The sequence below is a fragment of the Anopheles bellator genome, chromosome 2 (assembly GCF_943735745.2).
Source record: "Anopheles bellator chromosome 2, idAnoBellAS_SP24_06.2, whole genome shotgun sequence".
In the NCBI taxonomy this organism is placed as follows: Eukaryota; Metazoa; Arthropoda; class Insecta; order Diptera; family Culicidae; genus Anopheles; species Anopheles bellator.
In genome coordinates, this window is record NC_071286.1 from 65,967,524 (window position 1) to 66,038,449 (window position 70,926).

The 70,926-nt window shown below is 51.2% G+C and overlaps 4 protein-coding genes across 4 annotated transcripts; 2 read left to right on the forward strand and 2 right to left on the reverse strand.

The window, feature by feature from the left end:
• Positions 1-29,218: 29,218 nt before the first annotated feature.
• On the forward strand, positions 29,219-32,549 carry LOC131212914 (RUS family member 1). The gene is made up of 5 exons (XM_058207001.1): positions 29,219-29,429; positions 29,525-29,707; positions 29,809-29,947; positions 30,094-30,405; positions 30,477-32,549. The coding sequence occupies exons 1-5, from the start codon at positions 29,363-29,365 to the stop codon at positions 31,027-31,029; spliced, it is 1,254 nt and encodes a 417-aa protein (XP_058062984.1). The 5' UTR covers positions 29,219-29,362; the 3' UTR covers positions 31,030-32,549.
• LOC131212915 (RWD domain-containing protein 4) lies at positions 31,952-33,497 on the reverse strand. The gene is made up of 3 exons (XM_058207002.1): positions 33,286-33,497; positions 33,118-33,224; positions 31,952-33,042 (listed from the first exon to the last, which is right to left on the reverse strand). Exons 1-3 carry the CDS (start codon positions 33,391-33,393, stop codon positions 32,643-32,645), a joined length of 615 nt encoding a protein of 204 aa, XP_058062985.1. The 5' UTR covers positions 33,394-33,497; the 3' UTR covers positions 31,952-32,642.
• A 376-nt stretch (positions 33,498-33,873) lies between these two features.
• Positions 33,874-34,547, forward strand: LOC131210918 (probable DNA replication complex GINS protein PSF2). The gene is made up of 2 exons (XM_058204237.1): positions 33,874-34,118; positions 34,178-34,547. Exons 1-2 carry the CDS (start codon positions 33,874-33,876, stop codon positions 34,545-34,547), a joined length of 615 nt encoding a protein of 204 aa, XP_058060220.1.
• A 2,189-nt stretch (positions 34,548-36,736) lies between these two features.
• On the reverse strand, positions 36,737-45,681 carry LOC131210747 (TNF receptor-associated factor 4). Its single transcript, XM_058204039.1, has 3 exons — positions 45,427-45,681; positions 38,624-38,728; positions 36,737-37,846 (listed from the first exon to the last, which is right to left on the reverse strand). Exons 1-3 carry the CDS (start codon positions 45,679-45,681, stop codon positions 36,737-36,739), a joined length of 1,470 nt encoding a protein of 489 aa, XP_058060022.1.
• Positions 45,682-70,926: the final 25,245 nt, after the last annotated feature.

The following is a 70,926-nucleotide window of genomic DNA, read 5'->3' on the forward strand; positions in this document are numbered from 1 at the left end:
TCATTTGCATATAATAATCGGTCGCCCCGACGACGTTGTCTGTCTGTGGGGAGCTTTCACGAACCTCGGCTGAGTAATGGACCAGCCGCAAACGGGGCGCCTGCTTTCTTTACCCAGCTGCCAACGGAACTGCCGCTGCGAGAGAGTTCGCGCGCTCTGACAGCCTGGAGACTTCTGCGCTGGGTGGGTTCGTCGCTTTACCGATGGTTGATGTCTTTCGTTGCAATTTTCGGTCGCAACACCCAAATTGAACGCTAAATTCATTATTTTTCTTCCTCATTGCGATGACGGAGCCGCGCACGCACACAAACAAAACAAAAGGCGGCCATTACGACGCTGCGCTACGGTTCGCAACGATGCCGGCGTTTTTGCTTCTTCTTTAATGGCAACAACCACAAAAAAGCGTTGGGTCGTTGGGTACAAAAACACCACAATGTGCCATTGTATGGTTATAGGGTTCCCCTGGCCGCCACGGGGAACGTTACATGGGGTGGGATGGGTTTTTAAGCGCTCTCGGGCCAGTGTTTTGTCTCAAGACCTGGGCCTAATGGGACGCGCGTGGCCGGAAGGTTTCCCAAAAATTGGGGATAAATATCAGCAGCGTAATCTAATTAATTCGCTCCGTCGAACCGGCAGGTCGGTGGGTAACTGTGAATTAAATAACCTCCGCACAAACACACCCAGCCAACCAGCCTGGGCTCGCTCACAACTACATTCGCTATCGGGGCGTTCGCAGCACGATAAGCACGAAATCTCGGATCCGTGCCGAGACGGATCGTCTAACGCGGCCGCGTTCGTGGCCGATCGTTACGAACTCTGCCGGAGCGTCGGGTTTCTGTGCGCTCCGCATGGGGCTGGGTGGTTATAAAATTTAAATTTTACGACCTCTGCTCCCCGAGAGCTGCTGCCGAGAACAAGCCATTCAACCGCACTCACGCAAGAGCGATAGAACGGTTGATTTTTAACGATTTCGGGGAGCCCGCTTTTCCCCGATTCTTCCCGAAATTCTTCGCTCCTGCCCAAAAAGAAAAGGCTACCCAATAAGGCGCAACGGGGGCCTATGTTTACTTATGCTTATGCTCATCAAGGGGCACTTCTCGAGCTTTCGTTAGGCAATAAAACACTCACTACCGGCCAGGGCTACCCGGCGGGCGGCAACCCCCCCCCCCGCCGGACCCGGGGGATAATTAGGCTGCCCTTTTTCTAATCAACATATTGATGCTTCCAATTCGATCGGCTTCGGCCAGGGGTTCGGGTTCGTAGCGAAAGCGCAAAGGTCGTAAAAGCCACTGGAAAACGGTAAATTCTGGCCTCGCCATTATGTTGCACGGGCCGTGCGCTCGGTGGTGCGCGCGATCACCGCGCTTGACCGATCACCACCTCGCCCGGCTCGGCTCGGCTCGGCGCACCGGGTTGCCATTCACTTGACGGAACGGAACGAGGGGAGAAGAGGGGGAGGGGAGAACACAAGCAACATTTCGATCATGTACTTAGGATATCTAAAACACCAACCGGTCCCTCCCTCAGGCCCCGCAAGCTCCACCACCTCTTGATGAGCGTATGATCAATCGCGGTCGGTGGTGAGAGAGAGAGAGCCAGAGCCCGGCTCCTTCTCCCGGTCGGGGAAGCAGGATGATCGGCCGAGTGCCTCACCGGGAGTCAGAAGGGACAAAGCAAAAACGAACAAAACAACAGACGGACGATCCAAGACTTGTTCTGTCGGCCCCGTTGCGGGGCCCTCGAACGAGTTGCTCGAGGATCTGCTGCTTGCACGACTATTAACATAACTGTTTCCACAGCGCGTGCGAGAGAGATGGAGAGAGCCACGGGCCAGAGAGAAAGAGAGAGAGAGAGAAAGCACTGGGGGCCCGAACCTGAAAGCGAAGCGAAACAACGTTCACCGTCGATGCCGGGGCCACCGGAGAAAGATCTTGATGGAGGCGGCCGGCACTGGTTGGGAAAAGTGGAAAACTCGCCACTCGTGGCCACGGCCATCACCACCCGGCCACGGCAAAAAGGGCTCCACACACATAAATCCCGCTCCCGCCAAACATTGTACACGCGCAGTGGCGGCGGTGGGTTGCTCGGGAAGACCGGAGCGTAAGACGCGCGTGAAACCTGAGCCGGCCCATGTAAAGCAGCCTTTTCCGGCGGCGGCAACGGCGGTGGCCGGTACGCAGCACCGCCGGGCGAGCGCTTGTTGTTTCATATTTAATTGCTCGTGAAAATGTTATCACGTGCACGAGCACTCGCCACGCACAGGCACACAGAAGGAGAAGTGTGGCCGAAGCAAGTGACCACCCGATCGCCCCGTCGGTTTAGGCGTTGCGTGTGCAGCGTGTTGGTTGGACCGGTGGTCTTGGTCGTTCGCCGTCGTAGACTCACACGACGGATCGCCTACCGACGGGCCGGCGAAAGGCAGAGAAAATGTGGGCCGAACTCTGCTGCGACAGCCGGAACGATTACGGCACACCGGTCCCTGCTATGTCCTCGGCCAATACTACGTGGGGTTGGCAGTGCTGAAGCTGAACGAATGCTTAGCTCCGGCTTACGAAGGGCGCAGGCATTTTCCTTCCCCAACATAGGAAGAGTTTTCCAAGCTACCAAAGTGATCTACCAAAAGATCACTTAGAAGTTTAGATCACTTAGAGAGCAACATAAGAGGATGACTTGACAAATTTACGACCCAGCAAGGATGCACTAAACTTTTTCAGAATTTTATTGAATTTTTCTCATTTAGTTCGCCGGTCGTCTAGCACAATTTGGTGAATTTTGGGCGATGTTTCCACCGATTGTTGCAATTTTTGGACGTCCCGGACGTTCGTCGTCTCAAAAGCTATCACGACCTTCAGATCTTCACTGTGTAAAATGATACCACAAAAAATATTATAAAAAATATTAAGTCACCAGTCGTTTTTAATCCTTTTACAGTGGTTCATCTACATCTTTATTGTCCTTGAAAAACGTTTGGCTTTAAACTAACCATCCAACAACTTCCAGCCCAGCTCAGGCAGCACTTCTTCACATAGGAATTAATTTTCAAGTTGGCAGACGAATCCATTGCATTAAACTGTCCCATCGATTAGACTCTCTTAGCCCTGCGCTCATCAACCCACATAGTATGACCACCACGCTACGACCTTTTATCCATACGTCACATACTTCACCGTTCGGAGAAAATGGAGTGCACTTTAGCCGTGGTTCGGCCACGGCTTTAAAGAATGTCTTTAAAAGGCGGACAGGATGCGGTCCTGAACCGGCTCTCCGGACCGGCTCTGAACCACTGGCCACCCGAGCCTGCTCTCTTACATCAGGGCTGCGGATGCAAACTGCGAACCGCTTAATGAGCAACACTGTCCTAGCCGCGGGCCGTGCCGGATGTGCCGCCATCGAAGCGCCAAAATGGTTAATAGAATGCATAATCCATTCATTTTTATCGCTCCCGATCCGAGCCGACCGAGGGAGGCGTGCGTGACTTACGCTGGCTTATCATGCTCATGTTTGCCCGTCTACGCCCGTCACGCACCGGAGCTGCCCCCCGATGCAAATGCGCGCACAACCGGACCACCGAGCGGTTCGGCCCAGACCACGTTTATAATGTTTGACGTTGATTATGTCCTACAAATAACTGTTAATGCCGCCCCCCGCCCCTCCCGGTTTCCAGGTTCCCCCCCATCCCAGATTGCCATCTAGGTCCTCCGAGAGGCCGAGCGCATGAAGAATGGTTACCGGTATTTAAAGGCTCTCGGCGACGACGACGACGACGACCACGGCGTTGCGTTGTCGTAAATCCCGTTAGATGCGTTTCGAGTGGCCGGAGTGGCCCCGCACACACGTTGGGCGCTCAGCTATGCTGGAAGGGTGACCCATCTCCCAGCTCCTGGTGCCGCCGGCACCCAACACGGCCGCAAAACCTGTTGCATAATGAATTTAATTGATTCGAACGCCGGAGCCGTCGGAGTCGGAGCTCGGATTGAGGTGGCTCACGCCGTGCGTTGGCCGTACGTTGGCTGGCATTTGAAGTGGGTCGTGACCTTTTTCTCCCCACCTCCCCAAACCACGCGGGCCGGATCGGGAACGGAGAGAAGCGCCGATGTTTCCACGAGGCTGTTGGCGTGTTTTCCTTTTGGCCGATGGGTAAACAATAAACCGTCAGCCATTTTGACACGAGTGGGAATGTTGGCCGCCGGCCCGAGAGTACCGGAGAGTCCGAGGGCCGTAAATACCGTTGCGGTGTTGCGCGGAGTACACGCTCCAGTACCGTGCCCGGCGTGGGGAGGATGCAAAACTTTGCTGCGGGTCTATGACCGGCAAACCGGGAAAGAACGGAAGGACACTTGACACGAGCCTCTTGTGCCAAACTCCTAAACCGCTCTGGGAGCGAAGACGCCCGGGACGCCCATCTTCAGTGTCGGTGTCGGTGGAGTGCAACTTGCGCTCATTACAATTACAAATATGCGAAAAGGGCGAAGAGGATAGCTAAATACAGGGTGCGACGGGGGGATACCTCCCGTTCCAGGCGCCATCGGCAGCTCGAGTACGACGATTAGACGGCTTAAAGCCGATTATCGGAACTCTGAAAGGCGCAACTTAAGAGCATCAATCAATCCTTCCCCCACGCCGGTTAGATGACGTCGTTATCGACTTGTCGGGGTCTGGGACCTAAATTCCAACTCCGAAAAACGGGCCGGCCAGGTGTGTTCGAAAGGTGCGTCCGAGGTGACGATGGCGACAGCCCAACGAACGGAAGCTGCCGGAGCTGCGCGCCCTGACAACCAATTAGCCAGCTGAGCTGCTGATGCGGCGTCGGAAGGCGCTCCCGAAACGCAGATATGCAGACGAGAGCGGATGGACGGGCTCGAGCATAATGAAGGCCCTGGGCCCTCTCCCTGAAGGTGCTGCTGCCCCGTAGCTGACAACGATGACGATGATGACGGCTATAATGGACATAACGATCACGCCGGAAAGAACGCCAGCAACGTGCGTGCGTAGGACCACTCGCTCCTTAAGGTGCACGTCACGGGAATGTGCGCGCCCTAGCCCTGTGTGCCGGATGAGCCCCGGCCCTGTAGTGGAGGCCCAACCCAACCTGACAAAGTCTGCCCCGCTTGATAGTTATAATTTCATCATGGGGCCGCCCTAATGGGGCCGCGGGAGATTACGCGCGTCAGAACTCCTGCCCACGTCCGAGAACTCCAAAAGGGAAGAAGGGAAACGAAAGCGAACTGAGAAGAAACGAGAAAAGGGAGACCCGGGGCCCACGCCGTGGCTGGCGGGTGAGTCAATAATGGACCTCGGGGGCTGTCGGAGGAATTGTCTTTACTGTCAACCAATCACTAAACGTGGCCCCCGTAATTACTCGGGACGTGCTGTTGTGGTTGTTGTTGCTGTTGCTGCTGGGGCCACCGATTTATTTGATCGGTTTGTCGGCTCCTGCGCCCCGCACGGATTAGGGCTTTTAGGACCGGCCCTTCTGAGTATGATAGGCCATAAAATATGGTACTATTAAATTGAGTTTTTAATTCGACTTTGTTGCGCATAGTTTTCTAGGGTCTATCGAATTAGACATTTTTCAGTCGTTCAGGACCTGCTATAATGGAAGTTTCATCGGGTTTTTTTTATCATACATTTGAAGCGCATACCTTAACAATATTTCTAGTTGGTATCCAAATCCAAAGTTGCAGTAATTGTCGTTATTATCTATTAGTTAGGGCGGGAAGGACCCGCGTAGACTTAAGGTTGATGCACTGTCAACAGTTCGAATCGGGAACGTCTTTCCGATCAACGCTAGCTGATCGTCGTCAATGACGTCGGACAGGTCGTTAGAAGCAAGAAAATAAAAATATCGCGATCACGATGAAAATGGGGGAAACTCACACTCCCCACAAGAAATCCACTTGTCATCGCGTGATCGTGTGAGTCTTTGATCGATCGTGCTTCGGGGTTCGGTAAAAACAAAACACACAAACCAGAGCGCGGTAGCTCTTGACGCATCGCCGAGCGCCGAGACTCATTACCGGAGGCCGCCAACCCGAACGCAACGACGTCGGTCTAATAATGATGTTGGCGGGGTTTTTTCCCCGTCCGATCTGTTGTCGAAGAAACGGAGCATAGAACGCGTCGCCAGATGTCACGCCTCTTGCGGTTTGTTGGCCGCCTCCACGCGGGACGGGAGTCGCAATTAATTGAAAAATGCTCGGCGGCCACATTCGTCATCGACCAGGGTCCTCACCAGGGTCTGGGAACCGTCAGCGACTGTGAAAGTCCCAATAATTCTTTAACCACAAATCCGTCCGCTGGCGTCGGATCCGTGGCTGGGCCGGCAGCCGACGGTCTACGCGTCACGGGGACGGCCTTGCCTTTCATAAGAGCGATCATCGATCATTGCGATTAAACGAATACGTCTCGCGGTGTGTGTCGCAGTCGTAAAGTGGCCCCATTTCTGTAATCAATGCTGGGTTCTTAGAAAGGCGACTCAGCACGACTCCACCTCGCCGGCTCTGCGGCCGTGGATTGATGGCCAGAATCGAGAGACAGCGAACCCGAGCTATCAAATGACAATTTCATTAACAACGTCCATCAATCGTGCGCCTGAGGTCCCTGGACGAACTTCGGGCGCTCCAGAGACTTCTACGATTTTGAACTTTTCGGCGTTCGTTGCTGGGCACACGGCAACAGTTAATGAGAGGCTTAAGCAAACGGGGTCGACGTCTTTTCGGTGCGTCCGAAGGGCCCCCTCATTCTGGAAGGGCCGATGAGAAAAGAATGGAAGTGAAATTTGATGACCCGCCGCTTCTGGTTCTCGTGCTGCATTCGGCCATGTAATTACCATGGCTTTACAAAAAGGCGGCGGCGGTAAAACGGAAAGGAAATTCACAAAACAGAACCCCCGAACACGCCAAAGGAACCCCCCTTCCTTCCCGGTTGCCTTCGTTCGGGAAGGGCGATGTAGCGTGGCTTCGAAGCATCCATCACGGCGCTGGTGGCGTCGTCGTGGCATTGCAACATTCTTTCTCTTCCATAATCCATGCCGCTGATGGGCCGGCGGTTGCACTGCTGCTGCTACTACTGGCTACTCGGCGACTCCGTGGCGTTACCTTGGCATTTTTGCATACCCCGAGTGTCCCTCTCGCGCGCGCTCCGCGATGGCCTCAATCATCTGCCTTATAAGGAACTTTCGATAAATCACGAAGTGAATTTCGTGTGCTGCAATGGGCTGCAAAAGTGCCACGATTCGCCATTGACCAACATTGTCCACGTGCCGCCCGGGAGAAAGCGCCTCCGGTGACTGCAGCGCCAGACGAAGCGACGAACCCTTGCCCCCTTGGAAGGTGTATGTTCTAAGTAAAATAAATGACACCCAGCTTCCAGCAAATGGCGTCGGCGGCAATGGAATCCGCCCGACCGCGTGTTCCGCCGCCATTCGCAAGGCATCAAGGTGCGTCGCAAACCGCGCGGGATAAAGTGCAAATGTACACCCATTTGCTGGTAAGTGTGCAACGATTACGGAGCCCACCGCAAGCAGCAGCCGCCGCGTGTCTGCGGCCGCACCGCACGACTCGGAGCAAGCCACCACCCCGCCCCACCCCCGGTGCCGGTTACCGTTTGACGGATCTGCAAATAATAAGGTACGAAAGTAAAATTGATGCGCTACACCAGCGATCGGTCGATCGGTCGCGGTTTCGCACGGTGCGGTACGGTTGGCTGGTGCGCGGGCACACAAAGCACACACAGGCACACACACGTGTACTCAGTAAACGCCTTTGAAGATTGCAGGGGGGTGGAAAAGGCGTAAAAGGCAGACGAAAATGTGGATCACATCGCCAGCTCACAGCAGCATTCCGAAATTGAGTCTTCACTATACTCATTTGAGTCGGCGGCCGACCAGATGGCAGACCTCATCTAGGCATCATCATCTGCGGAGTTGGAGCATCGCTTCCAATCTGACAGCGTTTAAAGCGCGCTTTAAAGGGTTCTCACGTTGTCTTTTTAATTTTAATCATTTTCAGAAGGTTTATTTAAGAAAGGAAAGGGGAACATTATGAAGGGCTCTGTGGCAGCCTTTACTCCTCCTTTAAACTCCTTTAAATTGAACATTATTATTATTATTATTATATTATTTGGAATATTTAGTTATTTGTTATGCATCGCTTGCGTAATTCTGTGTATCAAAAAAGGCTAGAGTTGCGGTGATTCGTGACTATTGCTCCAAAAACGAAACTTTTCACTATTCGCTAAAATCGAGAGGTCGCTCCGTCTTTTTCAGTCAATAGTTGAGATAGGAGCCGAAAGGAAGAATGAGTTGAAGGCTATTTTTTGAAAAGAACTTTTCGGACCGCTTCCAAAATTGGAACAAGTGTCGTCCTAGGTGTATTGAATAGAGCAGCGACAGCTTTAAAGCGGGATGACATAAGTTTCGAAAAGGGGTCCTTCAAGTTTTAAATGAATTCCCGATTGAATGTAAAATCCTACGGGACACTTCTATCGTTGTAACACATCGTTCAAAAAGTTCTGGGACTAACATAGAGATGGGGCTAATAGTGCCATTTATATACCAAGGTTTAAAAGTACCAACCTTCAGATGAGGTGTGTCTAAATTTGACGTAATTTGAAACATAACCAAGAAATAGTAAAAAAATAGGCTATAGTAGTTAAAGTGACGCTACTTTTGCCATCGTGAAAAAATGGGCCAAAACGAGTTTCGTGTGTTGATAAAACATTGTTTTCTAATGGGAAAAAGCACTGTTCAAGCTCAGCAATGGCTTGAAAAACGTTATCCGGACTCTACTCCGTCGAAAACAACCATTTGTCGGTGGTATGCAGACTTGAAAAAAGGTCGTGCTGATACAATTGATGGAACAAAGGATCACAAATCAAAATGATGACGAAATTCAACGAATTAAGCTTCCAACGGCCTTCTCATCCTCCGTACTTGGCTCTTTGCGGATCTCAAAAAGATGCTCCAGGGAAAAAGATTTGGCTCGAATGAGGAGGTCATTGCTGCTACTGCTACTGCTATTTTGAGTCAAAAAACAAATCGTTCTACAAACATGGCATTGAAAAGTTAGAAAATGCTGAAATGATTGCATTACACTTGAAGAAAATTATCTTGATAAATAATAAAGAATTTTGCTGATAAAATGATGTTTTCATAGTTAGTCCCGGGACTTTTTGAACGATGTTTTCCAAGTCCCCAGAACGAACTGCGCACTAATGTGTTCCTCATCGCACAAACGCATAATATGGCGTAAAATGTTGCTCCACGGGACAGAACGGAGCACACAACGGCCCCCTCTCCGTCGACGCCGACATCTGTTATTCATTTCTCGCCGACCAACGATCGCGACTGGAGTGTCAACCGCTTAACCGGGAAGCGAGTGGACTGGATGGAGCGTTGGTGCGTTGGGTGCGCTGCAGGGTAATTTCTATCACATTAAATATTTCACTTCGCCCGATAGTCCGCCAATTGATTCCCCAACGCGTTTAGCGCCTCGCTACAATGCAAGCGGCAATCAATCACACACCACCACGGCGGACGGCGAGCGGAGAGCAGCACAGAAGAAGTGGGCCGGACGTAGAAATGGCAAGGGCGCGAGATAAATCGTAAATCCTGTGCGACCTCAAGGACGCGCACCTCCCCCCCCACCTGGACGGTTCGATACGAAGCCGAACGTGACTTTCGAAATCCTTCGGTCGATCGGTCGGTCTCGTTGGGTTTGGAAAGGAAGGCGAAAGATCGCACGGTGAAGGGAACCGATCGCACGGTGGTTGATACGCTGGTCGCGATCGTGAAGTGATCCGCAAAATGCGCCACCTAATCAAACACGTAGCCGGGGCAGGGTGGGCCGAACAGGGCGTTTGAAGAGAAAATAAAACCGCGCGCCGATGCAACGTTGACATTGACAACGGTGCACCACCGTCGCCCACCGACGTGTTTGTGTGGCTGTGCTCACCAATGTCACACACTCCGCAGTCCGCGGAGGATGACCTCATTCCTGTGCACGCGGCTGTTTGCCGCAGTCAGCCTGCGCTCAGTTCACGCAGCTTCGTTGCGTAAACCGACCACCGCAAACTCGAACGTGAGCAACCACCGGTTGGTAATGGAAATCGAAGCGCTGGGAGGCCATCGCCACAACCCACATGACTGCAACCACGCGCACGCACTTCGCTGTGGGATGCTGTGGGATCCGTTCTGCGGTTCTCGGGAAATCCGGCAGCGCAGACGGCAACGCGCGGAATGCCGTGCCACCCGCGGCTCACTCGATCAACACTCGATTTGTGGCCACTTTCCTGGCAACATAAAAAAAAAATTTTAGGGCCGGAGACCGGGCGCCATTCGATCGACACCCGCCCGGAGGCATCAAAACTTGCATCAAGATGCCGTTTAATGACGGCGATCGAGAAAAGCTCCTCGTTCGATCCGAATCGGAGCGGATGGAGTCGATTATCTCGGTGGAGGGTAGAACGATGGAAAGAAGCACGGCAAACGGGCAGCCAATTTGCATACGCACCACCCAGGACCGGGCCCTCGGACGATCGGAACCCCCCCCCCCCCCCCCTCGTAGCCGACACCCGACTGCCGACGAATGGCTGCTGCGCGAATCACAATCTTTTAATCGCCAATAAATTAGTCCAGATGGGGGCCCCGTCCTTTTGATGATGATTATCACTCCGGCGCATGAGTTTACCGATTTAAAGTTATGTTTTTTCTTTTCGTTGCTGTCCACTTCTAGGACTCTCTCTGGGGAAGATAATGGCGGGAATAAAGCAACGGCCAGACCACAAACACCTGGACCAGACCCTGGGCCCTGGCGGCCTGGGACCCGAGAAAGGACGCAACCGCACCACCATCCTGGCGGAACGGTGAGTGTGTGCGTGCGTACGTGTGGTCACGGGACCTGTTATGCCAGGCCAAACACCAAGCCTCGGGCGGCGGCACCAATTTAACGGCTCGCTGGAGGTTCGTCACCTCGCGCGGCATTCAAATCGCGCAGCGATGAAGCCCTGCGCGCGCCAAGAGGATGTCAACCGGTTTCGGCCGCCGGTGCTGATCGAAATGATCTTATTGAACCCTACGTCTCAGCGAAAGAGAGAGAGAGAGAGAGATCGGGAGAGTTCCGGTTGAACGGGGATGCTAAACGTTCGCTAAACATACGGCTCCACGGTGATGTCACCCGGGGCTGGGACTCCTTCAGCTTAATTGGCACGTTATCATCAGCCCGCCAATTGATGGTGGCGGGGGTTTCCGGTGGCCAGAGGTCGCGCAGCTGCCTCGCCGTCGAGTCAAGGTAAGGCGGAACATCAAGCGCCACCTACACCAGCCACGTCAGAGCAGTGCGGGCCTTCGGTGGCCATACGGTGAACTGAAACGGGCCTGACACAACGCCAACAAAGCGACGGCAATCCCCCACTCACACGTTCAATCCAATCCAAGGCCGTTCAGAGTTCCGTCCAGAGTTGCTGGCAGCAGCACGATCGCAGGCACTTCGAAGGAGCGCCATCGAAGCGAGTTCGCCCACTACCTTCTGACATTTACCGCAACCAGTTCAGTCCCCAGTCCAGTCTGCAGCCAGCCAGCAACCCCGAGCGCCTTAAGCCGTGCGACATTTTGGCCAAATCCGTTTCACTCCGGTCGATTTCGGTGGTCGCCATTTTTTGTTTGTTGCCCCTTGAGGAGGTTTTAATAAGCTTCGTTCGAGCCACCTTTTCTCCACCGGGGTGCTCGCGACCTTTAGCTAGGCCGCGGACACGCGAAAGGATCGAATGGCGGGTTCCGGTCCCCTCAGTTTCGCAACTGGCATTTTCGGCCCGAGTGTTTTTTGGAGACCCGAGACCCGATCCGGCAACCGGTTTTCCGTGCTGGGGTTTGCTACAGGAAAAGGTCTCGCACGATGCACACGGAGAGGCAAAAAATCGGCGAACGAAACAGGCTCGACGATGGTGCAGCTGCAGCGATCGCCACCGTTCAACCGATGACGTGACATTCGTGCGTAACGGAAAATGTGCGTTTTGGAGCTCGCGTTTTAATGGGGGGCACCCCAGATTGGCCGCACTTTGCACTACCGCTGGCGCCTAACACCACACCAAAGGGTCTCTTCCGTCGCTCTGCCAATGGAGGGCTCGGTAATTGCAGATAATTGGTGCGGCTACCTTAAGGCCCGCTTCTAAGACGATGCGGCACAACGAGACAGTACTGCTGCGGCCCCGGCCCAGGGTATTCATTATTTCAGTCACCGTAGCCTGGCCGACTACGACGACGACGACGACGGTGACTACCATCCAAGACGGTGGCCGATGCAGTGCGCAAGGGTCGTTGGCAGCAGCAGCCACCGACGATAGTTTAATTAGCTCGCCACGCCACGCGAATTAGCCGAATGCGCGCGTGGTGGCAGTTCTAGGACCACCGCGCAGACGGCAGGTTAATTACCTGGCAGGCGATTAACCGCCCTTCGAGTGGGTTTGTGAATCGGCGGGGGCAAAAAGAATCCCTCTTCTAGATGGTGGAAGTGATAATTCGCACAGATGCGTGCGGTGACTCCAGGTGCACCGAGCCGGGCCGAGTAGGATATCTTCATGCGCCGATCTCCTCCACACTCTGGCGGTGCCATAATTATTAAACATATCGACAGGCGTATTATCAACATGTCGCCCATTTGCAAAAGATACCCCCAGCAAAGCGGGATCCCTGGCCCGGTCGGGGTAGCAATAATTGCTTCCTCGACGGAGCGGTCGGAACCATTGTTGCTGGCGGTGCATTGTGATGCCGTGGCTCCTTTCCGGGACGGCCACCTCGGACACGGTTACAATGTTGGCAATTTGCTCTTCTACAGCCCGGCGGCGGACGTGCCCGATGCCTGCGAGATAGCGGCGTAGACATTGCGCCCTCGAGTCCCAGAGTGTCAGACGCGACACCGGACCGGGGCCTGTCAGCCCCGATCTGCGCGGTGCGCGCGAGTGGAATGCGCGAAATGGCACGGATCGTCGACAACCGGTCACTCTGTCAGTACATCACTGATAGGCCTCGGTCCGTCCGTCTGGCCGTCCGTCAGGTCCTTGATGCTACCGCGAACGCCCCACCCGTTGGGGATCACTGTGTATTGACAACTGGCGTTCTCGTGTCTTCTGCCCCCGGAGGGATGCAAGAATTAATAGATGTCGATTATGGTGCCCGGTCGGTGCCTGGGCCGGTGCCACGGACCAAACACCCGCGGTTGAAACAGAAGGACAGGAAGATCGAATTAAGATACACAAGGGTCTCCGCAACGCGCTGATCTTGCCGTGCTCGGTTTCCAGCAACATCCGCGCGTTGAAGTCACTGGCACGTGAAACGGAGAAAGTGCACGAAAGCCGAACGGAATTTGCCTCGTGATTCGTGATCGCGCCGTGTGATCGTTTAGTTATTATTTCTCCCCTTTTTTCCGAGCCAAGAAAACGTTGTTTACGCACGCCGAAAGCGAAGAAGCGCCATTTTTCAAATTACACGCCATCGTGGCCGAACTTTCTAATGTTTAATATTAATTTCGGACTGCGCTGTCCGTGGCACACTGAACGAGTGAAACCATTACACACTGACGCACGGCACGGCACACGGTGGCTGCGAAAATGGCGGCCAAATTGGGCTGATCGCATTTCGAGAGGCGTTTACTCGCGAGGTTTTAAACTGGTCCGGACGCTTTTTTTCCCCTCAGCGACTCAGCGTCCCGCAGATGAAGGGGCCACTTTTTGTCAATGCCACCGCCAAAGGCTTTAAAAATAAATTGAAAGTTTGCGTGAGTGTTTGCTGTCGTCAATTTTTACATAACGTCCACCACGAACCGATCACCAGACGGTCAGCAATGGTGACGGAATCCCGAATAGGAACCCTTTTTTGTACCATCCGGTGGCACGGTTAGACGAGTTACGTGTATTGGTGCCTTCGTCGGCACAGAGGTGCACCACACAATTTGCCACAATCGCTTTTCCCCAAAAAAAAAACTACGCGGCCACTCAGGATCGCGGGCACTTGCTGCGGACTTACCATTTTTCACCATGGCTGCCCGTTGCCATCGACGAAGGCAACACCGAAGGGGATGATAAAGAAGATGCTGTTTCGATCCACGCTCACTCTCTCTCTTTCTCTCTCGCACACACAGAAACTTTCCAAGTCACGACGAATCAAACCGAACAGCCACCGATCACCGGCACCGCACGGGGCACCGATCAACCCGTTTGCACGCTGGCTGCGATTGATCTCCGCAGCTCCGCAAGTGTGTTCCAACTTTCCAAATGTCGTGTACTCGCTCTCGCACTCGCAGGATGAAGGCCCACAGCACTAGCACGGCACACTAAACGGCACGCCACAGCACTAAGCCTCCGCTTCACTCTCCAGGCGCCAACAGCAGGCCCAATTCTGCGCGCGTTGATCGTCGTGTCGGGCCGCACACACTTTGTTGCAACACACTCTCTGTGGATTCGCACTCGCAGCAACCACCACGCTTTTGTTGCTTCCCCAAAAAAGGCCCTCCTTTTTGCACCAAGAAAAGTGGCCGGACACACGGATCCCTCACACACTTTCACAAGCGGCTCGCGAAACAGCGCCGGAAACACCCGAAACCACGCGGGCGCAAGTGTACTGCCGATGCTGCTGCTGCTGCTTCACTGGATTGATTCTGCGCAGCCTTTCTGCCTTCCGCCCAAGCTGCCAGCTCTCCCCAAGACTTCTGTTCTTTTTTTCCTCCTTTTTTTCCTGTTCAGCGGCTTCGTTCCACTACAAACTAAGGAAAAACACTTCCAGTTCGCTCCAAGTCTCAGGCAAGACTGATCGCACCGATCGCGGGCCGATCGCCGAGTGCCCTCTCGTCCGGACAAAGTGAGTGCCCCACGATCTTAAGTGGGCGAAAAGCTACCTCAGGGAGAGCGAGAGAGAAGACGGCCGGACGGTCGTGTGATGCAATTCTCTCGCGCTGAGGTTCGTCGCTTGGTCGCCCGGTCGCAATCTTTCGTGTTGCGCATTTCTCTCGCAGATCGTGACCGTGAATATATCCGAATCGCAACGCGTCACTCACGCAACTCGTGCCGAGAGAGCTGGTGTCTCTCTCTCTCTCTCTCTCTCTCGCTGTCTCTGGCCGCCGATTCCAAGTGGGAGTCGATTCCACGCAAAGCTGTGGGTCGATCTTAAGGTCAATCATCCGAAAGGGTTGGCACCTTTTCGGGATTTTATTTATTGTTCTTTTCAACGCCGAACCACCCGCGACGCTGGTATGGGATTTCACTGGTTGTGAAATTTGTCATCCGTCCGTGACCGGCACGCATGTTGTTACGTGAGCGGTAAAAGCTGATAGCGAGCTGAAGTTATCCTGAATGTCTATTCCAATGTTTGTGCTGAAGGAAAACTAATAGATTTTTAGGTGACAGCATTTTCTGACTCCGGCTCGGATCAAGAGAAATGGCTCCCGTAGAGTGGAAAGTGCAACGGCACGGCACAGCCTCGATGACATCATGTGTCACCGTTTTATGCAAGATCGCGCCCGCGGGGTTCGATCGCATTTCGGCCCCGACCCGTGCATTTCAATTCACGACACCGGCACTCAGTGAGTGTCTCTCCGCCGTGCGATGTTTTCTCTCAGCTCACCGCGAAAACATCGCATCGGCCTACGGCGGCCTGCTTCGTGCGGATAGGAAAGACATCAACGGTGCAGAACGCGACGAACCTGCGGCCGTGCGACCGGCCGGCCGGACACGGACCCGGGAACGGGTCAATTGCACTATTTGTCAGCGGACCCTTTTCGCTTCGGTCCCGAGACCGGAAAAAGAATCGAGATTTAACGCCTGCGCACATTACGGTCCGTGCCCGGCTACATTATCCCGGGCCGGAAGGTGCCAAAAGGGTGCTAGAGGCCAGGACAGGTACACGGTGGGGAAAAAAGGGAAACCACACACATTCCAGCAGATGATGTCGAAAAGATGTGTCCGGCTATAAAAAAAGGCCCAACGACCTGTGTGACTGCGAAAGCAACGAAACGAAGGTCCGCCGCCGCCGCCGGGTTGCCGGGTTGTTTGTTAGCAAACATTGACCCGCATCGAAAGGCGAGCAGCGACACAGCGATCCGGCTTCGGGGCCCATTTGAACGTAGAGCGCCGCCGTTAGGAGTGCGCGCGCGCCGCTCCGATGCTGATTTCATATTTTCGTCATCTTTTTCCGCCGTCCATTTCTTGCGCTTCATTTCGCTCCGCCGCACCGCCGGCCAGCGATTGCATGGCCGTTTTTCGGGACGACCGAAGAGGTTCCTCCCCCGGGGAAGGCTCGAAAAAGTGAACGAAACCTGGCCGAAAAAAACACGAAACAAAACGAAACGGAATGTTTTGTGCGAGACACGCACACCAAGGACGCGCTCGGCGTCGTCGGGGCCCGGGAAAACAACCGCACAACGGAAACGGACGATTCGAACCGCAGGACGGCCAGCCAGCAGGCCCGCTTCGGAACACGGCGACTCCGTGACTTCCTCCTCCTGCCGGCATTGTGTGGCGTGGCGGGGACGCTGCGAGGCGAACAATTCGCCGTCTGGGACGTCCTGGCGGCGATGATACGATGATACACCCATCGAACACTTTTGCTTTTTGTTTCCCCTTTTTTTATTTCATTCCATTCTCCGGGTTTTATCATTGTTTTCTTTCCTTGGCTTTTTTCCCGTCGTCGTCGTCGTCGTTGCTCCAACCTGTGGTGAATCTTCCTTCGCGCGGGTTGTTTCAACCATCCTTCATTCTTACCGTTTTCTTGTGTGTTTCTTATGGGTGTGTTTTTTTTTTTTTGGTTTTACCCGAGCGTCTTATCGCTCCGCACATATTCTTCTGCACCGTGTATGCATCATTATTATGATCGCTATTATGTTGTTGGTGTGCGCCGGGTTCTTCTTCGCCGCGTGTGCACCCGGAATGGCAAGTGGTTTGCGAATTAAGAAGTTGAACTAAGAAAGGGCGACCTAGAGTCAACAATTGACTCGCCTCTGGGAAGGGCGGGCGATCGGGACCATATCGATCGTCGGATGCATCGGCATACGCTCGCTCGGTACGTGTTAAATGGGAAATAATTCAATTATATTTCATACCCCTGGACACGGGCTGGATCATAAATCATGGCCGGACCCGGGGCCCGGTCCGGCATTGATTCGTTACACGCCACGGCCACCCTGGGCAGGTTTCCGCTGGGCTTCGAAGTGCTTATCGATCGCCTGCTCTCGCGTGCGGAATGTTGATGAGTCTTTGAGTCCGGCCAAGGGCCCCACTGGGTTTAATTCTTTGCTTAAGTTTGCAACATTACCTACGCTGGCCACAGTTCGAAGCGGGAGCGCAACAGGATAACTTAAGCAGCAACAAAGCGTACCTTACAATGGACAATACTATTTTACAAAAAAAACCTTGCAAAACTGTTCGTCTCGCAACTCGAAATCAACAATGAGGTGAGCCTCTGGGAAGTCGAAATGGAACCAAACCGAACCAGATCCTCCTCGAGCTGGCCCCGGTTCGATTTGGCCCACCTCCGATCGATGTCAACCTACTTCTCGGTGCGCCATTCTGTATCGCATGTAGCGAAATGGAAAAGAAATGTATGTAACCCATCACTAACCGATGACACACCAGCGTCCCCGACCGCAACCGCTGCGGCTAACAGACGGGCCCGAGGAAGATTATAGAGCTGTCGTCGTCGGTGCCTACGGGAAAAAGGCCTCCCCGAAACGGGGACGCCTCACGGTATGTTGAAGCAATTTTACGGTAAATTACGTATTCACCAATTTCTCGTCCAATTCCAACCGGGCGAGCTGCGGTTCCGGACCCGCCCAGCGGCCGTATGCTAAACGACAAAAACCCGTGGCACCAATCCGATACCAGAAAACCCGTGTTCCGATACCAGGAATCGAGAGGCTAGAGAGAGAAAGAGAGAGAGAGAGCGAGAGCGGTCACACAGCATCCTCCCGGCGGCGGCGGTTCTCAAATTATCAACGTTTGATGCGATTAATTGCTGATTATTGGCAATCACGACGAGCGAACGAAACTTCGCTGGCCCATCGTACATTCCGTACGCGGCGGCGTACACTTCTAACACATTCGCTCGGTCCTGCTGCGGCTGGACCTTCTTTATGGGCCACGGCACGGCCCGACGCGTGGAAACGCGGATTTTCTTTTTTATGGCCATTTTCCCCGTTCCATGTGAAATTCCGCGAACCGCCAGTTCCAGCTAAGAAGAAGGTTCTCAAGGTCAGCCATTAGATACGGCGACGGGACCGCAGAAGCCTTGAAGTGTTCGCACATCTTCCGAGCGATGTCTTAGGCTAAATTATGACTCGAACCCTCGCGAACGTATGTGAGGCGTGTGGCGTGTGAGAAGAAGTTTCGACCCTTGCAACCTTTCCGATGGATGCTCGTGATAAGACTGCACATAACTGCCAGGCGGCCACGGGATGATCCTCGCGGTGGAACTCTCTCTCGAAGCCTCCGATCGATTGCGACTCCGATCGGAGGTGACGATGTGTGATAATAACGAATAGTTAAACGCCGGAGCGAGGGGCAAAAAACAGCACAGTTGAAATAAAAATTAAATGCGCCCCCTTGAGGTGCTGTGCGATGCACATAATTTGCGTTCTTCCGCGAATGAGCCCCACGGAACCTCGCTGAGCTGCAACCTTTTTTCTACCTACCTTCCTTCCAGTGTGCAATTTGCGACCGATCGGACGATGCCGCCATCATCCCGTTGCACTGCCTGCCTGCCGTGAGCTGCTGATGGGGATGAGCCCAGACGCTAAATTTATCCCAAAACAGCTCATCGCACAGCGCAGCAGCATCCAACCTGTTCGAAGGATCCCATATATAATTTTTGCTCATTACAGCGGCGCTCGGCCACATTCAGTCATCCAGGGAGGTCAGCCACCACCGGGGTGAGCTCCCTAAACCATTAGGAGATGAGATCATAAAACCTCAACGGTCGTTTGAATGTTTGCTCATCCCGCGAGGCGTGATGCGGATGGACATTCTTTCAGCATTATTTTAACCCGTTTTTGCCGTTCTTACTCACCGCGATACGGTCAAACGGAACGGAACGGCCCGCGTGCGGTCAAAGATAGTGATCTCCGTGGATGTCAGTGCCATGTCAGACCGAACGGTACCGGGCGAGGTAGCCCGGGCGGCGGTCATGAGCATGATGCTCACGAAAGCATATGACGCGCTTCCTGGAACACGACGCCGGAGAGCTGACACCGGGTATGATGCGATTATAAAAGGGTTAGTGGCGGTGGTTTTTTTTTGGTTTTTGGTTGATTAATTGCAAAGCATGATAAACGATGAGGGGGCCCGTTAACAGTCACCTTAAAGGCTCGCATAACCAAAATGCCAGGACACTGGAAACGGTATTAAATTGAGCAAAACATGCACCCAATTAACCGAGCAGGATTTAAAACTCGTTAATGTTGGAGAACTCGTCACAAGGAAGAACCAGTTGGTTCGTTTCCAGTCAACACCAAAAACCCCAGTTTATTTGTCTACCATTCGAAAAGGACTTATCGTGCATGCTGGACATACTGAAAAAAAAGGATAAAAAGCGCAGTGGTAAACATCCGTTTTTTAGGCGCGAAGATGCGCTCAGCGCTCGAATCACTCTAATTGATCGATGCAGCAACGGACATCGACAAATGAGAATATCCAATCGAATGGCAATTGACGTATGCTTGCAATCAATAATCTTTTCATCAAGCAGGCCACGGTGCGGCTATGGCATCAAAAAAGTGCCGAATTATCTGGTATTAGGCAACACGTGGCGTGGCCAAAGTTTGAATCGGTTCGAACGTTCGAATTGGACACTCCGCGCCAGAAACCGACTCCGTAAATTTAGATTCGAGCGCATATTAGTCGGTCAGGCCGAGGCCCGGTTATCTACCACAAGGATTGCACTTTGCCACCGAAAGCAGGTTACGGCACAATCTTCGCTACGAATCAATTATTCCGATCGCAGCCGCCTGACAGTGGGAGATTGTGTGAAGAAAAACACTCGCCCGGCTCGGCTCGGTTGGTGCCACTTCCGGATCGCCGGGGACCCCGGGTCAAGCGCAATAGATATGTTGTGGTGCCCCCGTCGGTCCACCACAACAAAAAGGCACAAGGGTTGAAGAAACGGAACGGAATGGAGCCAGAAAAAAAACAGACGGGTCGCAGCAACAACACCGCTCCAACGACATTGTCGGCTGCGGCATCGGAATGTCGGCCGGGGCGCGATCCACGATCGACGATTATGATGATTGTTTAATCTTTGCAATCATCATCATCACCGTCTTCGGCAGAGCATGATTGTTTGCGCACGTTCCGCGCAGCATAAAACGTCGGCCATCGGCCGGGGCTAGAAGCACCGGCTTCGGGGCAGAAAAAACACATCAAAACGTTATTATGTCCGCGCGCGTGTGCGGCAGGCACACTCTAGCGTTGGGTTTGGCCGCTGAAAAGCAATAGATGAGGGGCAGCAAAAACAACTTTATCTAAACTGCTAAGCTAACGGCAGATTTCCGAGCGGTGGCGGTGGCCGCGGTCGTTGGCCGTTTTAAATAATTGCATTGCCTTCGAAGCCGGCAAGGGAATTTCGCCTGCCAAAGGGCGATTGTAAGGGGCAAGAGGAGCCAAAAAGTCCCTGCAAAAACCACTTCCCGTAAAGCTACATTCTGTTGCCGTTTCCCGGGGGGAACGGTGAGATGTTTTCGCGCCCGCTGGCCCAACCGATTATCATTCAACAGTTTCAAGATCAACAAGAAAGTACACCCGCGCATTCGAAAACGGTTTTCATTTCAAATTTAATGCGGGGCAAGCAAACAGTCGAGCGAAAACCGAGGCCAGTTCCGTATCGTTACGGGTGATAAGATGCCGCAACAGTCGAAGGTGAACCTCCTTAGGTGTAAGACAGTACCAATGCTGTTGCTGAAAATAAGAAAATGAAACATTAAAAATGGTCAGATTCTGAATAAATTGTAAGTTAAATATCCTTGCCAGTTAGTGACATTTTTAAAATAATGAATTTAATATCCTTCCTTCCTATTCCTATCCTATCCTTCCTTTTGTCTGTGTATTTCCCCGCGTCCTGTTTATGTCTCCGGCAAAGGCTGGAAAGCAAAAATTCCAACGGAAGTAATGATGTTCCACCTCTTACCGCACATCAGGCACGACCCCCTGCGCCACAAGGTTTAGGTCGCGGCTCGCGCACAATGTTGCGATCGCGAACAAACATCCCGCGCAAACGGGTCACTGTCGATGGCTAATTTGTGGACCTGCTCGCGACCAGGCGAAGTTATTACAGGTGCTGGACATCAAGGACGTGTTGCGTCTCGATAAACATTTACCGGGGCCGGGGTGGTCACAAATCAAGCAAATTTAATAAACGCTTAGTGTATTAATTGAGCTCCCCGAAGCCGAACCTGACGCCTCAGCCGGCGGTGTCGGCTGCATTTAGCATTTCCCAACCTTCCTGTTGCATCACCATATGCCTGTGCAATGTTGTCACCGCTCAAATGTCGGCTCATTTGTTTCTCATCTTAATTCGCCCCGGACAGCGGACGGGAGGCTTAGCACCAACAGCCCAGCGAAGTGCTTTGGGGCCCCCAGGCGAAGGCTTCCGTTTTGGGTCATCCTCTTCCCGTTTGATCGATGACGATAGAGTGCCTAGTCAGCATTCCTCCGGAACGACATGATGGCTCACGTTTTTGTTGGCCGCAAACGCGCGGCGAGTGCTTGCCAAACGCTTTTAATGCTTGTGTGCATTAATGAGGAAAATAAATTATCTGTTGTGGCTGGTGGCCAACATTGACGCGTGATCCTTCTACCGTCGATGCTTATCAGCAGACATTGGGAGAGGCTTTTGTTTGGAAAGGAATAGAACATCAGAAGTGTATTATAATATGGCGATTATTTGCATGCCCGGGCGCTATGCAGCACGAACGATGCAAGCTGGGAAAAACGGGGAGAGTTTGAGTAATGATCCTTACAGTTACCGATAATTACTGTGCCACGGATAGACAACGAGGCATAAAAACTGATCGACGCTCTGCGGCTGGTAATGGGTCTTACGTCATTGGTTATGTTGATTCTATTTTTATAGCATCAATGTTCATCGTCTGCAATAATTTTAAACAAACGCGCCAATCTTTCGCATTAACTGACGTTTTTTATTTCCATTAATTACAGGTGTCGTCATTTTTGCAAAGACCAAATAAAAAAAATTCCCATCCAGCTACTGGCAGGCGTCGTGTGCCGAGATTCCTACGCCTTACCGTTGCCACCAGTAAACCAGGACTTTGATTAATTACGATCGACGTGTATCATGTTCTCTTTCTTAATGGTGCGGTTAATCACATTCCCGAAAGCCACTGGCTGCCTCTGCAATCGATTGAACTTCACCGGGGCGCGTAGGAGCAGCTAATTTGAAATTGTGAAAATTTGCCTACGTAAAATCGGTGATCGCCGACCCCGAGCGTGACCGTGTAGCGAGGTGTGAGATCATCTTGTTGGGTGAGTTGATTTGGCTAATGCCAACAACAGAATAAGAACGGCTCCAGACCGGTGGGAATCGCGATGAAGAGGAGCTTGAGTTTTGAAAATTTAAATTTTTTCCCACATCAACACGATCGTTGACACGAATAAACGCTGGCCAGGGGTTCTTAAGGTGAGAACTTTTTCACAAAATAAATCCCCTTTTATAGTCTAAAAAGATTGATATAAAAAAACGTTCAAGGTGGCTGTAGGCTTAGTATTTAGTGGCCCCGAAATCGCTCGGTGAAGGTGAACATTCTTTCACCGTTTCTATTGATCATATAACGACCGGATTAAAGGTTCACCATTGTTGGGTGGATTTAGATTAAATCGGGTTTTTTACTAAAACAGCGACACTAAGAAACACTGCCACCACTGTCAGTGATTGATGAGCCCTAGACCTTGCCGCGTCTCGGCTAAAGGTTTCGGATTGCTCACGGAGGCAATTATGACATCATCGACTTTATACGCAAAATAAGGCAAGGTTCTCTATTTCTAGCCTCCGGAGCCAAACGGAAGCTTCACGTGACAGGCCCAACTCGCCGGGACCGCTCGGGATAAAATTGGTACCCCCATGCTTGGCGCAAGTAAATGGCCGTCCGCCTACGCCAAACACTCGACCGAATGACAGGCAGCCGGTTCTACAATGTCTTCGCACCATTAAAACATCGGTTTGATCGGTCCCCCACACGAGTGGCCGGAGCAGTCCAGGGCCAACGTCTTCGATGGCGTTGCATTGCTGTTTTAACGCGCCTAACTACGCAACGCACAGTGACCATTTCCTTTCCGGCGAGCCTTCTTCCAGTGGATGCACGCGGAATTACCAAACGCAATGCCCACCAGGCCGGATGCGTCAACCCGATGCGAATGAGTCAACGTTGGCCACGTCGCTGGAAAAAGCATTCACCAAAAGTGCAAATTTATTTCTCCTTTGGCCGCCGTTTTTGATTCAGATTCTTCCTCCGAAAGCTTCTTGCGCTTCTCGCGCTGCCAACGAAACGGCCTTCACGAAACAATCCGTCTGCCCGGTGGGTGGGTTTCAGAAATTTGAATAAGACAGCAAGACGCGATTTTTCTGTTTAATTTATAAGCGCACCGAACCCTGCGTGCAACATGAATAGCTTGAACCGATGACATCACTCTCGCGCATACGGTCGCGTATGCGTGCGTATTCGATCTAAATTGATCCTCGGCCCCTGCTGGGGCTCCAAGGCACAATTGTACTCGGTCGCCCCAAAAGCAATGGAAGTGATTCGACTTGACACATACTCCATTTTTCAGGCCCACCGTTTCGAAAACAAACACCAACTAGGGAGCCGCTTCGGAACTCATATGCCAATCCAGCCTTGACTTCCCGACGTGTGTGTCATGTCTTGTTACGGGGGCACCGAAATGGAAGACTCCCAAGGAGCTTATGATTGATATTTATCTATTTGTTTGTTCTTCTCATGCAATGCATAAAAGCGAAACTGTGTCTCTCCGCCGAAGCATCCTGAACTCGAACTGAACGGCACGCGCTCGTTTATTCAGTTGATTGTTTGAAGCGTGGTTGCCAAGCCGTTTATTCAAAAAATGAAAGAGTGAAAACGTGAAGGTTTAATTAATAATTAAATTAGAAAAGTATAACTACTCCTAAACCGTTTGTATTACACTACAAAAACTGAAAACTCTTTGTCTTTAATATGTTAATTAAATTCATTATTTTAAATAGAATCCAATTAAAGTAGGGCTAAATTGTATGTTTTTATATCCGTCTCCTATTACTTGCCCAGCACTACAACCGCCAAGCGATCCCGACCAGATCCTCGTGGTTTTACCTTTGCTTTTCTCCTGTTACTTTCATGATTGAGAATCTAGTCGGAATCTAAACCCCACTTCCAATCTCTGAGGACCCGCCTTAGGTTCTCTCGACAGGTCTCAGTTCTCCTGCAAACTCTACATTGTAGCATATTGTTGGCATGTTGGCGTATCCAGAGCATCCATCCGGGAACGGGACTCGTGGGAGAGCGACCGGACAATCTGCAGCCGCTTTATTCAATTACCCATCAACTGCGTCACCCCATCGGCTCATTGTTTGGTCATTCGGATGAAGTAATTACGGCGTCGTCGGCCTGCCCGCCGCATTTCGTTCGGCAACTCGCAGGCGCGCGCAAAATGAAAACCAGCGCAATTACATTTGTTCGGATGATAACATAATTAGCCCTACTGCCGGCCCGAGTGCAGTCTGCATCCGTAATGATCGCTAGATCGCTGCTGGCCTCGCATCGGTATAGGTTGCCCCCTTAAAGGGAGTCCTGCGTGGCCGGCGTCCGGGTCTCCAGACGACTCCATTACCGTTGGGGGCTCTAGAGATACTGGCTACCAATTCCGGTATTGAAGGTTCTCAGCGCGCGGCGATCGTGATCGCAGCACGCGGCATACGCCTCCGGGCGCCCCGACAACTTCGTATTGCTTTCAATTAAAACATTCGATAATTGTAAAATGTTGTTTTACTACAACTTAAAAGGTTTCTTCCCGCCACCACCCGGCCCGGCCCCAGCCCGCCGGCCGTTGCGTGTGTCCGAAAGCCGCGAAGCGTTGCAGGAAGGAACGGCGCCCTAATGGTGATCGCGGCGACACGAATCCAGCTCCCCGGAGCCGGTTGTTCGATGCATCCACTTTTCGTTAATAGCCCGTCGACGGAGCCGGGTGCCGGAGTGCTCAATCTTGCCCCGCGGGGTCAGACCCGTCGCTGGATGTGGCGCGTGATGATAAATGTGGATAGCTCATCGGCAAATAAATGGCCCTCCGGGTGCACTGTCAATATTGATTATTCTTCACCGATCGCTCCCGATCCTCCCGCCGACCAGGAGGTAATGCAATTATGCATTCGCACGAACAGCAAGTCAGCTCTATTTACCCACAATATCTTCATCCGCGGTAAAAGAACCCTCGGGAGTTCTGCTTCTGCCGTGCAGCAAGAATCTAGTGTTTGCGTAGTTGCCAAATTTCGTGGAGTACGCTCTGTCCACTACGGAGATGTTTGTTCGGATTTCGCAATTCCGTCGGGGAGAATTGGTCAACCACGGAACCCCCGGTCGACAGACGGGGCTTTCGAAACAAACCTCCGCCGTCGGCCGGTGGTCCGGTTTCCGGATTTTCCGTTTTTGAACCGAACCCCAAGTGATCGATCCACCCACAAACGGATGACCATTTTCGGAGCCCGGGCCGGGCCGGGAGTGCTGGGTCGCTGAGTAACCAAACCCGTTGCGAAACCGAATGATACATCGGTCTGGAGCGGTGGACCCGATACGGGAAAGACACAAACGCCGACTCCAGCTGTGGATGTGGTGTCCGTTGACCTTTTCGGTGTCGCCCGTTTGCGGCTCGGCTGAGTATCCAGCGTCTTCGAGTCACCCAGCCGCGGGTTGCGAAGAAACAACTTTTAAACACTCCAAAAACACCGATCACTCGCTCGCCCAATGATCGCTTTGGTGGATGGCCTTCGTACCGTTTAGGTGGCAAAAAATCATTAAAGCTCTTATTGTTTTCCGCCTCACGTGGGGAGACTAAATTAAGTCCCCCAGCTGTTGCTGAACTGATGGGGAACGATTTGTTAGCAAATCTGTGCGGAAATGGGGCACTGCCCGAGGAATCCAATCAATGCGATGTGTTTTTTGCTGTGGCTAACTGTCCAAAAATACAGCAAATTCAAATCATTCTTATACAGTTTTGTTTGTTTTATTACGTTTCAAAATTTATTACAACTTCCAATTCAACAATCCACAGAGCACAACCGTTACGCAAAACTTAAATACGGTAAATAAATATGAATTAGTTATTGAACGAGGTGTTTCGTGTTACTCTATTTTTATATCATCCTTCCGAGTTCGGGTTCCGAGTTGCACGAAATTGTACCGACATATTGGCGATAAAAACCAGTCCAATAAATCTGCAAACTGGCGTTCGCGGGTTGTGCAAGTTTTATGTGGATTTTACGCAACAATACTGATAACCCTGACGCCATAAACCTGGACGCGTGAGTACCTCCAGTGAACTATAAATGCAGCGAAATGTAAAGCTCGGTTCGGTTTGAGTCACGCACATTAAACAGCCTCATACCGGTCCGGTGGTCTGTCCGAGGCCCCTCCTAATATGAGAACGCCGAAGTACTCGTAAAGTTCACACTTTGTCGTGGGTTCCAAGATGAGCCCGTGGGCACGTACGGGACCTTGACACCGTCCAAAGTAGGCCCAAATCTAACCCGCTGATCAATCATAATTTTCCGCCTGAACTGAAGCTGCACCTCCACCATTTGCGCGATCCACTCTCAGCGATCCGTCAGCGATCCGCGCCGCAGAACAGGATTCTACCCGTGGGCGGGATGTTTGCGGCTCTCCCGAACGGTTCATCCGTTGATCCGGTTCGATCCTCCGGCGTCTGGCCTCGGGGTTCTTGCACGGGGGTGCGCCCGCCGTTGAGCACATATGCCATAAATTGGACGAGTTGTTCCTGCGTAGGACGTGCGGGTTGCCTGCTCCGTTCCGATCGGGCGTATGCGGCGGGCCAAACGGAACGCTAAATTATAGACTCCGCTCGCTGCTACAATTACAACGCACACGGAGGCGCCATAGTCTTTGTTTCAATGTCGCCCCGTGGGTGGGTGGCTTTCATTTATTTATCTATGGGGTTTTTTTTCTTTTTGGGTTTCGAACCAATAAAACCGGAAATTGTTGCAAACTTTCGAACTTTGTGCTTGGAGCACCGGGTGTTTGCTTCCGTCGATCGTGCTCTAGTGGCTCTTGACAGTTATTTTTATGGCCGACAGTTCCGTCTAGGCGCTCAGGACAGCTTTTTCGCAACAGCTGTCCGTTTCAAGTTAATTACCACAAATAATGGCAAACCACCTAATGGTTCTTAACGTAATAAGAGTCAAACATGGAGTTGGGTGCGCCGCAATATATCAAACAAGCCGCGGAAACCGAATCGAATCTTGGGCCCTATACCTTGCTTGACACCGAAGGCGATAAGCGAGAAACACTTTGTGGCGAATCAGGCCGTGAAATAGAGGCACCCATATCCGCGAACGGCAGAAGCCGTTCCCGTAGTTCCGCGAGGCGGCCGTTTGAGGAAGCCGGCACTCCGATCCGGGGATGTGCGATCCCGAGCCCATTCTGCATCGATAAGATGCAATTGATCACAAAATAAATCTCCTATTACGTCGTGTAATATTGTTAGCGCTCTCCCGTCTCCTGGCTCGGCGGTTCATTGCTTTCACTCATCTCCGCCATAAATCATTTGCGTTGGGATTGCGCCGCTGCAACTCACGCCGGGCGCAATCAGCGCTGTAGCGTGCCCAGATTCTAATGGCACACCCCAATGTGGCCGATGTGCTCAGGCGATTCCCATCGTATTCCCGCAGCATGAGAAACGATTACGCCGGGTGCACAGAATGAAATGGCGATGGTTCGCCCGGGAAAGAGAAAACAAATAACAGTGTCAATACGAAAATTCTTCGCTTTGAATTATGGGCCCCCGGGACACGGCGGGGCACGTGTGCCTCATGCTGGGTCGGTGTTTTCTTTTGAGGCCCCATGTCCTTTTCCACGCTCCCTTTGGCCCGCTAATCCGGGGCCCCGGCCATGATTGTTTCGCGGTTCTGTTTATCTAACCCGAGTATACCACACGCGACCGGGCACCAAACACAGAATGACCCAGCCGAAAACGATATCCCGTGGTAGAGGTTACCGAGCAATCAGTAATCTTACAGAATTGGAAAAACAAAAGAAATGGTTTATTGGCCCAACGGAACTCCGATGTGGAGATCGGAGCAATCGGAAAAACGTTTATTGGGGGCTACAACCGGCATTCACAAATGGATTGCCAAGTTAATCTACTCATCATAGTTGCGGCGATGTTATCAATACTCCAATAATATTCAAACCTTGGCCGAAAGCCAAGGTTAACAGTTCTAATTTAAGATGTTTTTTTTATTCGTCGTTTCGTCCGTACTACATCCTCCACCGATTCATCGGTTTCCATGCCAAAGACAAAGGTTTATATGATATTCGTATAAGTATAATTTTATGGAAAAATGTGGAAAATAAAACAGGATGTTTTATTTTTGTCTAAAACTTGTCCAAAAGTGCCGTAACATGTCCTGAAGCAATTCAAAACAACTCTCAACAGGGACTTCTGTGTAAATAAAAACACATGTGCGCAGCTCTTGTGCACAACCGTACTCCTCTATTTCGGTCTACTGACTGGCGCCCCGCTCGCCAATTCACCCATATATTTCTACAGACTCATTCGTATATGCCACAACATGCAAGCCTATTTATTATTTGAACAAATTTTAATTGATTAACAACATAAGCCTTGCATGCATTAAGAACATGCAAGCCTATTTATTATTTGAACAAATTTTAATTGATTACAGTTTCTTGAATATTGAATACTCAGAATATAACAGTAAACAGGGAGGTTTGCACATTAAAGGAACGTTTTAGGAATCAATAATCGCATCTGTAACGGTCGATTCAAACAAACAATTCGTAAACACCTCTTCGGGCGTTTTGTTCGTGTCGCAGTCCTCGCGGGTACTCGCAAACGTCACAACACTGGAGCTGTCAAACGGGCACGGCGAGCAAAAGTCCAGTCCATCGACTCCAGCGAAACGGGACGAGTTGTACGTATTGTTTCCCATTTATTTGTTTGTAGTGCGGGCCACGCTGCACAAACGTGGTGCGCGTAAAACTCCACCGTAAGCCCGTCGCATTGATGTACGCACGTGTCGTACTGCGTTGACCGGGACCAGGTTTTGGGGGAAGTTGAAGTACACTCGAGAAGGATGAAAATACACTTCCGCGAACAGTACTGCTCCAATGGGGAGGAAATCCTGTACGTCACTCCGGATCGTAAGTGTCGACCCGTGCCACGCCAGCAAAGCGAGCGAGAGAGCGAGTCGATTAATTATTTAAAACTCTACGTCCCTTTCCGTCCACTGCAAAAGACCAAGACTCCGTGGTGCGCGTGACGGTGAAGGGTGAACGACCGTCGCTGCGGAAGCGTCTCAGCATAAAGCGGTTCCTGCAGCATCTCTTCCTGCCGGTCGGCTATCCGGACAGCGTGAGCAGTGACTATTTGGCGTACCAAAAGTGGGACACGGTGCAGGCATTCTGCAGCACCATTAGTGGTAACTGCGACCTACTGCGGAGTGTTTGTGGGTCACCAGAATTTAGTTGTGTGTTTATGTTTTCTTTCCTTTTTTTGGTCGGTTGCCACGCATCGCCCCAGGAACCCTAACGACGCATGCCATCCTCAAAGGGGTCGGTGTCGGTAGCGATGCAATCACGCCGCTGTCCGCCACCGTTACGTGGGTACTGAAGGACGGGATGGGCCATCTCGGCAGGATACTGTTCGCCTGGTGGAAAGGGTAAGCGCTGCATGCCACACGGCACGCCACTGGCCCCGTTAGTGAGTTCGATCGGCCTTGGAAGGTGGATTGACCTTGCCCGTTTAGCACGAATTAAGTTTTTGAATGCTATTTTTAACCATAATTTTCGGTGTTTTTTTTTTCAGTTCGGAATTGGATATCGATTCGAAAAAGTGGCGCATCCGAGCGGACGTACTGAACGATGTGGCGATGGCGATTGATCTGTTCGTGCTGCCGTACTACCCGAAGGCATCGACGTACATTCTGTGCGGAACGACCACGATGAAGGCGATAGTCGGTGTGGCAGGCGGTGCGACCCGGTCCGCACTCACCCAGCACCATGCGCTCCGTGGCAACCTGGCCGACGTGGCGTCGAAGGACAGCGCCCAGGAAACGTGTGTGAATTTGATCGCTTCGTTCGTGGGGCTGTTTCTGCTGACGTATCTCCAAAATCAGCGGTATGTTTCAGCGTGGCTCGGCTGGCGCGACACAATGATGGGGCTGGAACTTAATTATTTTTCTTCCACAGGATACTGTACGGTTTGTTCGTGTTCGTGACGCTCGTTCACATTTACGCCAACATAAAAGCGGTCAAAGCGGTATGTCTGCGTACGTTCAACGAGGCACGCTATCTGATCGCACTGGAGGAGTACTTCAAGTCGGGGATGATGCTGTCGCCGAGGCAAGTGAACAAACTGGAGCGCGTAACCGTCGGGCAAACGGTCTCGCTGACGGCGCGGGTCAAGATTGGCTGTTCGGTGCGTGAGCTGACCGAGTTCTACCGCAACTGCTACGATCTAGAGAATCTGATCGCGTGTTTCGATTCGCGCGAAAAGTTTCTGATCGCCGAAACGCGCCACTATGTTGGCGTGTATTTACACTTTTACGTCAAACCACTGGACATCATCAAGTCCTACTTCTACGTCGCCTCGTACCTGCAGGACAAGAGCCAGCTGCGCGACCGTTACTGGGAGATACAGAACAAGTGGAACGAGTTCCTGAACCTGGCCCAGTGCGAGGGCTGGAACATGCATGCGCATCTGCTCAAGACCGACGAATACCGGCTCGATTGGAGGATATAATCGATGGTCGACCCGTTCTACGAGTCTGCCGTGTGTCGCTGCTCTTCCGCACTCCCTGCTAACCGGCGGACGACTCGCTTTCTGTAGGCGTTCTCTTTCCCTCCCTTACTCTTGTGGCACTCACAAACGATCCCGATATCCTCCGAAATGTTGCTCCTCTTCACGCACGCACCCGAGGAGTAGCTATACGAGTGCCAAACGGAAAACAAACGATTTAAACGGCTATGTCGGCAACGCAACGAGAAAATATCAACGAAAGCACTATCGCTCTAGTCAGTTTAGGTATAGTGCGTAAGGGCGAGTGCGTAGGGCACTACCGTCCACCCTCTTTCTAGGACCAAACTCCAGTGCGCGAGTACGCCACGAGTGAACACACCATGCACCACCGCAATGCATCGAAGCAAAAACGAAAACGTGAAAAAGGACGACCGGCGGCAAGGGAATCGAATCGAAGCATATACCACACAATAACGTGTGCCTAACGTCCAAATTGATAGAACGCCACCCAAACATCGTAAATCGGGTGCGCATAATTAGAATACGATCACGATCATTCGATCGTAGAATCACGTTCCAGTGGCATAGGCTCACGCGGCACTAGTCGGTACAAACCAATTCCTGAAAAGTAATTAGCGAAACGTGTTGAAAGCAAGTTATTAGACTATTTTCTATCGTTCACCTAGCAGCGAGCCACTGGCGTAGTGAGACTTTTTAACCATATCAATTGATTGAAAGGCAATGACGGCAATGAATAGTACTTTTCCTCGAACGAAGACTGGCAACTGGCCACTAGAGCGCGTCTTCGGTTTATTTTTGTATCCAATCGGAATAACTATCCGCACGCTGGCGGGGGCCGTTTTTAAAAAAGTGATTTTAGATATGTGCAATTTTTTATTCACCAAGCGGATAACGAACCTGACAAATAACGATACGTCGCTTTAAGATCTCTTTTGCACGCGTGCCCGCACTCGTAGAGCGATGCAGCATTTGGATTGGTCAGCCTGACTCCTTTAGTTACGTTCCACGCCTGTTTGCTGCCGCTTTTATAGAAAAGTTTGCGCGCTTTGCACAACGCATCGAAGACTACAGCTTACACACGCAACACAAGCTTACGGATGTTTTAAGAATTAGCCTATTTAAAGCACACGATTTTATGGTCATTTTAGCTGACACCGCAGCAGAGACAAGAAAGCTGAAACCGTCTGCACCAATGTATGCTTCACCTGCTGTGATACCATTTTAGCTTAAACTGGCAAACTATTTCCATTAGCAGTTTTTTAATACATTATTAGCATGCTGTACGGGTGTATAGTGGTCGCGGAATCGCGGTTCCGTTGAACTCTATTTTCGCCACGTAGCAACACGAAGGCTTCAGTTCGGCACAATTTATTGGAGTGGCCAGAAATTAGATTCGTACAACCAAACAAAAACCAACTTCAATCGAAGCAAAACGAGTTCAATTATCGCACGAATGCTGCAGTAGAATTAAGGCAAGAAAACGGCATAAAACATTTCCATTTTCAAACCAAAGTCGACCAATGCCTTCCGTTGGGTTTGTTTTTATTCCACTTTCGTTGTTGGCTCCCGTCGCAATATCACACAACACACCGCCCCTATTCCGGTTTCCCCCCGGTCTGCGAGAGATGCTTAACAATGTCCACCCAATTCCAGCCCCGTTGCCGATTGCCTTTACTGTCCACCCGGTCCCATTGCTTCCGTTTTTGTGCCTTCGTCAACTGTTCCCGCTTCGGTTCCTTACGGTTTCCACGCGCATCGTCCTCGTCGTCGTCCGCATCCGAGTCACTGTTGGCCACCGGATCTTCGTCCAGCGTTTCACTTGTAGTCCCTATTACCGCCTGCTGTCCTTCACCGGCATTACAGTTTTCGTCCGTCAGCAAATCATCCAGCTTGTCTTTGAGGCACTCAAATAGTGTGTAAGTCATACCGCAGCCGAGCCACTGTTCGGCCTCTTCACGCAAGATCGACACGATACTATCTTTCGCATTCCGTGAGCTGAACAGATGTGAGAAACAGCGGGCATTAGACTACCATGGTTTAGCCCAAAGCACGTGCTGTCGTTTAACCTACAGATTCCTGTTGTAGAACGTCTCCAGGTTGAAAGTGGGAAGCTCTTCCGGATACTTTTCGGTCCAACATATTTCCAGTAGAAACGATTTATTGCCTTCTTCTCCGTACTGTAAAAAGTGTTTTAGTTAGAAAACAAAATCTCCCGTACGATCAGCCCGTCTTACGCACCTTGTACTGATACGTCCCTGAGTTCACCTGCTTGAAGGCACTGTCGCCTTCGTAGATGGATATTAGTGCTTCTCGTTCATCATTTTGCAACTCCTTCGTATCCGACATATTTCTACAGCTCGCTAGCCGACGGTATCACTCCAACTTCTCGCGAACCCAATGATTGCAAATTCTATACACAAAATCTTTTACACAACAAGTGGCTCGCAATCGCCACTGTTTATTTGTTTACTTTGGCGAACCGACCGCATGACGTTTATTTTGACAGCAGTCAATGCGCAACACAGGGTGGTGTCCTTAAACAAGTTATCTTTTCCTAACTTGCAGTAGATGTTAAACTAGCTTAACTATTCCAAACCTATTTTAAATAAAGCATGAATTCTAAAACAAAATAGTAATTTATTTCAAACTGACTCCGGAACCAACAGCAGCTTTTATTCCACGAGCAAGATTGATAATTCCTAACTCTCACCTTGCCCTCTCCCCTCTCCGGACCTTGTGCCAGAATTTAGCTGTCAGTGGGTAGAAAAACCGCGCAAAATTTGTTTGGCCAGTTCTACTGTTCTGTTTTGTGAATAAACGGTCCCGATGGAACCGTCTGAACTGGAGTTTATCGGGGAAAATTCTCTCATCGGTGTGATTCCGAATTTCAATCACGATGCAATCTATCTTATATCCGGCACCATTGAACCGTTTCGTGGTGGAGCGCCGCTGTACGTGCCACTGTGGTTGGCGATTCACCTGCGGCAGCAACAGAAGTGTCGCATCGTAGCGCCACAGTGGATGGACATCGATTTGCTGGAAGATATTAAGGAGATGGAGAAACGAGTTGGGTAAGGCGGCCGTTTTCGATTAATCGCTTCCGATTCTAATGACGCACGCACGATTGCAGCACGTTCACCAAAATGCCCAGCGCAAACTACATGGTGGAAGCGAAGCTGATCCTCAACACGGCCCCGGAAGATGTGCCGTCCTCGGATGTGATTAAAACACTCATCAAGGACATTTACGATGTACGCTGTGCCAAGCTGCGAACGACGGTGGACAATTTTCTCAAAAGCGAAGGTGCCCATACGGTCAACCTGGAAAACGTGACCGTCCTGGAACTGCACACAATACAGCCGCTGCTACCGCACGCGATGGACTTTTTGGAGCGCATCGAGCAAACAAAGAAAGCGGTTCGCTCGCACAACGTTACGACACAATCGTTTACTATGGCCGGAACGAGTGGTCTAGGAAGTTCCTCCTCAAATCGGTGGTAACGGGCATTGTTTGCGTGCGTTCGTTGCCTGTAAATTCGTGTATATTGTACATTAGTATACTAAAGTTAGTAGGTTGTTCTTTGTTCTTTTTTTTTAAATAAGAACCTCAATTGTGCTTTATCTGTTCTAAAAGTAATCCTAAGATGTTCATTTGTTCGAAACTAACTGTTCCCGGCTGGCCTCGCCACGTCTCATTTCATACAAAAATGAGCTCCCATACAAAATCTGGGTAAATTTCAATAAAACTCGATAGTTTTCAAGCAATTTAATACAAATTCAGCTGGCGCGAGTTTTGTCTTGTATTAAACAGGAAGTGAGAAGGGAAACCGATCAGATACCTGGAAGTTCGATCCTTTGAAACACCGAATCATTGGGAAATGAGAATGAAAAGGTATTATAATAAACCGTGGCTAAACAGTTTAACAAAGATATGAATTGGGCGAAGGTTCTCATGAAGTCCCGAAGAAATACATTACCTAACACATTGCGTTCCCATCGGCCCCATCAAACAGCAATAAATTTGTGATATTGAACGATATGACCCCCCAATCCATTAAAAACACACCCCAACAACGGGGTAAACGTTTTCTGGTTAATTCAGTCGATTGCTCACACTCGGTTGTATTTCGTCTTTTGCCTAATCACATATTTTTACAGCTACAAAATAACGAAAACACCTCCCGAAGCTAGTTCGCTGGTTATTGTACAAAAATAAAGAAGATGTCCTTACAGCTAGTGCGTGTTACTGTTGCCCTATTCTCTAAGCGCGCGCGCCCTTGCGTGAAGGCGCACGCTCGTCGTAGATGAAAGTATCTTAGTATGCGAATGAGATGGTTTTCTAGCTACTGGAGTGGCCCCACCGAGGGCACCACAGCGCGCCACACTTCCGGGCCGGGCCGGGTGAAGGCTGGGCGCGGGCCCTTTCGATGGGCACTTCCACCAAATGAATGAAATAAAACAAAAAGACACAAACAAAACTGAAAAAGAAACACCACTAATGCTACGTCCGTCGGGCGGAAAAGAGCGAAATGTGTGGCGCACGTTCGCCATAAAAATCGAGTATAAATGATTGAATAATGCTGCGTTTGCTGTTATAAATGCCCTACAATTCTAAGCGGTTAACCTTACAAGCTAATGACTCGAATCGAAAGAAAGAAGGGTTTATGACAATGTATGATCGCGGTGGTGATCGCTGAATGCTGCATGGGGATGGCAGTTGATAACCCACTTTTCAACTCAACGAAAACGGTAACCAACAACCCCTCGTGTTACGGAGACACGCTTTTGATGGCGTTTCGGTTGGGCGCGAGACGCGCACCTTTTGTTGAACCTTTTGATTGCGATCGAACTTTGCCTAAACGTAAAGTAATCCAAACAATAATGCTTTTCGCAACGCAATTTGCTGACATCTGCTCTGCACCACACGCATCGCTGCGTTTCTTCGTTTCCTTGTGTAATGACCTCACATTATGACCGCTCTCTTCCGCTCTCTCCTCAACTCTTCGGCTTACCAGGCTATTCTACGACCTAAGCATTAACATACTTGTTTGTGTTCCACGCCCCGTTGAAGACGCTTGGCTTGTGGCTCAGTCCTTAAAAGCAACAATGAGATTTCGAAGCTGATTTTCGTTGTATTGCGGCGTGATCGTGTGTGCGTTTGCCGTTTTGTACCGTTTCTTACGCGTTGTGGCCGTGTGACTTTTTCTTTACAACACACACGGCCGACGTTTTCTTCTTACGTACAAACAAAAAATTGAACCATCCGGCAACCCACCCAGCCACTCCCGCCCGGCGTGGGGCCCATGTGAGCGCGCCGGATTCTTCCCGTTCCGTTACTTGAAACCAGGAACGGAACGCGAAACAATGGCCGTCTCGGTGAGCTTGTCATCCGCGAGGCTCACGCACCGCGTGAGTATACACCTCTCTCCGGGAGAGATCTTCACACGATCCGCGTGACACGGCGGCCGGTTGCTAGGATTCCTTCAAACTATCCTCTCTCTCTCTCTCTCTCTATCCAAAACTGCGATCGGAAGAGAGCGAACGGGAATTATGTACAACCGGGGAAAGGGTTCGCATTTTCGATGGAGCGCTTAAACTAGTTTCAGGGCGGTGCACGGGCAGGCGATGTGATTTATGTACAGATGGGTTGGAGGGCGAAGGCTCATCGTCGCCGGTCGGTCGGTCGGTCTTCATACGGCCACTATCTTGCTCGGGTCCACCTTGACGCGCAGGAAGACGGTATCGTCACGCACGAACGGGCGCCGGTTGAGTAGGTCGTGCGAAACGAAGCGCGGAAAGCCGAACCCGAGCGCGTCCGGTTCCGTCGACGGGCGCTGAAAGTTCTCCCACGTCGGGTCGGGCACGAACGATTCGGCCACTCCGCCCTGGCCACCGCCGCCGTTCCCACTGCCCAGCGTTCCCTGCTCGAACAGCGTGAACGTGACCGAGTGCGAGAAGGGCCACTTGAGCAGGGCGTCGTACTCGCCGGGCAGCACCTTAATGTAGACGGAGACGTGCGTGCCCTCGCCGGGCCCATTGCCGTTCAGGAACATTGACGCCTGCAGCTTGTAGCCGTACTGGCTGGTGTAGAACGGTGGCGAAACCAGCTCCAAGCCGTCCTTCGTGCGGGCCTCCTGCATCTTCACCGACCAGTCGCTAATCTTCCACAGGAGCGTGCCAGTGTAGTTGGTGCTCAGCTTGGCCATCGCACTCTTCAGCATGTTGATCTGCTGGCCCTGGCGCCCGGACAGGGCGACCATCAGCGAGAGGTGCGCGGATGTGTTGGCCTCCAGGTGAGCCTCCAGTAGGTGGCGCGGGCCCTTGAAGCGGCAGCCGGCCTCTTTGAAGGTACACGGCACCGTCAGTGCCTTGCACTCGTCCCGCAGGTGCGCATCCAGGTCGGCACGGGCGAACGGCCCCACGTCACAACGCTGCGGGCACGGAACCGGACTCCTCGGGCAGGTCGCCCCGTGAGCGCCCAGTGTGTCCGCGCTAAACTCGCGGCCACAGTGCGGGCAGCGCCGCATCCGCTTGGCACAGTCTTTGGCACGGTGAATGGTCATGCGGCCGCGCAGGACACGCGTGCCACACTTGGACTCGCAGTAGATCGGCTCCGCGGTGCACGTGCCGGCGTGCTCCTCCAGCCCGATGCCCGTGAACTCGACGTTACAGAACTCGCAGATGGCGCGCCGCAGGATGCAGGTGAACGCCAGGTGGTCCGTCATCATGACGCGCGGGATCTGCGAGCCGCACTTGTTCGGACACTGGATAGCATCGTGCTTGCAGGTATTCAAATGAGCCTGTGGGGAAACGGAACAGACGAGAGAAACAAACGGTGAGTGCCCAGTGCGCCAGCGAAGACCCCAGACAGTTCGCGATCTCTACAGCGACCCCATTTTCATTACAACCTTCCAAAAACTAACGTCGTTTAGGCGTTATGACCCGCTACCCACCGCTTAAGGAACCAATCCACTGCGTAGGCTAAGTAAGCTTCAGTTCAAAATTAATTAAGTTAAATCCGGGACATGGGCCGCCCGGGAACTTCAATATCGCGTGTGGGGTTCCGTTCGGGTCCAGCAGCGGTCCCAGGCCAAAACCAGTTTCCAATCGCCGCCTGCGCAGCGCACACCCTGGTGGGATTTTCGCTCACGCGGATTATTTGCGTGGTGAGGTGAGAGCACCGAGGGGTGGCCCGGCTTAATGGAAGAAGCCGAAAGAGCCCCCCTTCAGTGACTGTCTATTAGCAGCGGTGTTTGAGGAGTTACCTCAGAGGCAGAAGCCCGAGCAGGAGGTTAGGCCTCTTTTTTGCACTTTCTTGGCGGCCACCATCAACGGGTGGTTGCACTTTCTTCCACCCCTTTCTAGAGCCGCGAGAGACGAATGACCGGCGTCCGAAAAGGGTGTGTGGTGGTGGTGATCGCTGTTTTGCATCTCCCCGGCGCAGCAACCGAAACCGAAAAACAAACTCGCGCATTTTGATTTCTTCGCGCGGTGGAAGGAAATAATGAAAGGAAAGAGAGAAGCGAAGAGGCCCCGCTGGAGTGTGGTGGCGGCCAAGACACGATGATGATAATCACCTTCAATTTCCTCAACTCGTCGGACCATTTGCAGCCTTGCTTGTGATGGATACAGAATACCAATGAGCCCATAATGGCCTTCTCGGACTCCGGGTCGGGATAGATCTGTGGACAAAAGAAAGAAAGAGAGAGGGAGAAAGAAGAAAGAGAAATGAATTAGTTAAGCTCACTTTTTGGCTTTGCAGGACGCGCAAAAGATGTGTCACCGGACGAGCGAACACGCCGATTTGGGATCGTCGCTGATCGCCAGTCGCTGGAGGATGGTCGAATTGTTTATACAACATTGTCTCAAGATTGATCGTGCGTGACACGCGATCGCATTAATTTTAACTGTCAAACTGCATTGTTGATGACTGTGTTGACGTTTGGCCAGTAGCTCGTCGATCTGCCGTTCAGAACAAAAGTTGTGTCCGCGTTTGTGCCACGGAATGGGAGGACGATCTTTGACCGCAACGCGAGCGTGAGGATCACGTCACCGGCGACGCGGTGAGAACCAAGCGAAGAAGGAAATCCCCATTCCGCCGTCCCGACCGAAAGCCGGAACGGAAATCAAAACAGAATAATCAAAACGAAGCATAGCGCGGCTGACAGAGAAGCCCACAACAGGGAGTGATCGTCCCCAACCGTGGCCTGGGCCTGGGTCGGGGTGTGTGTGCGGAAGGAGGAAGGAAGGAAACCTTTTCGATGCTAAAAGCTTCCCCCCAAAAAGAAGAAGAAAAAAACTCCGGTTCTTCAACGAACACACATTTTGGTCGCACTCGGACAACAGCAGCAACAAAATACCGTTCCCGCGGCACCGGAGAGCGAGAGCGATGATTGAGCCTTCTTATTGTTCCTTTCTGCTGTGGGTTTCATGCTCCGGTATCTGTTGTTTTCCCCCGGTGCCGGAGTGTGTACACATTGGCCGCGGCCTTCCGCTGCATATCAATGAGTTCATTCAATGAACGAAGAAAGAAGAAGAAGGCGCCTCCACCCGAAAGCCCGCGCGCGGCGAAGAAGCGCGAAGCAAAGAAAACATAAGCCACAGAGAGGCCGCGGACGCACCGGAAGAATTCAATCAGATCCCCACAGCGAAGCGGTTTCGGGCAGTGATAAGGGTTGAGGAGGGAGACCCCGATCGCGCGCGCTGGAAATTATCGAGACCCGATAACGGACCAAAATATTTACCCAACCTAAAAAGGGTTTCTTCTTTGCCCCCAGAGGGGGTTGTTGGATTGTTTGTTCTGTGTGGCCGCCAGCAGAGCGGTGGACTCCAATTCCCGTGGGGAAAAGTGGCAAATATCTTAATTTCCACCATTTAGGATAATCCCCACAGAACCAACAATTAGTAGAGAAGAGAGAAGATCGATCATCCATGCCGACCGGAAGTTGTTATGAGCAGAGGGCGTCGTCCCACTTTACCACCCTTGGGCGTGGGTCAACAGCACCGAATTCCAGGCGCTTATCTGTCACGCGCAGCCGACGGCGTCAGGAAATCGTGGCCCGATCTGCGATCCATCATTCCACCGGGTCTGGCCGCGATAAGGCACCATCATATCGCACGACGGCAGTTGGGGAGTTAGGGTACACACCACGTCACGGCTGGCGCGAACAGAGAGCGGTGGAGTCTGACGTGTGGACCTCCATCTAAGCTGAAGGCCCCCGCGAACCATGTGTCGACAAACACCCGAGGTCGACCACTACCGGGCGAGTGAACTACGATCGACCACCAAGCACGACAAAATGGATGGAAGTCGGACGCTCGGTAGATCAATAACTCCCGAGGCATTGGACAACGACTGGATAAGCTCTACTTCAGATCTCAGATGTGGGACTCTGTCTCCCTTCAGCTGATTCGGAAGTGATCTCCTCTATGATTTATCTGTGGTGGATCCTTCTTTAGAGAAGAACTACAAAACGGTACCCAGACCCGGCATCATCATCACCGGTGTGCCACGTAGTGCCGGCTGGTGCCACTTTCCACAATCTCGCCCGAAGGTGGCCGCGGCTGGCTGGCTAACTGGCCAGCCTGCGACGACGCGACGACGATGGCCTACAATGTGTGTGCAAACAACAACCTCTCATAACATTCCACAGCCAACGCGGCGGCGACAACGATGGCGACAAACGCGGCTAAGTAAGCGGATTTATGTGGGAAAATGTACCACACACCGTTCTCCGGGTCGTTCCTTCTCTCTCCTTCTCTCTCTGTGTCCCTTTCTGATTAACGCGCGCGATGCTTCTCTACGCAATACGCGTTAGCCTCGTTACACTTAGGGAGGCGTTTGGTGCGTCGCCACGTCGGAACAGGTCACCGCCACCTCTACCGTGCTTTAGAGGTTCTACGGGCCCCGCGTTCAGCTCCCGCTTATCGGTTCCACCATCGCGATCACCCAAAATCAAAGTCCAGCATCAGGCTCTCGATCGATCGGTCGGGCGTTGTGCTCCTTCCACATGAGAATATTCCCACCCAAAAAACGAATGTCATTGAGGTGAAGGCTCTCCGGGGAGCAGATATTCGTTCGTATCAGCCCCTAGCGAATCACCGGTGGCTGGAGGTCACCGGAAATTGTGCTTTGGCGAAGGCTTAACGCAAAAAAAAATTAATTATCGATCCATAAGGTCGCGCGACCCCCGGCATTGCTCAAAGAAATCACCGATCAATGATATCACCGGGGCAACCTTCGGTGGCCTTGACCTGCCTATGGCGAAGCACACTATCGGGTGGACCTAATCGGGGGACTACTAGTTGCTAGGCTTATTGTCTGTAAAAGGATTGAATGGGACCTCTCCGGCAAGATTCATTACATACCCACAGTTATATGTTTCCAAAATCCAAAAGTGTCCCACTTCAGACACAATTCTGTGTCGCGAGGGACCAGAGTCTGGTGGCATATGGTTTAAGTGAAGCGACCCCCATTCGCAACTGCATCGCGCCCCACCAGACCAGCACCAGCGTCTGTGTTGTAGCCATACAAGACGACAGCAAAACACAGCATAAACAGTACACAGTTATTTATAAACTGCAACTCCTCTCTCAAAACAATGTCGCAACCGGCACCGGCACCGGCAGCAGCAAGCCGCCCCAGGAGAAAACGGAGTTCAAACCGTCCATTAAGGAAACGCGACGCTGACAGGAGCACATTTTTGCGCACAGCACCGCCACCGGAAGCAAACGACGCGGCCCGCGGCCAAAGAGAGCATAACAACCGCCCATCAACATCAACTCTTTTCTGGTGAAATTTCGTAAGTGGCCATTTCTTACAAAAAGTCCAATAAAGACTCCCAAAAAGTACTTTGGGCTCCGGGAGCCCACCTTCAGTGTCTTGGCATAGGACATTCCCCAATAGAGATCCATCGCATTTCACCAATAGCCCCCTCTCAAACGGTTCTCTTTGCTTCGGACAGCTAAGACAGGAAAGCGATCGGGGGTAAATTGGGCCACAAACTCGTTTTTCTAATTTCTGGCATGGCACACAGGCTGGCTCCCAAATTGTCTCTCGTTCTTTAATGACGAGACACACATCAGCGAACGGGACACAATAATAATGACTGACGACCGCGGACCCCGCACTACTTTTCCTTCCACTTGGCTGCTCATCAAGGGCACGGGACGGTCACAACCGGCCAGCCCGTGATAAGCGGACGCGGGAAGGTTGATTTAATTTTTACGACCAACCAACCCGGACGGACGCGGATGGGCCAATTTCTCCCGACTTTGATGTGTGCTGGGGGCTGGGGGGCTTCGGGCCGTGTCTTTCACGAGTGGCGCGCGCGCGAGCCACGTATCATCCTTCCGGTTGTAGTCCGGCCGCCGCCCGATCCAAGACACAGACCATAAATCATCCACGGTTGACCGCGGTCGGAGGAGCATGCGTCGTGTGCCAAACACACCGGGGCTCCGTGCCCTGATATTATGCTCTCTGCTGGACCGTGGCCTTTATGCTGCTGGGCGCAGCCGCGGGCAGCACACCTTTTCAATTAGACACCTTTCGAGAGCGATCAAGTTGAAGAGACGATCAAAAGAGAGAGAGTCTCAGTGCGGACCCTAAAACAAACAATCGAATGGGCGAATTAACGTAATTTCCGACGCAAAAAAATTGGGGTACGTCGACAGGGAACTCCGAGCAGTCCATTCGACGCAAATCACAGGAGGGTGCGATTCTGTTTGCAATATCATGCCGCAATGGTCAGTTTGATTAAACGATCGCGCGCCCGCGCCGTTTCCCATTAGAGACCCTATAATGAGATAATTTCACGATCATACGTCACACTCTCTCACAGCGAAGAACCAGCACCACGGTCGTCGTGAGTGAAATCTTCATTCGTTTTTACTATTATACGGCTCGAGGGACCAGAGCACCAACAGCAACGGTTTCACTTTTCCCAGCCATTTCCACACCAAAATCCAATCGATTTCGATACGGTGCCGCATCGGAAAAACTGACCCCTTTTTTCGGCCCGCCAAGGGGAAGGCCAAGTGCAAACACAATAAAAAGCAATCAATTGCTCGCGCCCGCCCGGCTGCTTCTGCTTGTTGGTTGTGTCCCGAGGCTCATCTCGAAACCAGCCACAAAAATGGGTGGATTGCTTTCTTAACACCCCGTAACTGGCGGTGGATTATTGGATTCTCACCATCAGCATTAAGAGGATCGCAGCGAAATGTGTGTTGTTAATTTAGGCCCTCTCTAGGCGGTCGCTGGCGTTTGATTTGGGTCCCCATCCCGAAGTGAAGGGCCTCCCCGCACACACGCCGGCCCCGGCTACGGCTGGCACTAATTTGAATCGTTCAATTTACAACCGTTTATTGCGACAATCGGTGGCAGGCCGATGGAAATAGGCCGGGGCCACACAGCCCAAACGGCCGGTGAAACGGACGGAGAAAAACCAATCTTGCGCAAATCCGTCCCGACGCAAGCGCGTAGCCGCCGTCTGCGCGAGAGGCCAACGATCTAAGGAACGGAAGTTTCGTTCAGCGGAAGTAGGCTGTAAACATCGGAACAGGTCCCACACACCCCGCGAGACGGCCCAAGAGTGGAACCAACGCCACCGGATCGAAGAGAGAGCTCCAACGGCGGGCGATGTATCACTCTAAAATCTAAATCAATACAGCCCCCGAGCGCGAAGCGGAAATTCGTTTAGTCCGTCGTCGCCGCCGCCGCCGAGGTGTGTTTTTCTATTCGCTGGCCACCCATCCCCGGGGTGTGGTGGGTGTGCTTTCGATTTTTTTCTCACTTTCACGATTATCATCATCATCATCATCCGTCTGTCAGTCAGCGAGCGACGCGTTTTTTCGCCGTCGCCGCCGCTAGTTTTCCGCCTTGCAATCGATTACCTTCCCCCCCGAGGTGGGCTAACTTTCGGAAACAAAAGTAAAACACACATCCCGCCGCCTTTTTCGTGGGGGGAAGAAAAATCGAAAAGAAAATCCCCATCGACCCCGATTCAACGGGCACCCGATTCGTGTGGGGGTTGTTTTCTGGCGTGATTCGCCCAGCCAAATCGAATTAGGGGCCGATCACCAACCGGCCGGTGGAAAAAAGGGAAAGTGAAGCCCGCGTTGCGGAAAGCTCGCGTCAAGTTGTTTGGTCGCTACTCCTGGTTTGGATTCTCACTTTTAGCATCACAGCAGATCGTCCGTAGATCCGACGTAGACGCCAACACTGTGAAATGTAACCTTCACAACAGTTCTTACAGAGAATACAAACCCAAATAGGCGATTTGCGGGAAGATCATTCGCGATCCACGGTGTCTACGGGACACTCTCCACAGCACAGCACTAAAACCGCTCTATTCTTCAGCCCACCTACACGAGACTTATGCGCACGACAGGTTATTATGCTCCCGCGTAAGACGTGATGGATCAAACCGACTTCGAGTGACTGTCGGGGGCCAACCCACACTCCGGCGAAGGAACCCGCCTCTTCAGAGGGACATCTTCCAGCCGCACAGGCAACAATGATGAGCTGCTGAGAACCTTCTTCAGAAGCCATCGCGCGGACTGGGGTCGGTTGCTAAAAATACAACCGATTTATTTAACTCCCTTCTGCGCTCTGCGCTGCGGCTTCGCGTTGTTCGCTCGTTTTGGATACTTTTATTACTCTGGCCACCACATGCCACGCCATCGTCACACGTCAGGCGCGCCTGGTGGTGACGACTGACTGCCGGCATCCGATGGGATCCAGCGGCCCCATACATTGCTCCCGGAGTAGTCGCAGGGAACATGATCTTGGGAGTTGGCCGCTTAGCGGGCTGGGGACTATAAAAAGAAAAGTGGTGCCCTAGCGGTGGACCCCAGGTCCAGGCATTCCAAGAAACATCTCCAGAGCACCAGCAGAACATATTCCACCAGCGCCGGATCATCAGAAGAAGCAATGTGCAACTGCTAAGGGGGATCATCCCGGGACGCAGCAGCAAGTAACGTTTTTTTATTTTTTCTTCACGGAACTAGGAGCCTCTTCTGGTGGGCCCCCACACGCACCACTAGAAGGTGAAATTATTACAAGAATGTTGAAAATAAACACTTCACCTGCGCACAGACCGGACCGGCCGCAGGCAGAACACGGAAAGAATATGTATAAAACTCAATGGAGTTGTGTAAACATATTTACACGTCCGCAGATGCCCGTGGCATCATGGTGCGGGCGCGTATGCTGCGAGCCAAGAATGTGGCGGCTGCAACACCCGGAACTTTTAATGACCATTTTTTTAGAGGAGTGAGAAGAAGTTTGAGGCCACAATTCAGAGCCAGTGTCCAGTTCGTTTTTAGCACTCTCTCTCTCCGGATACGGGTGCCAAGCCAATATGTCACCCGCATTACTTACAATTTGACTAATTTCGGTGATGGGCACGTTCGGTGGTGGCGTCGGCGAGGACGAAGAGAACGACGGGGACGAGGAGGACATCGTCGCGTTGGACGAGGTGGTCGACGTCGAGGTGGACTTGTTCCGAGCCGGCGGTGCCGGTGGGGGCGGTGTGATCGGCAACACGTTCACGTTGCAGTCCTTCGAGTTCCGGTTCGGCGAGATGCGGGCCGGAAAACTGAGCGTTTTCGTCCACTGCGACAGACTGCGCACCATGATTAGAGAGTTGGGGTTTTGTCTTTTTTTTGCTTTTTTAATTAAACTTGGCAGACAAGCTGCCGGCGATCATCGATCGAGCAACAACGGACTGGCATCGGCCACTGGCCAGCATTTGATGCAAGTGTATTGACCACGAATTTTCCACCCAAAAACACCGCACACGCAGAAGAGTTAACTTCCTCTCGTCTAGGTTCTCCAATTTCCAAGAGGCACCAGCCCGACGACAATCACTTTTCAGTGTCATCCAACACAGTTTGGGTTTAAAGTTTCACGATTCAGCCTTTTCTCGCTCACAGGCACCACTTTTTATTCGATTCGCGAAATGCGTCTTCCGAAGAACCAATTTTCAGCGACACGAATTTACACGAATATGTTGCGTCAGTAACTATCAAAGTCGAAGCACTCGCAACGCTCACTCGATTACGTCTATCGTCTCAACTCGATCACTTCTGCGGAACAACTGATCAGAGTGAGCGAACTTCTCAGCGGCCTCCTCGATGCAGCTCGCCCCGAGCTCACGCACACACCCAAAGCGTTCCGCGAAACGAGCGGAACGGAAGCAACGCTGTCTCGCTCGCTCGCCCAGTTCGCCCGATGCTGCGCTGCCAGCTGATGTTTATGCTGGCGACTGAATGCACACACTCATACCACGAAACCGGTGCGGTGCAAAATTGTGTCCGCGATGCAATCTCACCCCGTTCGCAATCATGTTTGGGTGCAATTGTTTTGAAAATCGGTCCAATTGCGAGCGGCGTTGGAAAAAATGGAACATTCAAATGGAGGCAGGATTTCGAAACTGTGTGGCATCGTGAAGCACCGCGTGAAGGGAGATGCCAGCTGTTCCCGTCGGCCGCGAACAGCCTTCACAAAGTCGCACTTCTGAGGGTGTATGTGTGCGAGGTTATGTTTCCTTTGCCTCCTGATTCATGGTGCTCGGTGCGCGATTGAACGTGTCCGTTCCTGTGCAGGCAGGCACTTCGTTGGCACAGTTTCAGGTTGGGCTTTCGAAATCACCGATTGTGCCCGTTCTCAACCGTCTTCTTCTCCGACCCAAGGGATCTTTCATATGCGCAACACACCCTTCCTTCGCCGGATAACGCAGATGCGGCGCTCCCGATCATGTCCGTTCCTGTTGATCGACGACCTTTGGTAGGGCGGTCGGCCCCGTGACCGTTTTACTTCGCCGTTCCGTGGGTCGTGTTTACCCAACACGGTTGCGTAGCAACACGGTGGCGTCGACGTGTTCATTTCCGGTCGTTCCACGGCAGAAGTCACTCAAGCGACTCAAGCTTTTCGTGGTGGCGCTGTCGGTTGAACCGGTGACAAAACCGGAGCCTCGCCAGCCAGGTTGATTGGTGCCAATGGACAGATAAAACGTCCCATTCCGCCGGGCGGCTCACGGGGACCGGACAGCGAAACCAGTCGCGAAGGAAATGGTACGAGTTTTTTCATTGTTTTTGCTTTCTTCTGCAATCTGTTTGTAAACGATTTGCTCGCTGCTGCTGCTGCGGGTTTCCGGTCGTAATAGAGAGAGAGAGCCCAGTGAGACGGCATCACGATCGACCCAAATGGGTCGCCCAGACCATTGCAAATCCTGTGCCAAGGGTCCGTCCGATTCACACAATCATTTATCGATCCGAGCCGCGGTGACTTCAATGACCGATCGGAAGGGATCCTCTCACGCTACTAAGAATCTAGGGACCGGTCAATAATTCAAAATGGAACGGTCCTGTTTCCAGTTGCTAATCGTCCCAGTCGGCCAGGAGACCCATTTCGGAAAGCAAACGCTTGAGAATATTATTCGAAAGCCCGTTAAATTAGCTTCCGGATGCTTGACAAGCGTGTCCTATAAGCGGTTTAGGAACGGGGCGCTGAAAGGTTCCGGAACCGTTCACTCAATAACTCCATGGTTTGGAAATTGAATTCTATTTCTGACGCTTGCTTAATAAGTTGTTTACTGTTAGACAGTTCATATTCCGCTCGAAAGAGGCACCGAAAGAGTGTGGTCACAGTTAAGAAAGATATTTACGGATCTGCACGTCGTTCCTTCATTTCGTTGAGCGGGTCGTCCTTCGGCTCAACCGGCTTTTGCTCCGGACGTTCCATTCTAAAAAGACTCGACCTCTGGGAGAACATTGTGTAAACATCTGCCACATCGGGTAGGGCCGTGCGTCCTCAAAATAAACGCCCAAGTCGCCCGGTGGAATGGAAAATGGACGAGAAAATGAAGTTACAGAATGGCTAGAGGGTCCACGATGAAAGTGTTCGTGAGCTGGGCGAAAGAACGCAACCTTCCCCGAGTGGTGTTCGTACCAATCCTTTCCTGAGCTAAGCGCCATGTACCTTGGGAGACAATATTTATCCAAATAAGCGATAGGACTTGAAGGGAGAAGCTTTAACTTTCCAACTCTCCGTATCGTATCTCGATTCAGACCCACGGCACGGATTAGCTTTCTTCGAGTGCCGGCGAATTGCGAACAGCGAATCGAAACACGCCCCGGGACAACCTGTGCTTCTCAACTATTGGTTGTGCAAACCGCTTCTTTTAATGTCACAATGGCAATCATTGTGGTCCAGTTTCACCAGGCTCCACGGCGCAGGCCACGCACAGTGCCCGTCTCGTATCACGTTTAATGAAATTCAATCTTCAATCAATTTCGCTGCTGCAGGGTGCTCCGGTGCTCCGGTGAAACCTACGCCCCGTTTCGGTAGAACTCGCACCGTACACCGAAAAGGTCAAGTGTTTGTCCACATCACTCCCGCGGTCCCCCAGGCCCTGCGCGAGATGCTGGAAAAAATGGCATATTTCAAACCTCATCAGCGGCCTACGCTCTGCGTCGTCGTGATCACAATTTTGCCGTTTCCAGCAGCTGGCTGGCCGGGCAGCATTACGCAACGTCAACAAACCCATCAGCATGTCGGAGCCCCGAGTTGGCGAGGCTGCGCGGACCTCGCGTCTTCCGATGGCTGGCGCCAGCCAGCGGAGATAGTAGGTAGTAGCCGCGCGGCCGGGCAAGATCAACTGTCAAATTATCTCTATCGGCTCGTGTGTGTCGTGGGAAGCGTGGCCATCGAGTTCACCCGTGCCGGCCGTCGAACGTCCGAGTCCCCGAGAGCGGTCCACCCATCGGGCTGATCGGCATGAAAAGGCACGAAACTGGTTCCACGGCTGCGCAGACACATCTGCACTTGGTTCACGTACGCTGATCACATTGTTGTTGCGCCTTTCGAACGGCAGATTCTTCCGCGAACCGATAAGTTAGCGGAAGCGATCGGATCAGTACTCAATTTCAACCCATCAGATAGCTGAAAGTAAAGTATTCGATGCAAGAAACTCATTCGCCTTTCATTCGTTCAATCATAGGTTTGAAACCTTCAATCCTCCGTCGAAATTATAGTTTGAATTACCGTAACTTGTCTTTTATAAAAATAAATAAAATCAGAACGTTTTTATTATGGCGTGTGTCCAAACAGATAAAGTAAGCTACATGAAGCACTCAATGCCCCAACGATTATTTTTCTACGAATTCATTCAAGAACGTTAATCTCGAAGAAAAGCATCGCCTTGGTGGGCCAACCATCCTAACGACGATCAGTAAAAACATATCACCCAAAGACGGTGTCAGTCAAAAGGTTGACATCCGGTAGCATGAAATTAATAGATTATTCTCAGATCTTTCAACAGGCTTCCAACTATCAGCATCTTCCATGATAGAGCGGGGCTCCTCCGAAAGACTTATCAATTCACTGGAACTATAACGATGACTTATTGCGTCGGGGATCGGCCGCAAAGGGGTTGGGGCCAACTAATGTTGTCAGCGTTTAGAGCCCGCGGGCGCTGAAGGCTTTCGCGGCGTGCGTCCCCTTCGAGGGCACACGAAGGAGGTACCCACGCTGCCTTGCGAGGCTGCCACGGCGCGATCGGTTGACTAATGCCACACGGAGGGACGGCGATGCAGAAACACCTTCACCGGGCCCGGATCCGGGAGCGAGGTACGCAAACCCGGACAGGCACGAACATGTTTGTGCCTGTCCGGACCGAGCCAAGGCACAGACACAAACGCAAACGCGATCGCGTCTTCCGCAGATCGCGCAGGTCGTCGTGTAGGGGGGTCCGTAGCGGTCCAGCCCCAACCGCCGGGTTTTGCCGTTACGATCGCCTCCGGGCAAGGTCACAGAAGGCCGTACCAACACAGCGATGCACCCCGATACGCCTCCGGAGCCTCCTCCTCGCAGGCGATCGCATCCTCCGCGTTGCAGTTTTGCTGTGAGGGCTCCACGGTGAGATATTAGCGCGAGGCCAACGGTTTTTCTCTCGAGGCTCGAGGCCTCTTTCTCTGTCGCGACGTCTCTTTCTCTCCTTCGGGGACACTGCACTCCTCGCCTACGCCGTTGTGCCAATTTCGTACCTTTTACCGGCCATCTCGGTGCATTCCTCCGCGACGGGACGCGGTCAGCTTTTCTTCTTTTCCGGCCCGGGCAAGGTGTTGGAAAGTGAACCGTAAACGCGGAAGAACCGCTGCCGGCGCGTGAGAAAACCTGACCGGGCCGTTGCCGTTCGTTTTTATCTGTCTGTCTTCTTATTTCTGCACTGGCACTCACTGGCAGGCTCCGGACCGGTCTGGGACCATCCGGGACTTGGGTTTTGTGTCTTTAGCATAGCGAAATGGGCTTGGAACGAGTTACGGGTTCCAGCGAAGGCGAAGCGATCCCTCTGCCAAGCGTAGGAGTCGTGGAGCGGATAGGACTTGGACCTGGCATCTCGATGCAGTCGGACGACATTCCGACACTGGTACGATTCTAACATTTGTCACACCTACACACCCATTGCGTGATGGGCAACCCGACTTCCCGTGTCGCCGTACCTCCTGCTTATCTGAGTGACGTAAGACGCAAGTGACAACTAAATACTAACTGCGTTAATTACATCCTAGCACCCGCTAGTTCCTCGGGTCCAACCCGCTTTCGGTACCCGGTCCTTCCACATTCTTCAGCACCCCGTGTGGCGTCTGTGGAGTCTGCATTCTTTCGAAAACCTCTTTTCGTGTTCGTTATCAGTTTGGCCACCGTGGTAGCTTCCTGTTCGTCGCTGAACGCCCGGCACTAGGTGTCCATTATTTGAGCATATTATTCACGCCAACAGCGATATAGGTGGCACCACTGGATAAGTTTCAGTTCCAGGTCCTATGTGACCCACTATTGGTTCCGTACCGCAATCGGCTGGCTGACATAGAGGTACCTTCTGGGTATCCCTGGGCTTCTGCGACCGCTAGATTGGGATAAGGAAGAACACTTCACCGGCAAAAGGCAAAAGTGCAACCGAATCCTGGCCACAGGGTGCACTCGCACACAGAGAGACAGTGTGATGCACCTTTTGTGTCGCTTGGCGATGGATATTTTACGACATCTTCGGGTATCGGCCTTATGAGTCATGTGCTCCCGAGGGAACAAACGGCAGGGCAGGTTCGAAAAGTGTCACCTTCGCTCCCGTTGACAGTTCGGTGTTGGGACCGAGGTACTCGGTCCAACGAATTGATTATCTGCCGGCGAAGGGACCCTGGCGAAGGGAATGATGGCCGTCCTGTATCTGCTCACACTGTCCTTCTAGCGATTTCACTGAAGACATTACGGAACGGAGCACTGAAGATCGGGGCAGGTATCGGTTGTTTTTGGGCTCTCTCTCTCTGGGCTTACCCGCACAATGGACCACCCTGCTGAGCGGCAGATAAAACCCGGCACCCGGCACGATCCTGCTTTGCGACGTAATTATGCGCCGAGCCTGTGTTGGGCCAAAATATTGTGGTCCACCGGGGCGCGTTATCTTTCAAATGAAATTCTAGTTGCCAGACGGATCGTAAAGCGCGGCGTAACAGAAAACAGCTTTTGCGTACGATCGCACACTAAATCAAGGGGACATGGCGACATGGCGGTCCCTCGGTCGGCAGATGCGTCAACGGTTGAAATATTTACTTTCAATACGCGGCGTCTAACAATAGGGGACAGATAATCGCCAACGTTTAACACTGGCCACTGCTGGCGATCCCACGGCACAATTTCCCAGCCCGGCCTCCCCAGCAGTGGGCGGCTCTGAATGCACAATGGACCGTACGGTGCGCGTACGCCTCGCCCCATCGAGGACGAATAAACATGAGCCTAGTCAACAAATTTGTTACACACCGTTGTGACGCCGGGTTGTGGTGCCTTGTGATTTATCTACTTTATCTCTGCCGGTTTATATGCGTTCGGCTGCGAAATGAGCAACCTGCAGACCAACGGAGATTTAATGAAGTCAGTGCCTGGTTCATGCCGAAGATCGGGCCAAGCGGGTGAGCTGAATGATTGATTACACAACCTCCAGCGAGCCACGGTCTGGAATCCGTGTAAAGGTTTTGCGATAAAACCCACCAAAAATGCATCATCGCCCAACTGGTGTTCTGGTGACACTTTCAATAATTTATTGTGCAAAAAAGGCCACAGTATTATTTGCGCATTTTATTGTCCATTATTTGAGTGTCTACAGAGCTGCAGTCAATCCCGAAAAGTTGTTGTTGTTTCGCCAAAATACTATTTAAATCCCAGATTTTAACAGCCACCGGGTGCCTTATACGATACGGTGACTCTACTTTATTTGCCGCGCCGCTCACCCGTGTAATGGTGATTTATTAACATTTTAATTGAAATGCCTCAGTTTACGATCCCTCTGGTGGATACTTTGCGTGAACGTTCGAAAAGAACGCACGCAAACTCGACCCTATTTGTTCGGGACGAGTCGACGATGGCGGCCCGTCGCCGAATTCTCGAGACGATCACCGATCGAAATGCGATTTTTTACTGGTGCGAATTGCCGTTTCGCTGCTTTCGCCACTCTTTTAAGCGTCTTTTCTTGTTCTGGTTGATCGACGGCCGTTGGATGATGTAAGCTCACTCGGTGAGTGATTCGAACCTCCATCGTCGAAGAACGTGATATCATCTCAGGGATCGTCCATGGTGGGTGTCCAAGTCCGAGAAATGCGGATTGCGATATTTATTTTAGTATCTCCAAAACCGCTTCTGGGGCTTCCTACCCACAATCGGATCGAATTATGTCTGAGGGGTTTTAAAATGGAAAGTAACGCGTAGTTTGTTAACTAAGAAGCATCCTTCCCATGCCGAACCGGGGTGCGGAGGCACTTACCAATTGTAATGAATTTGTGGGTAACTGTAAAAAAAAACATACGCACCAAATAATAACGCATCCGAGTGGCCAATCCCACTCTCACGAGTACGCAGGCTCAGGAAGTGATAATTTGCACTAATAACAGGAAATCATACCGTGGCTGCGGCCGCACGAAAATGAAACTGCGAGGCGGGCGGGCACGGGAGCCCGGACCCCGGACCGAAAAGAGGCCACACGGTGCAATGCACTGGCGCGAAGAAAGAGAGGCGAAAAAAAATGTGCAAACCGCGGCAACCACCGAAGAAATGCAGATGTTGCGAAATGTGTTCGCCCAGTTCGCCGAACGCCATCGCGCCGGACCGAGGGCCCTCTCCGGACACCGGACTCCCCGTGCGTTGCATGAATGAATGGTGAGTTTTGAGGACCAGGACCATGTCTGGCTTCGGGGACAGCTGTGGCCCCCGGGGGCGAAATTGAAGCCACCCCTTTCTGATGACACAATCAAAAACACGTGAATCGATTTTCTGCGAAGCGCCTGCGAGGTGTTGGCCCAACCGAGCGGGGCCTTAAAAATACAGCGACAGCTGCGCGGTTGCGGCCATCCAGACATCGCACATTCCCCGGGCACCGAGAAAACCCAGTACATTCCGCCGGCCACTCGAATTAACCTTCAAAGGTCGTCCGTGGCTATCCGTGGCGGAAGCGATGAAGGAACGATCGAAAGATCCAACGATAGAGACGTAGCGCTAAAGGTGATCGCGAAGCAACCGCGCAAGAATGCGCAAGGAATTTGATGGAACGAATCGGAATTCCAAATGGCCGTGCGATCGATCGGATTTTCTGGTAATGTTCTACTTCCGGAGCCTCCAGCTGATTGGGCTCGTTCTCGATCGCAGCCCCCGATCGCAACTCGTTAGCTCGCTCGCTCGAGATCGTCGAGATTGAACTTACTTTGTCATGCCTTGTTCAATGAGTTGGCCAATGAGTCTTTCGGGACTTCTTGGGCGAATATTGACAAAACCGACTCACACCCTGACGGGACAGCTGCTGGGAGTGGAGACTTCAGTAATCAGCTTTTACTGCGCAGCTTAAGGTCCCGTCGCTTTCGGACTTAATGAACGGCCCGGTGTTCGACCCGCAACAGCTGCTTCTCCATCTGCGCCACTCGCGTTAAAATATTCAACATTCGCCCCAGCGGCGGGCGAATGGGATGTGACGGCATATCACGATTTCAATCATATCGACACGCAACATGGACGGGAACATCGGGCGTACTCTTCGTATAAGGTACTTCTCTCTCTTTATTCACTCCACTGAGTTCGAAAGTGCTGCAGATTCTACCTCCAGGTCCAGGAATTCAGCGACGCTAAGGCGAGCTTCCCAGTCTCGCGACCAACAATGCGGTTATGCTTGTTTATTCAACATCTCCACTCGTTGGAAATTCGGTTCACCCTCGGCAGGGCCCGACCGTGGTAATGGAAGAAATTAGATCCATTTGAATTTCACGCACATCAAACAACCTCAAACGGACGTCGGAGCGGGCCCCACCATTAATCACCTCCGCGAGTTGATTAAAGGCCGTATGGGAGCGTAGCGTTGACTAGGGGTCCGTGTTGGGAAGCGTAGCCCTAGGCTAGGCGACACCTGGTAACCCTGGTAGCAGAGGTATCGCAGAGAAGAATGTCGTTTGTTATCTGCACCCGCTAAGAGGATCAACGAGGAGCGGCTTAACGGATCCACGGGTTACATCATCGGCTGCCATTACTGTGTTCGCGATAATGGCTATGCAATGGTACGGGACACCGGTTGGACCGTAAAACTGCCCGAACTACATTCGCCGATCGTCCAGGACGATCCCGGCAAGCGTAGCGCACACAATAACCGCTAATAGAGTGCGAGAACCTGTTCGTCCCATTACAGTACTCGGTTTTAAAGCAGCTTTGGCCGCAACCAGAAGACTCTTCACACTCGACCCTGGGTTTGGGGCAAGTCCCACGAACGGAGAGCTTGGTAATGATCGGGAGGGAGCCATCCGGGCAAAAAAAAAATCGCACAGATCGTTCGCCACAATAGCCACAACAAAGTATGGCCGCGTAACCCGTGTTCCGAGCGCTCCGCTGATTCCGTGCTTTGCCTCCTCGTAAGGTAATCTGAATATTTTCTCACGTAACCCCGGAGCCTCCCGTGTCGAAGGACCAGACCTGAAGGCCGCCCAGAGTGGGAACCTGGAGCGTGAAGTCTGAAGTCGGGGGTCTGGCCATAAGCTAATTCGATTTCACTCGCGACACGGCCCTTGCTGGACGGACGGTGGGCTCATCTTCCGAGGCGGTTCCCTAGGAGCACAGCACTCTGCAAACACTAAATGATGATAATAATCAATAATTAACGATTCGGTATGCAACACTCTGTTTTCCGGGGCCGCCAGCCAGGGCCATGTCGGGAATGTCGGTCGGTCGGTCGGTTGGTCGTCCGGACGCTCGCCATATCTCGCCCCAGCCGCATGACGGACGATTTGTGTTTGATTATTGGTATTTCTTTCTTTCGGGTCCGTGCGTTCAGAACGGCCATCAGATCTCTCTTGGATGATCTCTCGCGTTCTAGCGCGGGAAAACCCATAACCCGCACAGCGCTTCCGAAGCCCCACAAGAAGGCCGAGGGCCAACCAGAACCTGAACAGCAGAAAAAACAACGTCCGACCTACCGGATCGAGGTCCAGAGATTGACGGAAGACCCGCGCGAGCGCGCGCGCGGACCAAGTCGTGAGACAGCAATTTCCTGTGGAAGCGCAAGGAATTCGGCTTTTCCCACCGCAGAACGTCCGCATTCTTACGACTTACGAACGTTAATTGACCCCCGGGACGGAGCAAGTGAACCAGTCTCATTACCGGGCCCGACCGGGGTGCGTTTTGCGTAATGATCTCCCAGAAGAGGCTTCTGGCGAAAAAATGGCGAAAGCCGGTTCTTCGCCCGAAAACCGGGACGGAAGTGGACCATTTGCGAGCGACCCCGGTCTCGTCGGTCCAAAGCTGGTCACAATCCCCGCAGTGAAAGTGTGCGATGATCGAGAGAGAGAGAGAGAGCCGTGGCCTGCGTTGCGTGCGTGTCCGCGGTGCCGAAAGGCCTTGCAATGTCGACCAGTTTTGAGGTTAGGAACTCCGCTGTTCCGCCTTCCGGGCTGCGTTTTATCTCCCCCTTTCTGCCGTCTGGCCGATTCGGTTCTTACACTGTCCTTCTGCACTCGCCCTCTGGGGAGTGGAAAATGGGCGACCAAAACGGGGCAAAGGAAAGAAAAACCAGAAACGAACACTCGGAGACCGCCATTCCGCGTCATTGCAAAACGGGAAAAGCAAGTTGGCGCACCGGTCGCCGGCTTTCTTTCCTGTCTTGGCCAGGTTGCATGGCGTGTGTGGTTGCGGTTACCGGTGACCACAGGAAAAAAAAGTCACTCTTCGCAGGAATCGCTTAGCGTCGCACGCAGGGAAGTCGCAAGGCCACCGCAAGGCACCGGCAGCAGCGGCAGCTGTCGCGATCGGTTTCGGTGAGCCTTACAGAGGTTTCCTTGCTTTGTGTCAGACTCACGGAAACTTTGGACCCGTTGTGACAAAGTATCGGAATAGTCCGAAAATACTTTACACCAGACCGAACGTAAGTCTGAACCCTGAATGTCCGAAAGAAGGATTCTGTGTGGCAAAGTGCAACTAGAAATTGATTGTTATGTTAGAAAAAGACGATCTGCTAGACTGGACTAGAAGCTAGACAAAACATCAACAATAAAAAACCTGGTCCGTTGAACAATGCAGAGTGTCCTCAAGACCCGGAGACACCCTTTTCGGTCGGTTACACTCCAAACACCGGTGACCGTTACGCAGGCTGAGAACAACGCGAGTTGTCTTGGGCGTTTTTTTGCGCCGCGGACACGCCATTTTGCGTCATTTGCTTGCTTTTTCAGTACACACTCATCTAGGTTATGTTTTTGTTTTTTGCCTCGCACACCGCACAACCTTACCGAACGACCTTTCGGCCAGCGTGTCTCGGTGGTGCATTAACGGTGGTCAGAATTCAGTTTTTCAGGCCGTGAAAGTAATGTGAAAAAAATTGACGATCGCCGCCAGGTGAGGCGCGTTGTTTCGCTTCGAGCGCCGTCGAACGTGACGCCAGTGCAACGACGCCTGCGGGGTCTGTGCCATTTTCAGGTGAGCAGGTGCATCCTAGGAGCCGATTGCCGACGTGTGCTTGCGAAAGAATGTTTGGCGGCCGCCACGCCAGGAACTCGTTTTGTTTGGTGGTGCTAACTGTGCCATTACGCTCTTAGGGCTGTTCCTTGAGAAGGGTTAACACAGGGTCGTTCACTAACTTTAGTAGTTCCCAACCGATCGGTACAGTTTCTGGCGTATGCTAAGCGCCGAAAGGACCGTTGTCTCCGAAAGTAAATCGGAGGCCTTAGAAGTTCTCAGAGCAGAGTCATATTGAAAATCCTTTTTGGTAGAGTCCTACATTCCAGAGAACCCACACTAAACATAGAGCGATTGCATTTGTCTTAAAAATAATAGAAGCCATGCTAAGCAAATATATTTTTTAAAGCGCCTTTTGAGAAACCTTTGTAAGAATAAGATTAATAAAGCATCTTTTCAATATCTACAGGGCGTTCCATCACGATTCAACTATTTAAATGTTGAATAACTCGGCTATTTGTCAATCGATTTTGACAAATGAACAAGATTTATATGGGGCATCGAATGCCAAACAGTTAAAAAATAATCAGAAAAGAAGTCAAATAAAATTTGGCATATATAAGCACGCACAGTTTTTTTTATAGTTAAACAATTATTTAAACGATTTAAACGAACGATTTACATTTAAATAGTTGGATCGTGATGAAACACCCTGTATATTTTGCTACCAAAACAGTCCCACAATTCTTGTTTGAGAACGAATAAATTGGACAGGAAAAAAAAAATTTATAAAAATAATCATTGTTCCTTTTTGTTTCAAGAATTGAATGACCAACAGGGTCTGTAACATACGGGGCAGCTTCTCATAGAACACAGAATAGCTCAAATGAATGCAGATGCAAATGAAGCTCAGTGCTGGACCACGGAGAAGAAGCTCTATGTTTTGTGCATTCACTGTCGAGCGGCAAGTGATGGACCATCTTCCATTGCTCTTGGCTTATCCCATAAAGCATGACGCACGGACGTTGAAAGGGTGACAGAGGCCAGCGCAACCAGAGGTCCATCCACGGCAAAGTTCAACGAACGTTCGGCGAGCAATCAGTCATTGTAGAGGAAGGATAAAAAAAACCGTTGAATATTAATAATCCTGTGCATTGTGGCGTAACATCGTTTTTTTTTCGTTCCGTTCCCAAACGTAAAAAAGGAGATCCGGAGGTTCCATACCGATGCATTCGCTGGAAGGATTAATTGAGGTCATTGGTCGGACGGTCGGCCGTGGCGTCCAGGGCAGGGCGACGTCGACGAGATATGGAGTGACCTGAGGAATCAACACACACGGTCGGTGCTAATAGGATTAAATGAAGGCATTCGAAGGGATTTCTTGATCCCTTCACGGATCGGAATTATCGTAGGGCATACAATGTGATACTCATATTGCTCTACGGACTAGTTTGATACGGACATTTCACAATTGCGGCGGCATAGCGGCCGTCCGGTGTGCATAGAAATGGTGAATTGCTATGCTCAATAGGCTTAGGAACTGGACTTATGTTAATAATTATGTGATGGATCGTGGCGAGCTCCACCGTTTGATTTGACGCACTACATTGCCCGGCATTGGGTGACTCAGTCACCAAACTGATTTCATCGTTCGTTACATTTTGAGATGGATCCAATTATTGTACACGTATTAATGGACATCCTTCTCAAACTGAAACGGCTCCTTCCATGTCGAAACGGAGGGATTTCGTTCGAAGTCTCTGTTCTGGGTCCTCACATTTTACGCTCACGAAAAGCAGATGTTGTCGAAGAAGTGGATCAACGCGGAGACCCGAGCGCGTCGGCTGCACTTTGATTTAGGACTGTTTTTGCTGTCCCCGTTTTCCTTTGCCCTCGGTATGCAGGCTTTCTTATGTGCTGTCTAGGGATTGGGTGCAATCTGAGCATCCGATCACTCCGGCTGAAGATGCTTCCTGCCAGTCGGAACAGGACACCATTTTTACACCACATACACAGACGCACAGCCACAGGAAACCACACACGGCAGCACCACAGGGGTGGTGTGTGGTGTGGATAACATCTGTCGGCCTGCAACATGATCGCATTTTTCGTTCAATTTTTTTCGGTCTTGGTCTCTATTGAAGATTCCTTTCGGAGCTCATCCTGTCCGTAGTATCCTCGGGTGCCCCCTCTGCGTCGCTCTGCCCGGAGGGGAAAAAGGATAGTGGCGTAGCGCCCGGAGCTATGCATTCCAGCATCTCTTCCGGGCGAAACATCCTGTCGACGGGCGCGCGAAACGTGCCACACAGATTTTCGGGTCTTTTCTTTCGGCTTTTTTGTTGTTGTTGCTGTGGTGTTTATGAAGTTCGGAACCGACAGAGCCGTAACTCGATCGGGAAAAAGCGGGCACCGCTGCAGTTTACTTCCTCCTTTTTGATCGACCAAACTCAGTTCCGTTTTGTTTTTTTTTTTGCTGAAGCCCTCGTCATAATGCACCCATAGCGGTTCAGGAAGTTTCGACAAAAAACCAAAATTGCAAGCTGAGTGCAACAATAAAATGGATGGCCAATAAAGTGGATGGAGCAGTGTTGAATCTTTTTCACAATATTCGTGACTGTCCTACAGGATTCCAAGCTAGTCCTTTTACCGAATACGCCTGTTTGGAAGTCCAGAAGTCCACTAAAGCTTAACAAGTAATTTGCCTAAGCATCTAATTACGAACGATTTCTCTAGCCTTGAAACTCCAGCGAAAGTTTGTTTGGTTAGGGCGAAAATTATTTTACAAAAGGTTTCTATGTGTCATTCGCTTTCGAACCACGAAGCAGCGCCCACATGTTGTTGCTACCAGGAAGTGGCCAACGATTACAATTTGCATTTCATTTGCAATTTGTTTCCATCGAGTGTTCGCCCTTCCGTCCACGGTACTTGAGCCCCTTGAGCTTGGCCTTTCCTACTCATTATCGGCGCCCAAAACCCTAAAATTCGAGATAAACACCGTACAGTTTCCAGCAATCACTCGACTCGGAGCCGCGGCTGGCCAACATGTGCTGCGCAGATCCCGCATTTCGATCACCGAACAGCGCCGTGAAAAGTGTGAAGCAGCATAATTTACAGCGCACACCACCCGTGCTTCGTGACAATGCAGGGCTGTTGCTTCTTTTTTTTTTGGGAATGTGTGCGTCAGTTGTGTGGCTTTTCACCCGCCATATGTTGGAAAATTTACGACGCCAAAGCCCAGGAGAAACAGCCCTCCCCCAGCGGCAGCACGAGATCCGTGAAGAGGATAACAATTAAGGGATTTTGGTGAGGGCTTTATAGGGGTCGGCCGGCGGCGTCCTATGATAAGTGGTGATACCAGCGTGGTGTACTTGAGGTCCGATTTTCCCCCGATTCATCCCCGATTCGCCCTTGGCAGAAATGCCTTGCGCGGGATGCGGAACATGCGTGGTTTTCCCTTTGCAATCGCGCACGGAAAATACGGCAATAAAGACGGCTTCCCATCACACGGTGATCGTGGAGTGGCGCTAGCGGTACCACGTGTTGCCGCGCTGACCACCTTGAGAAACTATCCACATTTTAATTTCGAACACCATTCAGGGGTCATAAAAACCGTGGACATCGATGGCCGTACGATCGTCTCCCGCAGCGGCCAGAAATTTTTATCCCAGAGCCCCTGGTCTGCACATGGTGCAACGCTTAAGCTGCAGCGCAGCCCGTTAACGCCCTGGCCCCGGGTGCACCGTCATCAAATGTAAACCTGACGATGTTCCCATCTGGAGGCGAGTGTGAACGATCCGTCCGGATCCGGGCGTGAAGTAAATTCTCGCCACATCATTTCGTAAAATTAGAACTGTCTTAATCGTGGTCGCCAAGGGACGCCGGGTACCATCATCGTGCTGAGGGCCGTAAAGCGGATCCCGAGAACGTAAAGGAATAATTAGTTTTATAGTCTCAACTGTGTGCTGGTTAACTAACGCACGGCCGTGCGCTACATTATTTTACGATCTGTGGTCCATTCACGCAAGTCTCCGAGCGGAAAACGGCTCCGTGTTGGAAAGTTATAGACGATAAAAATTATGTTTACGAAGCAATCTCTCTCGGGCTGGGGCTCTAAGTCGACCATTTTAAAGGAACAGACACTTTCATAGTTATTAGCATTATTGCGGTGCTAAGACCACTTGTGGGGGCTGAAGAGCGAATAGTTCATATGGATATCAAGTACAGGACACTGTTCCCAACAGGTCCTATGGAATACGAATGGAATTTAACGAGGTACAATCTATACATGAAATAGAGACTCTCTGTGTATGTTTAGGGAAACGGCTCTAGGCTGGCATTATTTCTAGACCCTTGTTAACGCTCTGGTGTACACTTCCGTCCTTTAATTTTTTCTCAAATTCTGATTTTAATGTGGAAATTTTTAATGATAATGATAGTAAAAGACCCTGGAGGAAATATTAATTTCAACACAGTCGACAAAATCCTGTAATATCTGTCCCTACTTTCTGCGGTCATAAGCGTAGAACTGCGAGTACGCTTTAGAAGCGGTTTCTAGATACGACGCAATACGTCCCTTCGAAACGGACCCTACCCTTATTTCAAAAGTTTCCAACTGGCCGCCCAGCAGCTGTCCTGAAAAACTAAAATCCAGGGTCCCCGATGGCGTATCCTTCGGTATGTGTGTCTCCGTAGGTCCCAAGCGCGTGCTAAAATCCGCTCCCCTAGTTCGCTCCTGGAAAGTTCTATTTCCAGTAGACCACGAAGTCACCCCTCAAGTGCATCCGGTGCGGTGCGTGCGGGTGTTTCTGTCGACCGGAAGTGTTTCACCCCCGTAATTTACATTTTTTCACGAAATCAACCCCAAATGTGACTAGGATTCAATGTACCCACGATGGCATATGGTCGGTGCATTAGGCCGTTATTTGTCGCCAACATTGACATAAAGGACCGAGCAAGCGAATGTCCTGCGGCGAATAAAGGGGAAACTCTGCTTCATCAGAATGTGTGCGCTAATCAACAGGGTGTTGCAGAGAGGGGCCACAGCCTGTATGAAAATCTCCCGTTCACGTGTAGAAATTATGGGCCGTCCCGTCGCCGAGTCGATCGGTTCGATCGCTCTGTCCGCTTTCGGTTCCAACAGCAACCAACAGCATTTAATTGGTCGCCTTTTAGAGCCCATTCAGGGGTGACGCGACGCGTGCGTTGGGCTTTTTAGGACCCATCGAAAGGACCCTAGCAACGGGCAGGCGTCCTTAAATGGGAACGCGAACGGTATGGCATCCAGCATCTGGGCACCCTGCGGGAACATGGACCATCTGCTCTTTCTCTCCCTTTCGGTTCGTGCGTCCTCTGCGAGGCCGTAATGGCTTCATGCACCGAAGAGTCGTCGCGACCGGGCGGATCGAAGCGTAACTAGGCATGGGGCCTGGTAATATATCCACCAGACCGCAGAAATGCACGATTAGGTTGAAGTTGTTGCCGAGCCGAGCTGTGGCTGAGGAGCGAAATAAATTGCAACACCAGCGACCAGCACCAGGTTTACCGGGTTCGTTACCGCAAACCGCGAGGGTTCATGAACTTGGCCAAACAGTTGTTGTTGTGCGGTTGTAGGCACCACCACCACCACCACCACCACCACCAGCATAATTGCAACTTGCAACGCCACCAAGGCGAAGGCAGAAATCAAACTCGAACTCCGCCGTTAAGGCGTTCTGGTGTCTGGATGAAGTTGTTCAACTGGAACCGCCGACCGGCACCGAGGGGCCCGTGGCCGTGTAATGCTATCGTTGTTTATCCGTTGCCGGTTGAGTGCCGTTTTGGCCGCTTTGGGCCGCTCTTTACATAACTTCTTTCTGGTTGACATCCGCTGCGACCTGCAGCGTGCCGTACCGAAACGGAAACTACTTATGGATTACTTTCGTCATTAATTATTGCAACAATTATTTGGTACAAATTTATTAAAATAAGCAGTAAACATGTTCTGTGAACTGGCATCCTTTGCGATCGGTTTAAGGAACGAGTAGAACGGAACCACAAGTTGAACCCCGCACTCGATTGCAACAGAGTGGTCCGATACTTGAACCCTAAGCGTAGCGATCGCTTATCGCGAAAGGAAATGAGCATTGCGTAAGGAGCTAATGCGCTATACATGGAGCGGAGAAGTATTACCGATTACTCGAGTCGGGTTTTTCCTTCAACATGCATCTTTGATGGATTCTAATTGAAACGGGCCGAAAGAGAACGACTTGAACACGGCACTCGAGGTTCCCGGGCTCGGGCGGGCTCTTGGCAGGAGTGGCTGGGACTGGCCCGAGTCGTTCATTTCCGGTGCAACACGTGTTCAATCAACGAACTAATGTTTCAGCCTCTCACCAAAACAGACCCCAAATTCAATTTCATTGCATTTTTTTCTCTCTTCCTTCGATCGTACAATAATTAGGGATATTGCGGGGTGCGATGGTTAGCCCTGTGGCAACCATGAAAAAGGATATTTAATTCGTAATATAGAAATTCAATCGTGACAGTGTGAGATTCCAGATATTACCCTCACTATTTCATGACGCACGGTCCAGACCCCTTGCAAGGATCGTTGGGAAAACCGTCACATTCCGTATTGCGCGAGACACGCGCATCTGCTTACGTTTGTCCACACAGGCACCGAGCGCGGCGAATGTAATTGGATACTGTTGTTTATCGAGCGACCCATCCTGTGACAGGGCCGGCTGCCAGGATTTGTTACGGCTCCGGCTTTCAGCGTAAATCATATCGGGCGTTCGTTCCAAAGGAGACACTCATGTTTACTCTACATTAATGGCTTTCCACCAGCGAAAGGCTTAGTTCGGAACAGGAAAATCCTGCGAGCCCATCCTCACTAATTTAACGTAAGGATAATACGTTAAAGCCGCCAACAATCGCACGCGATGCATCAATCCCGGCAAAGGATATTTATTTCAACGCAAACACCAACCGCTCAGTGCATTTCAAACCCCGCTCGACCCTATGGCGGCTTTAGGGGATGAGTTTGATCAGATGGGTCGATCTCAGCCCGGGGCGTGGGTTTCCCCTGAACACCTGAAGGTCTTCCTGAATCTGTGGTCTCCAACCAACGCTCCTCGAGCCTCGACAATGGCGTCGCCTTGAAATCACTCACCCGTCACACGGCCACGGTTCGGTTCTGGTTAAGTTTCTTCCGGCAACAGACGGACAGCACCGAGAGGACCGACCGTAGGCGTACCCGGGCGTGCATTTAATAATTTTGAATCATTTAAATTAAATGTGAAAAATGGTCACCGCCGCCAGAGAATGTGGTGGAGTTCAGAATAAAGACCCCATCCGACAGAGAGTCTGGCACTGACTGGCAAAAGTTTCGCTCCACACTCGGACTAGGAATGAATTTCCGGAGGGGTTCGTTCGCGATGATTTTACTTCTTAGGTTGAGCTAAGCGTATTTCACTTTTTTAACAATTGAAGCTTTGGCAAGGATGTTTTAGAACCGAATTGACCGGAATACGTCGCCAAACCCGACACTCTTCAGCGCATCGACTCCGGGCGTGGTTGAATATTTTACAAATTAGAATTAAATTATAAATTAAAAACAATAAAATTAATTAAAAGTTTACATTCAAATCATGTGATGAGGAGATTAAAATCAGCGTTCCGTGGCGGACGGATTTGTCCCAAATGTTGCACACCTTCGTGTCCCTCGGCTCGCAGTAATCCTACGCAAAGCGTCGTTCATGGCGTGGTGTCCGTCATCGGGAGCAAAACTCCCCCGGGTTTTGCTGCCAAAAGCGTCGGCACACCGTGGGAAATAATTAGGAAAGGAATTTCCATTGTCGGCCGGTGGGTTGGTCGGTCGGCCGGCTCTGGCTTGTTTGCGGTCAGCCGCGGGGCGACGTCGAGAGCCACAATGTTGTTTCGCCTTTTTCACCACTCTGGCTCCCATCAGTCACTGCGACGGTTAATGTCTTTATGTTCACATGTCACCGTGGCGCACCGATGCTACAGATACGCGCCGGTTGCAGTTGCCGGATTGTGGTGTTTATGAATAAATTACCCGAGGGGATAACGAAACGCACGGCAAAACAGGCCCCACGAAAAAAAAAAATAAACAGCGACCCAAAACCGAGGATGTCTGACGCTGCACTCGGTGGGCTTCCGACGTCTTCCGGTGGTCCGGTAATTAACTCACTGTGACCTTGTTGGGCTACCGAAGCTCTGTCGCTAAGCTTACAGAACCCCCCGACTTCGAACCGGCTCTCGAAAGCGGCCATATTTTGCGCTTCGTAAACTGTTTGCCGAACACATCCGTCGAAAGTCAAAAATTCATGAAGCGCTTCTCGAACCGAATGGAAGTGACCGTCGCTCGCACTTTCGAGTGTCAATTTGCGTACGTTTGTTTTTCGGTGGGAAAAACGGACAAACTTTCAAATCCACCCCCCAGAACGGTGATTTGTCTCTCTCTCGAAGTACGAGCAGCCATAATGATGAAACTGTGGTAACAAGCAACGAAGTGGACCCCCAAAGTGCCAATAGTAATAATAAAGAACTTACCGTCGCGTAGTCCTTCTGCGATGTCACCATATTTGGCACCGGCTGGCTCACGATTAAATTATTCTCTCTGCCCAAAGTGGCCCGAGCGTGGCGTGCGTAGGTGAGGCCCCCGGATTGATCCGACGATCGCGTGGTGCCGGCGGATCGCAGGGTCGTGGCAGCGGAAAAGAAGATGAATGGAAATTCATTTATGTAGGTTTTTTTTTGCGTTCGTTCACGACTCTTACGCGGCCGTGTCCAGCGTCTAATGGCCGAACGGGTGATCGGACGACAAGTTGGAAGAAGGAAACCGTTCGGACTGGAGTTGTTGCCTAAACCGTGCCTTAAAGGTAGGTAGCCCACGCCTAAATGGTTCATATATGGGTGGTATGATGTAAACCGGAGAATTATCTTCACATATTTATCAACACGCCGCGAATTCAAGGTTCCCGATCGGTGGTTGTGCTACGCTTTCGATTGGACTGAGCTTCGTGTCCCTACAGCCCGCTAGGTGATCGATAGAAGCGCACCCGACTATTAGTAGCAGCAGCGCGCAAAAGCTGATCCATTTACAGAAAAAAAACCCTGGGGTTCGTTAAAACGGAGCTGTTCTACTATTTCCACCTTACCGGATTCCGGACTCCCACACGGCTGGTCGAGGGGGCAGTGATACTTCCTTACCGGTCGTCTGTCTGCTAAATTAAGGCCGGTGAGCGACCGAGATTGTGACCGGGTGCGAGGTGAAAATATTCAAATCCTCAAATCTCGAGCCAGGGGGTGACGATCGAGCTGAATATTTAATCAAGCCTAATGAGTGAACATGGCGAAATGGTTGGCAGGTTGATTGGCAGAATGCAGGTTACCCCGTGCGCTATGGCGTGTTAATCGAGAGCGTGAAGGAGAAAGAGCTTAGACATTGTCAAGTCTTTTAGTATCTTTCAAAGATTGTTTTTAAATTGTGTTGATTTTCATGGCGACAGGTCAATGACTATTCGACCAATAAATGAGGTTCATCAATAACTACTAAACCTTAAACCTTTTCTTGTTAATAAAGTCTGCTTATAATCGGTTTGAAGTAGTAAAACTATAGCAGCCGAAGCGCTACAAATCTTCTAAGAATATGTTTCAATATGTTCAACCTGTTGCCAATATGTTGCCAAAAGAATCTGCGGAAAATATGGCTTAAAAAAATCTTCCAAAATGACACAACTTTATGAAGCAGATAATTGTACTAAATGCCTAATTTTACCAACAATCGATTCTAACAAAAGACATTAAATCAATGGCTTTAATTAGAGGGCTTTAATGGCACCTCCAAAACATACGAAAACAGGTCTACGAAGATCCATCCATGATCATAACTGCCAGAACCATTAGGTTTTAATTCTTCCAACAAAGCAGCAAAAGGATCCAGATACGGATTTGCGCCAAAAGATACCGATCAAATTGCTTAAGCAATAAGTTATAATCAAAAGCCACTGAATCCCCGCGATCGAACCCGCCTATCGCATCTATCACATTCTTTGCCTTTACCTTTACCTAGCGTCTAACATTTGCCTGAGGCCACGGTTCCACCCATGGGGGTTGCAGCTTACCTAATGATTTGCAGCAGCTCGGTCCGGATTCGGGCCGCACTGGAAACGTTGCCGATCGCTGACATTTTGCACGTCGCCCCACGCCGCTGCACTGGGCACACTGCACTTTCCAAAAGTCAGACTCCTGGCCGCGGCCAGCCAACCAAGCACGGAGTACGACCCTCCGATCCACTGGGCACCGTACCGTTTGTTCTACCGTTCGGTCACAGAGAGAGCGAAAAAAAAAATCGGCACAGAAACAGAAACAGTTTCACCTTCTCGAATCACCGGGCGGCCTGCTGTTTGACCAAAGGTGCTGCTACTGCGCAGGACAAGCTCTGCGGACACATCAGTCGATCGTGAGGAATAGTAAACAACTGATCGTGTGGCACGGCACCGCACGCGAAGTAATACGGTTGTTGTGCAAATGCGCAAAGGCTCCCGCAGCCAACGGAGGCGGGTTCACGGGTTCAGGTCGGCACGGGGAGCCCGAGTGGCCCCGAGCGCCGTCCCCCCGCGCGTGTGTGTGCGTGGCCAGGCGGTGTGTGTGCGATTACCGTTGCAGAAAGTAGCAGGCACGTCGCGGGCTGCAACCTGCCAGACAACAACAAGTTGTAGTTGCAGCGGCTCCGAAGAATGTCATATGAGTAAGGGCAGACTTAAGTAGTACAGGAGGCTCCACAAAAGTCATTTCAATTCCTTTTATGCGAGTTATAGAGGTTGGCTCTTCGCGTAGTATGTTGCGAAATAAATGTTCTTTTTATCCACGATCAATCTAGACAATGATCTAGTATCGAGGGTTGTATCGTCAAGCGACCGGCAGATCCTTCCAGTTCTTGAGCGAAACATCTGCTCGGCACTGTAGATAAACTGCACATTGTGCTGATGCGTATGCATTTGTCGCCCGTTCGAATACCTGTTCTGTCCCGATTCCCGGGGACCTGGGGGGAGACTGGCCCGGAGACAATGTTCATCCATCCATCCGACGATCCATCCATCCGTGGGCCATCAACGGCGGCGCGCATCGCACATCCTCCGGCCGTATCGCCACACGACCACGACGGGTAATAATAATTCCCATGTCCCAAGCGTTATTATGCTGTGTTTATGCTTCTTCGTTCACTCCCGCTAATTACTAGCCGGTTGGCGACGACGACCTGCGGCTTCGTACGCGTATGTGTGCCTGCGCACACACGCAGAATCGCAGCCGTCGTTCTTTGTGTCAACCGGGACTGCCTGCAACTGCAACGTCCAAACCAGTTATGGACGATCTCCTGCCCGTTTCTGCATTCGATCGCGAAGATCGGGAGGCGCTATGCAAAGAACAGCCCACCAAGCGGTTCGACACACTTTACACGGCGTCACCGCCCTAATCGCCTCGGCCCCTTTTAGCCGTTTTTACCCTGCGGTCGTTCTCACCCGACTGGAACCCTGGGCTGGACATTTGATGTCCACCACCCGACTTAATTGTGTTTAGCCGCCCGGGGCAGCCGCATACCATTATAATCCTGCGCAGCACCGAAACCCGCACCGGCCGCATCCCGACTCAAATGAGCAAAACAATAGGGGCGTGCGAAAAGCATTAAGCCAGGGCCCGGCCAGCAGCAACTTCCGTGTAAGGAAGTTGGCACGTGATTGAAATCCCAAACCGCGTCGGCGGCCGCGCGCACGGAAATCCCGCTTCGCTTCGAAACGATCTGCATCCGCTTTCCGGGCCCGGGCCGGTCCGGGTCGGCTCCCACCGAAAGAACGTTCCATCCCGGAACCGGCCGCCGGTCGATTTCGGCGGTCCCATTCGGGTTGTACGCTCGGCGTAAAGCGAAGGGAAAAAATGGACCCGTATTAACCATTCCGGAAAATAAAAAACGCCTAACCAAACGCCGGATTATGTTGAAATGAACAGGAATCATAAAACAAACAAGTGGCGGCCGCTTGTTTTGGCAATACGCAACGCCCGGCGTCTGTATGTTTGTGCAGGGCTCAACGTATGGTCCAAATCTATGCTTACAGAATGATTAAATTGATTAAATTTGACCGGAAGTCCTTGCGTTTTTCTGATGTCTCATGTATATAGGCCCAATTGAATTCAAAGCACTACAGCTAAAAGAGCGTGATTAAACATGTGCCTTAAAATTAATGGTTTAAAGGGCTTTCTTAATAGAATAACAATCAGATAAAATGTGTAATATTTGGGACAAATTTGGGAAGTGGTCAAATTGGAAGCAAGTCCAAGAACTCAAATGACTAATTGTATCTCGAGAAAGAGTTAGCAAGGGTGGATCGATCAGGTGATCAATTGAAATTGCGTAGAAACATCTCTTATAATAGCTGTGTTATATTGTTTGCTACCGACCTTAAAGTTTAATCAAGATCAGACATTTGGACAGAACAAAGTCTATCGATTCAGTTAGCGCAAAAGCAAACAAATATGGCATTCAACAGACGTGAAAATTTTGGCCATCGTCTCTTTTAGCTTCCTGACAAACAATATCGAGATTACAATAAAGAACATATTTCAAGATGATGACATTGGCAGATGGCATTTAGGACACTATAAGCAATTGAACAAGATCAATCGATCTACAGCTCGTTCTGCGATAGAAAAGCACTCCTTTCTTGTTGCATTAAATACTCTCTTATTGATTAAATATCGCCCCAGGCTTGCAAACTAAAATCTAGCCCACAAACTGCTTTCGATGCCAAAGGTCTAAACACCTTACGGGAATCGAGACCTAAATTGAGAACAAATACTCCAATTAGACACCTGGCGGCTGGGCTCGGGGTCCAATTGGGGGCCGAACAACAATTTCCCAGTTTCCAGTGTGCTTGCTTGTTCGCATAAATCCGGCATTCGGAACCCGGTACCGGCGGTTGTTGGCGGGGGTTCCGAGCTTCCACGACCGATGTTAACACTAGATATACCACACCAGTCATTTTGACTGGTCGGGCAGTTTGAATTGCAAATTTCCAGTACATATAATTTTTTTTCCCCGAAATGATGTCATGACTTTTAATAGCTCTAAGTAAAGAAAACATTTGATAATAAAAAAATTTTTTATATATGTTAGAAAAAAAAATAATTTTTTTTTTGGAGATTTATACCATACCAGTCAAAATGACTGGTCCTTGTTTCCATGAAGAATTTTAGGCCAAAACAGCAAATGTTGCTCAGAATATGATCTATTGATCTCTAAATCGTAAGTTGGGCACTCCAGACCGTTGTTGTGTGCAACAAAAAAATTGTTTACCGCACCCCTTTCCCTTCTCCTCACGCCGACATCCCAACTGATGTACCAACGATCGTCAACAGGTTAGAAGCCTCTACAGTCTTGGGGTAAAATTGGGCAATTTCGCAAGCAAAATTGAAGGCATTTCTTGCAATATTGTACGCACGTGGAGTATTCGAAGGAAATACTTTGAGACTTCAATATTTGTGGAGCAACAAATGGGGACCATCCTTTTTTCCAGTACTGTGAGTCGACGTGATTTTACCGAGATCCTACAGTACATTCGTTTCGACAATAAAAATCAGAGGAGTCAACGTTTGCAAACGGACGAATTCGCTTTAGTTTCAACAATTTGAGAAATTTTGTTTTGAAAATAGTCAAAACTGCGTCAAACCGGGAGCTTATATTACCGTGATTTGGTATGGTTTTCCATATTTATGAAAAGAAGAGGCTCGAAATGCCTCAACGTCCCTAAGCGAATTTGTTGTAATGAAACTTCTTGAGCCGTATACCGTGAAGGGAAGAACTGTAACAACCGATAATTTCTTTACAAGTATTCCTTTGGCAATAGGGCTAAGATC

Coding starts and splice junctions, on each gene's coding strand:
- LOC131212914 (XM_058207001.1), top strand. CDS start 29,363: ATGAAAATACACTTCCGCGAACAGTACTGCTCCAATGGGGAGGAAATC. Junction 29,948..30,093: donor CTGTTCGCCTGGTGGAAAGG/GTAAGCGCTGCA, acceptor TTTTTTTTTCAG/TTCGGAATTGGATATCGATT. Junction 30,406..30,476: donor ACGTATCTCCAAAATCAGCG/GTATGTTTCAGC, acceptor TTTCTTCCACAG/GATACTGTACGGTTTGTTCG.
- LOC131210918 (XM_058204237.1), top strand. CDS start 33,874: ATGGAACCGTCTGAACTGGAGTTTATCGGGGAAAATTCTCTCATCGGT. Junction 34,119..34,177: donor GAGATGGAGAAACGAGTTGG/GTAAGGCGGCCG, acceptor GCACGATTGCAG/CACGTTCACCAAAATGCCCA.
- LOC131210747 (XM_058204039.1), bottom strand. CDS start 45,681: ATGGTGCGCAGTCTGTCGCAGTGGACGAAAACGCTCAGTTTTCCGGCC. Junction 38,729..45,426: donor TCACCGAAATTAGTCAAATT/GTAAGTAATGCG, acceptor TTTTGTCCACAG/ATCTATCCCGACCCGGAGTC. Junction 37,847..38,623: donor ACGAGTTGAGGAAATTGAAG/GTGATTATCATC, acceptor GTTTCCCCACAG/GCTCATTTGAATACCTGCAA.
- LOC131212915 (XM_058207002.1), bottom strand. CDS start 33,393: ATGTCGGATACGAAGGAGTTGCAAAATGATGAACGAGAAGCACTAATA. Junction 33,225..33,285: donor CAGGGACGTATCAGTACAAG/GTGCGTAAGACG, acceptor CACTTTTTACAG/TACGGAGAAGAAGGCAATAA. Junction 33,043..33,117: donor ACGTTCTACAACAGGAATCT/GTAGGTTAAACG, acceptor ACATCTGTTCAG/CTCACGGAATGCGAAAGATA.